Raw genomic sequence first — 72089 nt, forward strand, 5'->3', positions numbered from 1 at the left:
CCTGGAAATCTCAGAGCCGCTCCAGAACACTGTCAACGTTGACAGAGGCGCACCGGTCTTCTGAAGGAGGGCTGAAGGATATTCTTAAGGGTCGGTGGAATCTCGCATGCTCGGCTGTCCAATTGAGTTTCCTCTGCATCTCCTTATATTCTCTTCACCCTCATTGCACAGAGTCATAACGCATCTTGTCAGAAGCACAATCACTCTTAAACTCCACTCTCAAAGCAAAGAACATACTTCATTTTAAAAGTCAAATCTGGCAACACAGCTGATGTGTGTGTGTGTGTGTGTGTGTGTGTGTGTCTGTGTGTGTGTTTGTGTTTTTCCCCTTTCTTTTTTCTTTTCTTTTGGGACAGATCTGTGTATACAATGTCCATTCTAAAGTTTTTTGGTGCAGAGTCCTTGAGACTTACATAACCATGCTCTGTTTCTTTCTTTCAATCCTGTTTCTCTCCATTTATCTATGAACTTTGATTCAGCAAGACTTCATTTTGGCACAATTTTTTTCTTGTTTGTTTGTTTCTTTTTGTTGTTGTTGTTTTTTTTTTTTTAGGGTGCGTTTTCCATTGCACAGGAACAAAATACCTGAAATAGTATTTGTTCAGTCGTGTTCTGAGTGACTAGTGCTCACTCCAGTACATAAACAATACTTTTACAATTTTCAGAGAATATCATCAGCTTCATCAGCCTTCCAAAACATGGAAATTGAAAGAAAAAAAAAGAAGAAGAATCGTTTCTAATTATGATTCGACAAGGCATGTTTAACCTAAGGGAGTTCAGACAGAAAACATACGTTTCACTGTAAATTGGAGGGACAGGAGATTTTCAAAGTATCAAACGCATTCCTGAAGCAGCACAGTGCACAGAAAATGGTATGTTCCATCATGTGCAAATTATGGTTGAGCAAACCAACTTGCACAGACTTACTAGTGAGTATGCTGGGATGTCTCATCCTGACTTTCATGTCCACAGTTTTTGCCTTTTAAGATAAAAGCAGTCAATATCAACTTAATTTTTAATATGAACTGGGGGGCCATTTAGTATTATTGTACTAGATGTTTGAGACCTCAGTCTTAGGATAGAAATTACAATTAATGGATAATAACCAAAGTTTGTAAATAAACGTTTGTTTGGGTTCTTTTTTTTTTTCAGTTCAGACCATGGTATAATCTGCATGGGAGAAACCAGTCCATTAATGCTTCATAAACTTCAAACAAACTTCAAACATACACCAATCCATAAATGCTTCATACACTTCAGACCTACACTAACATACATTATATATCATGAAAACAGCGGAGAAAATGAAAATGAAAATATGGATGCTACAGAAAAACCTTAATGTTGGTCAGTAATTGTAGCATCCATTTGCATACAGTTTTACTTGAGAACACACACACATGCACACTATATATATATATGTGTGTGTGTGTGTGTGTGTGTGTGTGTGTGTGTGTGCGTGCGTGTGCGTGCGCGTGTATTTTATTTATATATATATATATATATATATATATATACACACACACACACACACACACACACACACACACACATACACATACATACACACATACGTGTGCGTGCGTGCACATGTGTGTATTATAAAAATGTCGTAGACATCAACTTCTCAAATGGAAATGCCATCGGTTCTCAGTTCTCAGCAAATTATCATCATTGTAGTTCTCAGAACTCACCTGTGACTAAAAAATGATGGTCATTTTGTTTTTTCGAAAAACTACTGATTGGGTCATTGTTTTACAGTACTGTAGAATGACAAAAACAAAACCGTAAAAAGGTGAGATGTGTGCAGTTAGATGTGAGTGTGAATCCTGATATAAATGAGCTCGCTGCTCCCACTCTCAAACATGTTTTTAAGAGCTCTCATGACTCAAAGCTTAATGCTGAATTCAGTATGCAGTCCTGAAAATATCTAGCCCTCTGAGGCTCTGGATCCTTCTAAGATCCCTGACTCGATGCAAAATTGAGATCCCTGCTTTTAAGAAGTCTCAGTGAAATTTGTCTCTGTGAAAATAAAGCTCCTCAACACCCTTAAACAGGCGCTTAGAGAACTCATGAAAATGCCTCCTATCATTAGAGAAATAGACTATAAGATGTCATGCTTGGCTTCTTTTAATATCCCAAATACACTTCTAAGTCTGGTTAATTTCCTTCCTAGATACCAGACTTACGATTCTGTCGTTGCATTATTAGTTCATTTGGGCACAGAGTATTGGGCTGTGACTAAGCTCAATGTCCTGTCTATCGATGATAACTAGAGACTTCAGCATGACTCACTCTATCTTTTCTATTGGCATCAAGACTGTGTCACTGGCTATCTCATCACAATCACATGCAATGCTCTAATGCTCCTCTAGCCCCTTCAGATATTTTTCCCAGTTCAGGAACAAAGGACACAGAACAACCCATGAAACTTACATTAACATTATTTAACACAAGCCCTCTAAACACCACCAGAGCTATCTAAAGAGCATTTCACAATTTGCAGACAGATAAAGTATAAAAGTCTACTGATATTTATTAGAAATATCAAAGAAGATATTGAGTTGGCACTCTCACAGATAAATCAAAGTTCACCGATAAAACTGAAACATTGTGTTAGTTCATCCATTTTGTACAAATATATTATCCTGTAGAACATACTCATATACAATCAGAAAGAAAATTTCTTTATTCTAAGAAACTCCTGGTCCCCATCCTGGCCTCCACATGTACAGTGTTCAAATTCTTTCAAAATACTCTAGAGATAGAAACCTCTTTGTAGTCACAATATTATCTTAAAACTACGTTTTCAAGTGACTACTTTTTCACTTGAACTTTTATCATGTTGCTATGGGTGCAGAACTTTTGCACAATGCAGGGACCGCACAATTATTTAGGATGTCTGAGTAGGATTCCTGAGTATGCTCCAAGGCCACTGATTCATGCTTAAATACAATATAACATTTTAATTTATGCTCTGGTAAAAAAAAACAGTCTCTCTTCCAGTTTACATGTGGATCTGTAACTCTTTGTTCACAGTCTGGTATCTGAAATAGAAGAGTAAAAGAGTAGTGCGAATAACAACAACAACAAAAAAAAAAACTCTACACATATGAAATCAAAATATCCTGTCCCTGCAGCATACTTCACACGAAGGCAAGCCATGAATGACGCATTGACAATGAAGCTTCAAAAACTTCAAGGTCATACATCATATGGTACATTAAGCATGTGAGTGAAAGAAAGAGAGTGAGAAGCAGGCAGGGAGCAAACTAAAGGGACTGAAATGCCAGTGCAGCATGTGACGCTGGCATCTCCAGTTACAGCTCTGCGTCCAAATTAAGAGGACAGGAACACCCATGACACCAGAACATCCATCTTTCTCTCTCTCTCTCACACACACACACAGACAGACAGACAGACAGACAGACAGACACTCTCTCTCTCTCTCTCTCTCTCTCTCCCCCTCTAAAATCTAGTACAACCAAAACAATCAATTAAAGTCTGGCAGATCCTTAACAATTAGCTTGTGCAAAAGGTCCATGACAGAAAAAAAAACAAAAAAAAAAACAAACCAAAACAAAAAAAACAGAGAGCAATCAATTAGTCCCTTTATTTGCCACTGATTCGGAGTACCTGATTTCAGGGGCATGCGTGACAGGTATTCCTCTCTGGAATAATCTCCTAACAATTTACTCACCACATTGTTGCAGGGCTGCTCTTATGCTTCTCTCTGAAGTCACATGTAGCCTGATACTGCCACACTAAATCCCTGCCTCCCCCATTGACCTTGGCACAGGTAAAAACTCTAGCAAAAGTCAAAACAAACTACAGCAGACTGTCTGCCTTGCTGAAGAAAGGAAAGGGGCCCTTTTATCACAGGATCTCATTCTATAGGGATAAATGCAAGATGACAACTCAATGGGAAAAAGAAGTTTTATTTCTGAACAATTATGAATGCTGAAAGCAAGAGCACTGCATTGTTCTGTCCTTGATGTAGGCACTGATTGGTTGGTTTTGTCTCAAACTCCCCAGCTTGCAGCAGAGTGTTTCTGATATCAGCTTTTGCTACTGATAATTGCTCCAAACACAGCTCAGCTGATAGCACAGGGCCTGGAGAGCCTCAGGGTGATATCACTGGCTGTTAGAAGCTCTAACAGTAAGTGATTGGGTCTCGTCAGATTGGTCTCTGACGCCGAAGGCTTGATAATCTCTCCCTGTAGGAATCCTCTGCCTACCTTTATCTGCTGCAATTAGCAGGCAAGGTGTATTCTTGGATGTACAGAGGAATGCTTTCTCCTATTAAATTGTTTGTGTTGTGAAGCAAGGGGGAGATGGCTATGATTAGGCTGTAGGTCTAACTGAATTTGTTGAACATTGTTACTCTTAGTGTGCAGAATACAGGCAAGGTCTTTCACAGCTCTGCAGGAATGTTGTGCAAAGTAAGCGCAAGGAATTAGATTTAATGTGAGCAAGCTGTCCTTGACACAAGAAGCTACAGTCTCTCCCCTTGCCATCTTCAATGGGCAAAATGAATGTAAAAGGACCTTGAACATACTTCACCATCACAACACTTATTTCTTGTGTTTTTAATATATAACCCCTTCAAAACTGAGTGTTTGTAAAGCTGGTTTAATATATCTTACACAGCAGCAGGAGACTGATGCACTGTTACAAAGCAATCTAAAAAAATATTTACTCTTCATTTGCTAGCAGTTTCACCACAGGAGTCAAATCTGACTGATTCATTTTACCTGGGATGTTGTCTTTTTTCTTTGTTTAAGTGTAATCTAATGTTGAAAGAATTTAAGCATTTACCGTTAACCTCTTCTCTAATACATCAGATGCTCTAGCCACAAAACAGTTAGGGGAAAAAGTACTGTGAACTTTGCAGTAAAGTGTCCTGGAACTACTTAAATCAGACTTCAGAAGAATCTTGACATACCCATAAACTAATGATTAATTGTACCATGAGAGATTAATGTTCTAAGAAATTAATAATTTTCATATTTGTCCCGTTTTAGATTAGCAGTGCCAGAGTAAGGAAGCACTGAACAGCCTGGGGAAGGGGAATCAGCCCTGGGACTGGGTGAGTCTCCACCTCTTTTTTTTTTTTTTTATTAGGCTTCTTATCTAGCCAGCAGCTGCTTTGTAGTTCATTTCATGAAGAATCCTGCGGTGAGCTCAGCAGGACTTAACCTAAAATCACCTGTGAAGAAGGCTGCATTTTAGCCTAGCATTCAGAAATGCCCCACATTCATCCTATATGAATGCAACCTACTTTCCACCATCCTAGTTAGTGGGCTAAAGGGCACTGCACACATATGTGCTCAGTACATGTCAAACCATGGCTAAGGTAATATAACAGAATAATAGTCCTGGCTATAGTATAACTATTAAGGGATGGAGAAAATGGTCCATAATCAGTAGATTAGTTATCTTGGGAATAGAATGTTGGAAGTCAACACACAAAACATGAGGAAAGATTACTGCTGGGTCCACGGAAGTAAAGTTAACTCTTTATAGATTCACATTATGTTCTTTTGAAATAGCCCTTTGGAAAGAACGCAAACAAGAAATCTGCTCTTCGACAAAACCTAAAGGATAACTGTGAGATTTGGCAACGTGCAACTTGTGTGTACTGAGCGTGTGTTGTGCAATAGGATGTGTCAACAGTCAGAGGGTAAGGTATTATTCTCTCGTACAAACAGCCTTGGTGGTGAGATGAGAGAGGCAGTAACAGATGTAAAGTCAGGAGAAACAGATGTTACTAATGACCCCCTAAAGGGGAGCACTAAAGCCTTGGGCACTGGAAAAAATAGACCCAGTGTAGGTAACTTTTCTCATTTTTTCAAAACCCAGAAAAAATACCATGCAATATTACACCTGTTTAGGAATTTCTTGATGTTTTTGTAGGTGCATATGTTGACTGCAGTTCACTATACTTCCGGTTGGCTGCCTTTTAAAGACTCTATAGTGCTGTTGTATAACGTGCCCAAACAAAAATTCTTTTCATATGTTTGAAGTCAAATGGAATCAGAGAGATGACCTGGGGGTTGAACAGTGATGACAGGAAAGACGAAAGCTGGTGCCAACAGTGTATAAGACACCAGACCAGACAAGGGTCAGTAAGGGAGGGAACTAGCAAGCTCATTAGCCAACAGATGAGGCCAAGCCAGTGCACAGAAGCTCTAATATGAAATGTAAAATAATGATGAGACACATGATTCAAAGCCAAAGCTCTCCAGAAAACTATTTCAGCTTTTAACATTCATAGCTATCTTCAATTATCCTGCAACCTTTTTGCCAAAGTCGCATTGACTTGGCTTGTAATCAGAGGTTGAGTGGCATTGTAGCTCTGAAGCTGAAATTTATCTGGTTTTAAAGTTCAAAGGCTTTATCTTATAGCCAAGATGACAATCAACTATCAGACCGATCTTGAAGTTGCTATGGAAGCAGTACATTAACCATACTAACAACTGTTAATTCATTGTGACTTTCTTAAAATCAGAATCATACAAAACAAAAGGCAACAGTCATGGGAATAAAGCACGTTAGTATACTGTTGAATCAATGCACAAGAAAATCCAGACCTGATCATTCTGTCCCTTGGTCTCAATGGGACTGGAGACAAACACCAAGCAGGAGGCTCTTTATTGATAATACTATTAAAATTCTCAGTCATGGTACAGGCAAAGATTCAGCAACAACAACCAGGGCCAGAAAGGCAAGACAAATTTCAAAAGACAGGTAGATGGAAACAGAGTCAGGATGCCATAAGCTCCACAGAGGAATAAATTAATACGGCTCAGTCTCTCAAGAATGAGTAGACTTCACAAAGAATGAACTGCAATAAAGGAGTATGAATACACAGGAGATGACGATTAACTGAATGAGGATCAGGTGACAATGATCATGAGTCCTTGAGCTGGGAAGAAAGGCCATTAACAAGCCAGTGATGCTGAATGCTGAAAGGTTACAACAAAGGGGGCTGAGATGGAGGCATGACAGCACTCCCCTACCCCACTAATATGCAGCTCCAATTTGAAAATGAGATTGAGGAGTTTCGTATGTCTGAAGGCTTGAAACCAATACTCCTCTCTGTCTACTAGATACAGTGTACAACCACTGTGCCATCTGGAATCCAAGATAATACATACTGCATATGCCGGTAAACTGTCAACTTCCAGTGACAGAGGTGGATCATCCAGGGGGACTGTACATGCCAGGTGGTTTGTGAGGAGAAACTGAAAAGTTGCAGAGACATTGAAATTAAAGGTAACAGGAGTTCTTATGACAATGATTTGACCCTCCAAAAGACCAGGAATGGCCCTACATATTGGGGGCTAAGTTTCCGGCAGGGCAAGCAGAGCCTCAGCTCCCTGGTGGAGAACCAAACCCTGTCCCCAAGTTGGAAATCGGGAGGCTGACTGTAGTGGTGGTTCTTGCGGTTCTTGTGGACAACAGCTCGTAATTGTACATAAGTTGCCTCCCAGGTGTGTTCAGCTTGGCGAAACCATTCTTCCACTACGGGGACCTTGGTCTGGTGAGGATTCCATGGAAAAAAGGGATGTTAGTGTACCCCCTCAACCACAAATTGCTTGGGTCTGGATGTTTCAGAGACTGAGGTGCCTGGATTCTGGAATTTAGTGCCCCCTCCAGACTCTGGACTGGGTGGATGGACCAGTGCTTTTTGATAGGGCTGCCACAATTAGTTGAGGTAATCGATGATGTCGACGATGAAAATGCGACAGCAGTATTTTAAACTGATGCATCATTTTATTTTATTTTTTTTAATGACTTTACCTTTTTGACTTCTAAAACACTTATTCATTTGTTGCTGCTAGAGCTGCCACCACCAACTATTTTTCTATAGATTAATCTACTGACTAGTCGAACATTTTAGAGGTCAAACAAGTAAATTAATAAAGATGGAAAAAAAAAACGAAAAAAAAAAACGATGCGTCAGTTTAAAATACTCCTGTCGACATCATTGATTACCTCGCCCAATGGCAGCAGCCCTACTTTTTGATGGTCATTCTTGCCACAGCAGAGACAGAGGCCAAGTTGGCGCCAACAATGCTGTTCTGACTCATAGAAGTGGGTGAATCTGATCTTCGTAGGTTCAGTTTAAGGAAGGACTAGATGAAAGGTGAAAAGTAATTGTCAAGTGTGCTGACTGCATTTGAAGAAGAAGCTGTCTATTCAGATAGCTACTTTAGTTAGAGAATATAGACTTAAAATGTCATCCTAACATGCCAATTCGTTCTGAACCTCCTCCCAAAGACCCTCTCTAAAGATGGTACTTGAGCTTGCTCATCCTAACCACTGGATACTGCCATGCTTTGGAATATAATGACATAATCAGCAGCTGTGAGCATACCTTGGGCAATGTCCCTTAGATCCTTGTCCTTTCAGGGGATGAACAAAGACTGTGTGGAAAAGTGAAGTGAAACATTCATAAAATGGAATTTTCTCCCCTCTTTTCTCCCAGATGGCCTACTCCAGAGCTTTTACTGTGGGTAATGAAATGGTTGTGGCCACTTTGGAGACATTGGTTAGGTTAGTTTGGGTCCTGTGCACACAATCCTTCTATTTAGATGGTGTTCCATTGTACTGCTTGAGGAGGAGGAGGTGGTGATGCAGGACTAGGGGTGGACGATATTCTTTGCTTCACACAAATTTGGACTTGGCATCAGTGGCTCAGTGTAATTGATTTGTTTTCAGTGTCCATCTCCTCAGAGTATGGTGGTTTTTTTTTTTTGTTTTGTTTTTTTTTTTAATTTCTAAGGGGAATACTTGGGTACTGACCTCTCAATCTCATTTTGACACTGGTATCTTTTATTTTAGAGTAGCATTTCCTAAACTTTGGGTGCTGATTTATGTAAATGTTCAGTCATGGGAATTTATTTTGGGGTAAAAAGTTGTAAGGCTATGTATTAGGGACTTATTTAATGTTAATTTAGTAATATCTACCTGCTTTAATTTTGCTTCACTCCTACAGGTTCTGTTCCCATTCCTACAGGTCCTGTTCCCATTCCATTTTGGGGTAGATTGGTGTGCACACAATGCAGGCAGTGCAAAGAATTTAGCCTAGTTATGACATCAGTCGTTCACAAAAGTCATGCAAAACCAGCACTGTTTATGCAGTTTTGAACGAGACTATAAAGCATTAGATGTCAGGCGGGATAAGATTTTATTTTAATTGTGTCCCTATGATTAGACAGACATGTGTTTATCTTTTAGTGGATGTGTATTATCAACCAACCAACCAACCTCCTCCCCCCTTCCACTCACTCTCTCTCTCTCACACACACACAGAGTTAGATGGCTAGCTATCAAAGAAAGTGTTATATTTTTGGTCCACTCACATTTGGGACGCTAATTTTAAGTTTTAAATGTACTGTCAAATTACACGGTGGTGGCTAGGTGGCTGTTGAAGTATACAGATTGAGTTTTGACTGATCTTTCTTATGAAAGGAGAAAAAAAAATGGACTGAAACCCAAATATTACAAACATTTCTTTGTCATTCTGGCTGTAAAGTGGTTGCAAATGAGTACTGAAAAAGAATAATTTTTTTCATACTCTTGTATTTGTAAGCCTTTAACTGTAACCTGCCATGGGGAAAGTCTGCACATTTCCCTGCAGCCGCAAACTTTCAGGTAACGTGTCAGTTTTATCCTCTAAGAGGGTAAGTCTCTAAGAGGACTCTTGGATTGCTGAGATTTATTTAATTTTGCTGGTTGTTGATTGTCTTGATGTTCTTTAATTTAAATAATAATAATAATAATAATAATAATAATAATAAAAGGATGAACAAACAAATTTCCAGTTAACTGACCGTCTCTCTCTGGTGTCTTGTTTCCACCCACCTTTCACTTGGTTGTTGATATTATGTGTTCCTTGCAGGCGTCCCTTTGTCAAAAGTGAGCAGGTTTTTGCTTTTAAGTTCTCTAGTTCTGGAGGGTTGCATGTCAAGGCTCCATACAGCCTCTCTCTGTGTTTTACCAGACCAAAGGAAATGATTTTGTGAAGGCTTTGGTGCTATTTTGCAGTGCAGTGCTCCATTGTACAGTAATCCAAAGAATCCAAAGCCAAACTTGTATTATTCTTAATTCACAGTTAGAGCAGCTTGAGCTGAATTTTAAACATTGCATGAGAACATCTACTATGTTGTAAATCAGCGATTGTCGTTAAACTTATTGCTATGCAGCACCCCAATAAGCTATTTTAATGAGTTCAGGTTGGAAATGAAAAGAAATAGTGAAGTGATAAAAATGATAAATTAACTCCAACTGAATAACTAATTTATGGACACAAAAAACGATACCCTCTCATAGATGTGATTGTGATGAACTCAATTAAACTTAAGGAAGGAGGAAAGGAAAAAAAAAAAAAAAACTTCACACAGTTGCTTGTTAAAGGTCTCAGAAAAGATCGTTTGCTTATGTTTGCTACACATTTATTTGTGATTTTCTTACACTCAGACCTGATATCAACAACTGTCTCCTCGACTTATAAATAGCACCTGTAGATAAGAACCTCATTGCTTTGTCTGAGAGGAGATTTACTCGTCATCGGTGAGTTTTTACGGTGCACACTGTATAATGTGAGAATTTACTGCTGTGTGATCCACTGACCAATAAGCATTGCAGGGAACTTTAAGCTAGCTGATTTGCGAGCAGAGAGGAGCAGTTAAGGCTTTGTTCTGAGGAAAAAAAGAAGAAAATTAACTGCAGGGCAGAGAGGCATCTGCTTGGACGGAGCAACCGAGACAGACAATGGCATGGCATGAAAGAGTGGGGGAGCTAAGACCTGTCAGCACATCTAAATAACAATGGTTTCCCAACAGCAGTGTGGACTCAGTCTGCCTGTGGCACACAGCCAATCTCTCCTCACTTCGCAATTACAAAGTGCAGAGGGTTTTGGGTAATCACCATTGATCTACTTGGCCAGGCAACGCCATTGATCCAGTTTGGGGAAGACTCTGGGCTAAAGGGCAAGAGAGAAGAAAGTGGGATTCTTCTGCACACTTGTCTTTGCGCCTGTTACCCTGAATGCCAAAGGAATACGTCTGAGGTCTCACATCCGCTCCCTGGCCCAGACAGACAAATGGTTCTCTCAGAAATGCAGATGACAACAGAGAGTTTTTGTAAGCTGACCTTTCTTCCAAGGTTCACCAAGTTTTAAGTAGCACCGAGTGAGTTATTTAAGGGTCAAAGCAATGGATAAAGGATACAGGTGGCTTTGAGGGTCCTGAACCATGAAGGTCTCCTGAAAGTGTCTGTGTGGCCAGAGACCTGTGTGGTAGAAAGGCAGCAGAGCTCAAGTGAAACAGAAAACAAATGGACTAAGTCCTGCAACAAAAGATTATGATCAGCTTCTGGGAAAACTCTTAGCACTGAAAAGAAAATGCCTTAAACAGATGCTCATGAGTTTTTACCAAATTTAGTATTAAATGGTTGCAGTAGTGCTAGTATTCAACATAATATGTGATACGGCCTATGAAAGTCCAAAGGGCTACCGAAGGAGGGGGGGGGGGGGGTGTAGAATTAAGACTGCTCTGACTGATTGGTTCACTTTTACATTGTAAATAACTCTGTCATTTTGTCTGACGTCTATGCACGATGTGAAGGATATTAGATGCAGAAGTTTTTCAAATCTTAAAAAGTGCTTTTTTGAAATATCTTCAACTCGACACTTTAATAGCATCGATAGCATCTATTCAGTCTTGTCCGTCTTGTTTAGACAATAATACATCTATATCTTCATCAGGCATGTTTACCCTCGGTGAAAGGCATGCACTTTTGCCCTAATTTGATGCTGTGTCCATACTCGCCAATTAAACACATAATTAGAATGTAGAGGCCTCATTTGGATGATGACATGCCTGCAAGATAACAGAACAAGATTATATGTTGCTAAGCAACATTCCACTGCTTTAACCCCCAATTTGCATCATCTGTCCTTCCTCAACCTAACGCATGGCTGTTAATGTTTTGCCGCATAATTTACATCGCAAATGAAATAACAGCATTATCCTCAATCATATCAATAAAAATGTCCTCCAAGCTAAGATGTTTTAGTTATTATAACATGTAAAGAGTTTTCATTAAAATCTCACATTAAGTTATGGTTGTGTTATTAGATATTAAGTGAATGCTTTGGTGAACTGTACTTCTGAGGAACTGAGGAGCCTACACACACTTATAGTTTTAAATAAATTCATGCAATAACAATAAATTCCACATCTTTAGCGGATATTCACAATGTGTTTCTCTCTCCCCCTGTGTATTTGTGTGTGTGTGTGTGTGTGTAATATTACATTTTAAATAGTTCTTAATGGAAAACAGCATGGGAATTATTATATAGAAACACAATTGTAACAAGACAAAGACATTTCATGAATTTCATGCGCTGTTTGCTTTTCAGCTATTAGTCTGTGTAAACATGATGCTTTAAGACAGACTGTTGCAACTCTTTGCGTCATCCATACTGCTGTAATGCATCTCTTTTCTCTGCCCTTACATCTAGCATGTGCTAGAAACCTAGTAATAGGCCTTCTCACATTGAGTGGCACTGTGAATCGGGGAACTGATCAGAAAGTTGATACAAACAAACAGCTCCCGGCTCGCTGCAAATGTCACTGTGAGATATCAGTGATCCAACGAAAAGTGAAGAGATGTTTGCAGTGCAAGGACTGGCTGTAGAAAGACATAGCCTGAGGTACTGGCTTTTGAAAATATGGAAAACACATTGGTTGGAAGTTCTTTATTTTGCTGCGCAATGGATGATCATTTCTGAGTGTTTGAATGAGAAGTAATATTTGAATGAGATGACAAATACTACATCTACAGCATTTCCTCTTCACTCATAATAAGGTCTGAATCTCTAAATCTACCTCTGAATGATTTCCATGATGATACTAATATTATTGTCTTTCTAGAAGCCCAGGTTAAATCTTGTTTTGCAGTGTAACTTTTATTGCCAGGAATTCCCATAAAGGATTCACAGGAGCCAATTTACTCACTGTTTACTTTATGGCTCATTTAACTCACAGCAAAACCCAAAGCCTCCCTTGTGGATTTTTTTTTCCTTACAAAGGCTGTGACATCACATGGAACAGCCAAGTTGCGAGGGCTTGCTACTGCAGCCTGGTCGAATGCACAGCGACAGTAATTTGGTGGGTGAATAATGAGTTCTCTTGATATAAAACTCGAGCACAGTTGATAATTCTCGGGGAGAGGTGACATTGTTTTCTAACAGTGTCTCCAACTGAAATTACCTTGGAATGCCTCCATAGCCAAGGGCAGCCTAGGGCTGTATTTTGTATCATCTTGTTCTGCCTTGCGGTTCTGCAAGTACGACAAAACACATTCCCGGCCTCTTCTGAAAGTATGTTTAGCCCACCTTCCCCCAACCTTGTCTGTTTCTTTGTTGGGTGTAAACAGATCTCTTAATGAAAGAATGGAGGATCAGCGAGGTGAGACGCTCTCAGTTTCTGTGCCTTGCAGACATTCTTGTAAATAGTAGGACCATGGGTGGCCTCAGGTATCACAGCAGATCCAAATGTTTGGTATGCCACTGTGGTTCTAAAAACACTGATTTAAGGTAAGGCCCTTGAGTAAATCACCAAGACAAAAGCCCAGTGGCATGACTTTCATGTCACCCCAATTCTGAGACTTTAGTGACCCATCAAAAAGCCTGTAGGCATTAAGAAGAGAAAGATAGAGGAGTGTAATGGAAAGAATGGTGGGAATGATGAGGTCCTTACCGACCTTCCTATGGCCTGAGGTGAAGAGGAGCAGGGTGGACCCTGCATCCCCATATGTCTGTTTACAGTGTAACACATTTAAATGGAAATTGCGGAACGGACGTGACTGGCAGGGCCTTTCAAACTAAAGAGCTCAATAATTTTGCCTATGGTCATAAGAAGCCTTTAACTGGCTAAATGAGGTGTTGTCTTTTCTCAAACCTTTCTACATATTCCTACCTGTTTTACAACCCAATGGGTTCATGTTCACAAAGACTGTTATCTCGATGAGGGGTTACATGATGTCGAGAACTGTCACCATAAGAGAAAGGAGACCCTCCAAACACCTATTTTTGTGTTTGCGTGTGTGTGAGTGAGCATGTGTCACTGCTGTGATCAGACCGATTAGTCGCCATTGTTTGCCCAGCTGCTTCCTGCCTAGCTGGGCTCTGTGTAAAATCCAACCAATTTTCCTCTCCTCTAATGCACTTCTAAGGCACCAAACATTTCTTTGCCTAATTTACATTCAGTGCTGAAAGAAATCAAAGTCCCTGTGTTAAAATTGAGACTAGTGATACAATGTTAAAAGTGATTGATCTTAAATTGGATTACTCAAAAGAATGATTAAGTATGACTGTGGTGTATGTTAGATGGTCATGTTTAAATTAAATAAGTAAACCACACAGAAAATGCTGACGCATCTACGAAACTGAACATGTTGTTTCATTTGATGAGCGATATTTTCATTACATACTCAGAGTGAATTACTAATTTGTCTGGCATATTCAGCACTCATTTGCCCAAAATTAGCCTTACAGATCCACCTGATTCCATAGACTAATTTTTATTCCATTTCAGAATACAGAATTCTACATTCTGAATGGTGATTTATGGACCAAACAAAAAGTGTTTTTAAATTCACATTGGCAGCCTTATCTCCCAGACAGATTGAGATTCTGAGACAGATATTCTGATAAGATGTATGCATAACAGATGACATTTATCACATTCTTCAATCCCTGACACACCATTTAGATGCTAATGTGATTCAATCTCCCACGTTGCTTCATGTTCAGAGATGCACCCAAAGTGCACTAGTCAGGTGAATAGCCAGGTTAATTACAGAAGCATTGTCAGATGACATTAGTGGTCATTTTATACTTTAACATGATGGCCTCAGTAAATCCCTCCGCTGTAGCTAGAATTTACTGAAACATTTTCAAGTATCACAAGATGATTGCTGATTCTTTCCGAGAGCAAAAATTTTTTGATGGCTACATTACCTTGACAGTTGATACTGATCATTACACAGGACAATTTTGTCATTTTAGAGTGTGTTTGTTCTTGTGTAAGAAAAAAAATCTCTTATGGTCAAATCATTTGCTAAATCTCTGTCATTTCTGTTAAAATGACAAATGTTTTTTATAGGTTAAGATGGTAAGACTTCAAGCTGTTTATGATTTACAGTTGGGACCTCATCACCAGCACAAAAGACTAATTTTCAGTAAGAATTAGCCAAGAGCACAAACATTTCAATAGATGCTTAATCTGTCTTGAACTGGATTTAGAAATGACATGGGATAACCCACAGAGAAGTGACAAATTTATCCCTAGCTGTGCCTCTGTTTTTGATGGTGTCATATAAACCCTGCTGGATATTAATATGATGCATTTAGTGAGAAAACTGTCAAGGTGCCCTCCCCTGTCTCCCCCAGGATCCCCCATGATGTGGATGGCACTGCTGTTAAGAATAATGGCAGTATAAGGTTATAAAAGTATGAGCAAACCTACAGTTTCTATAATTAAAAGCATGTATTGTATCTCTTAGTTTAAACTGAGTATTACATTTACAAATGACAACCTTTTACATGTTTAAACTAGTGATAAACAGTGACAGACTGTAGGACACACAGGGTTTTTGTAAATATGTTGCGACGTTTTAAAAGTAAGAGGACTGAAGAAGGCAGATTTTTGGGGAAAAGTATCGAGTCACAGGTAACTGTCCTCAATGATTTTCACTAAAACCAAAACATTATGTTTGTTATCTACATCAAATATCTCAGCTGTCAAAAGAAGCTGTCAATTCTTCGAATAACCCCTATGAGACTGACTTAAACAGCATCTTTGCAGTCTTGCTACTGATTCTGTATTTTATCAGGGCCTGTTCCACCCTCTCTTTCTCCCAGTCCTCTCCCTCCTCTCTCTGTGTTTGTGTCCCATTTATGCAGTTGTAATAAAATATTAATCAGAGGGACAGCATCTTCACCAAGATGTCCTGGGGTGGCAATTTACTTGACTGGGTTAATTGACTCTGCGGAAAAAGTACACACTCACGCATGCGTGTGCACACGCACGCACATACTCAAGTTCAAACAATGTCAAAATTATGTCAAAAAAGAAAAACATCATTTAAAATCAACATTAAAAACTATTTTTGAAAGAGTAGTGCTTTTATCTCTAATGCAAATTTCTATCACGGATATTATTTTCCATATGCTACAGCTGCACCAACAACAACAAATATCAAAAGTAATATTTAAATATTAACACCAGTATTCATATGTTGGACTAATGTATGGGAGTATGTTAACGCATATTTATTAATTTATTTATTCACTTACGTTTTCGCAGTTGTGTTTCATGAAGCTAAGGTCTGAGTGTCTAACAGATTCAAACTGAATTGTTCTTCTGATTTGAAGAGAGCTATTTATTCACACCTTAAACAGCATACTCAAGTTATTGCTGGGAGGTGTGGAGACATTGCATTAAATGGAAGTCCTACTAAAAAGACATATTCAGTAAAAAGAAACAGATTCTTTAGAGCTTAAGATGCCATTGTTTTTGCCCATCGTTTTGTAATACTTGAAGTGAAAAAGCAAATTGGATTTGAAGCCCTGCAAACATGAATGCTCCCTGGGATTTTGCTTTGTCAGTTTACATTAGACACACTGAAATGGATTTCTTGTGACTTGCATAGAACCATGCAGCGTTGCATATTGTATACCTCTCCACACTCATATTAATTCAATGTTCAGGTCCAGTATTCACCATTGCAATTTCATGTCGGTTCATGAGGAAATTCAATGTTGAATATTAACTCTGACTATCATTTTGACTGTATAATAAAGTTACAAGCCTTTTTTGTTTCTGATCAGTGTTTCTACAAGAGTACTCATTCACAGCTGTATTCAAGTAATGGCTTTTCAGTCCTATTTGTTTCATCATTTTTCAGACCACACCACACAGTGGATGGATATATAGCTTGTGAAAGAATAAAAAAAATTTAAATGTAAAATATGAAAACATTATTTTCTCTTCATGCAGTAATTCCTGTGTCTTTGAAACCTCTTGTACAGTGTTAATGGAGTTTCAAGATGGAAGAGGCAGTCAGTTTTCCCTCAGTTTTAAAAGTCTCTCTAATTTGGGACTATTTTCCACAAGTGTAACCTAAAGGATATCACTAGACACCTGACCTGATTAAAGTCTGCAATTATTGATTTTTTTTTTTTGGCACTTGCCACCTCTATGATGACTTGTGTTTTGACATGAAAAGGTTACTTACCACAAGAGACTCTTGTGGTACATCAAGGGGGTACATCATTTTTCTGTAAAGATGAATAAAACAAATTCCTTGTTAAGTGCACATTAATGTTTAAATCAAAGCTTCACTGCCTACAAAAAAGCATTCTTTGATAGTGTTCACGTATGAATTGATTTTGCAAATTTATTGACCAACATCCTATGAACATCAATGGTCAGACCACAAGCAATTTTACTCAATATAAGACACAGTGTCATTTAAGAATGCAAAGGGTGCTAAAAATACACATAGACAATGATTTTATGAGAATGTGATGGGAAAAAAAAAACTACGTAATTAGTGACAGAAACCTAAAATAAATTAATGCATTTTTGCAAGTGTCAGGATAGGTGTGTTCATCAGATGGTTTATATTAAAGATAAGGAAAAGATTACCAAGGAAGAAAAATGTTTCTTGAATGTTTCTTGGACAAGAGTAATTGCATGTTTACCTTTAATATAACCTACTATTCTTGCAAGTGCTGAGGACAACATCGTGCAGCCAGTTGTAGCTACCAGTAGGTTTTTCTACGTTGTGATTTTAAGTAGTGCACGATGCTAGTGAGTTTACGTTTTAAGCCGTGACAGTACAGGACAGGCCTACGTATTTGCTTTTTTTTTTTTTTTTTTTAATAATAGCTTGGTGTCAGATAACCTGAGGAAAAAAAAGACTTGAGAAGGTGGAGGCGCTACGGGGGTGGAGTAAAAAGGGGAGAGATAGCTGACTACCTCTCCTCCCTCTGAGGAGATGACTTACAGAGCCGTACCCCAAAGCTTCGCCGTTGTACTTCGCTAACGCTGGTTAGTGATTCATTGTGGAGCAGCGGAAAATGAGCATAATGTTTTCTGCCGTGAGTCCTTAAGAGATAAACGGACTTTAGAAGATTACATTTGTTTTACGTTTTACTTGTTAATTTGATATTGACCGTCAGAAAGAACTCAAGTAGGACTCCTAATCAAACACCGTAACTCGGGAATGTTACTGAATTAAAAGTGGTGGATTTAACCAAACTGCTGCGCTGAAGTCTCACGAACAGCTACATAACAATCTTCCTGGTTGGTGAGGTTGAAACGAATCGAGACAGCTAGCGAGGACTCAGCCCCAAGGAAATCAGAGGGAAACCAGCCAGCGTTGTTGTGACAGGGTTATACGACTACCAACAGGAGCCTCTTTCATCGGTGCAGACACATTTTTGCTTTTGTCAGTGAAGAATCATTGAAGGAATACCATTCGACTTTTGGGACGGTCAGTTTGTTCGTTTGTTTGTTTTCATTAGATTTTAAAATATCAAAATTGTGTGAGGAATGTTTCTTATCTTGTGTTAGGCATTACAGTCTCTTGGATCGACTAATCGAGACTGGAGACTCGCTTCTGTCAGTGAAAGTGTTCAATTTGTAGATCTGGGGAGAAAATTCAAGGAGAGAGCGAGATTCCCTTCGTCTTTTCTCGGTGGATTCGTATCACAAAACTACTGAAATTGTAGTGACATGAAATAGAAATAGTGCCGCTACAAAATGTGAATTCAGGTTATGGAAACAGGTAAGGTCAGACACAAGTGGTTTATATTTAACACTTAAGGAAGCTTTAGTGGCAGAAGCCGATGTCTGGTGTTAAGCTAGCTGGCTGGCTTTTCCAAACCCGCTGTCCAGCTAGCTAGCTGGGAAGCTAGCAAGCACATTGTAGCCTGCTGTTTTCCGGCTTCTCAAACAGGTGCATTTGAGATGTGTATTCCGATACTAAAAATAACGCAAGTTTGTACTTAACACATATCATTCATTTGCCTATTTACTCTGTGTTATATTTTAATTGTTAGTAGTCCTTGCTGTTAGTTTTGTCGTTTTATTATGATCCTTGCTGACAAAGCAAAGTAAGGTTAGAACAGAACCGACTCGGAGAGGGTGTTCATATCGGTGAAGTCACGTTATTAGAAAATAATTTGATGGTTGCCGTACAAGACGGACTTTGGTGCCATGTTAGCATGTTTGTTTCGTTGGTGCAGTTTTACAGGGTCACAAGTGAGAATTAATTAAAAGGAATACTGGGTCGATATGGATGAGAACACCGGTGTTCTGTTGTTTTCGAGGCGGGATTCTTTAATGGAAATGGTTTTTGCCCACTGAAGTTAACTTAACTGCTCACTCCACATACCTTTGGAATGGCCAAGTTACACCTCATATAGAAGTATTAACTTGTGATTTTTAATTGTACTATTAAACAAAGTCGTTTTTTCAGCGCTGAGCAATTTTTAATAGTAGTTCAGTTACAGGCATCAGTACTTACTCTAGTTCAATAAAACGAGTAGGTGACAAATAGAAATAGGAGTATTCGTTTGTTTCCTTGTATTTATTCTTCGCAACGTGTGTGTGTGTGAGAGAGAGAAAGAGAGACTGAGAGACCAACAGACCGACATACAGACAGCCAGCCAGGAGGCAACAGTCCAGTTAGTAACGTTGTTCAGAAAATGACAGGATGGGAACATTAGCAGCCGTCCTCGTGTGTGCAGCATTGACGCTAAAACAGACGACACAGACTTAACTATAACAATGTGTAATTTGGCATGTAAAGGCTTTTTATCATGTTTCTCACGTCTTGCTCTCCATGGAGACGTTTTAAAACCTTTCATGTGGACTGGAGGTTCGCCTGTCCTGCTCTAGAGCAAAAAGCTTCTTCCGGCTCTCTGCCTTAAAATGTGTCGCTGCATCACCCTTAATTCTGTCTCATCAGTGAGTGTTTTTTTTTTTTTTTTTTTTTTTAATTTTAGATCCGGATATCAAAAGGCACATTTGAGATGTAAATCTATCCGTTTTTTCCCCAAGATGTTGTGGCGCTCAGATTTTTTAAGTACATTTTTTCTCGCAGCATACTGTTTAACATTGCTACCAAGTTTTGTTAAGCTAAGACAAATTTAACACAAGCACATGTGGGCCTGTGCCAACATAGATATGAGTTTTGTGAATGGAGCACATTAAGTTTTAGCCAGTTTGTAGTGCCTCTCTGAAATGGAGATGCAGGCTTTTCTTCAGTACATAAAACTAAGATATTTAAGCATAGGCTATAACTGACTGGTAGATTTTTTTCTTTTCCTCAATATTAACATGTGGGCGGAGACTGCACCCCCCCACCCCCCCTTTTTTTTTATTTCAGATGTGTGACACAATGGAGAAACATGCCTCCTTGGCTGTGAGTTGTCTAATAGGTTTTCAATGTCATTTAAAGATGTGATTCTTTGAACATGCATCTTTGTGCTATTTTTGAACTAGTGTGCTAATGTTACAGTAATTAAATGTGGTATTACGAGTACATTGTTGCTGTCAGTTTAATTATGATGGTATGGGAAGGTGTGGCTCTATTTCTGCACGTGTGTGTAGTCTGTTGTACTAAAGCAGTTCTCAAGTGTCATTGATTTGTTTTGCCCCTGAAAACAACTCGCTTGCCTCTGTAATTGCATGTTCATTTGTTCGTGTATTAGCACTACTGCACACAAATGTCTCTCTCTTTCTCTCTCTCTGTGTCTTTGTGTCTGTTATTTTTGGGGAGGCACAAGGAAATTTCAGGTGGAAATTCAGTTATTACACCCAAGGGGGCATTTTCTGACAGTGACTTTTTACACTTAGCACTGTTTACCTTATTAGCTGTGAATCACACAAAATAATGCAGCAAATCAACTGTTCGGCTCTACTTCCTGAGCTCCCCTTGAACGAATGGGAGTATGTGTGTGGCATTTAAAAATCCACCACCTAAAAAATGGGGGAAGGGGGGTAATCCATGCCCATGTGGCCTTGCCAAGGCCTAGTCTATATATAGCGGCATGACTTCACTTCAGCTCAATGTTAAAAATAGATTTGCAAAATATGGGGCTCTCTTTCCTGTAAGTGACTTCCGATGCACAAGCTAGTGAAAACTGCGAGTAATAATTTGCGTGTTTATCAGATTTGTTTTTTCATGGATAGACTTTAACTGGGATTATGCCATCCCTTCATGCACAGATCCCTTGAAACAGTAGAGGTCAAATCAAAATCATAAACAGAAGAGATGAAGCACAGACCAAACTATACCACAAAAGCCATCCTCTTAAAGGGACATAGAAGCCCAAGAAATGGTTGGATTTGAGATTAAACAATACTGTAAGCAAGCAAACAGAGATCTGATGCATATACTACACAAAGAGTTCTTTATTCACGTACACACACACACACACACACCAAACATGCGCGCGCACACACACTCACACATATATATACACACATCCACGCAGTCTTGTTTATTTTCTTATGAGCTGTTACATCCTTTTGAGGCACTGTCTGCTGTAGCGCAGCAGTGTGCAATAGTTCACACTTCAATTGCAGCCTAACCTAGATTTCCTTCGTGCTGCTTGTAAATAACCCGAGGTTCTGCGTCGCGAGGGCTGTTCAGTAAAGGGGCATTCAGAGGCATCTCATGTGCTTTAACAGCACGATGAGTTTTACTACAGTAGCTTCATCATGTCTGAAGACTTGCTGTCTTCGACCGGTAACTCATAGGCTAAAATTCAGGAACTACAGATTAGCATTTAGTCTGCATGACCATTTAAGCCTCTGTAAATCTAAAGACACTCAAACAGAGGGTGAATTACATTTTGTTTATAACAGTTTTGAGTGAACATGGACCTAGCTGTTTATGTCCTCTGATCACAAATTGTTTTGCAAATATTTACACAAAACGCAGACTGTACCTCCCTTATCGCACACTCATTAATTTATTATTCATGATACTTTTTGTCATTCTAGTCTTTTTTTTTTTTTTCCCTTCCTAAAAAATAGTGTGTTGTGGTGTCTGAGTAGTAGCAGTTAATTTGAAGGCTCCTTGGATCTCAATCAACATTTTATTCAGGCAGTTTGAGAATTATAAAATGATAGAACTTTAAGAGTTATAAGTGGATTAAGGAAAGAGACGCGTTCGTATTGAAGTATTCGTAAAAAGAGACAGTTCTGCGCTCTGGTGAGCAACTCCCTTTTTATTTCCACACTGATAGTAAAATACACATGGAGCAGATGTGGCCTGATATCTGCTTTTGGAGGGTTTGGTCTGCAGACATGTTTTTGTGCCATTGTTTTGTCTGTGACAGTTTCCTGGGAGGGGTTTTATAGGAGTGCCAAATAACAAGCTTGCAATGTTATCTTTTTAAGAGCAAGGCCCAAGATAAATTTGCTTTTGTCGCTTAAACTAAAGGAAAGGGCAAACTGGTGTAAGGCAAGGTTATTAAATGAAACTAAAAAAGACTGCCCTTTTTGACTACACCCCCCCCCCCCCCCCCCCCGCCCTTTATTTTTTTGTTTTTAGTAGAGATAATATTAAAAGATACATATGTATATTCAGTCCCTGAATCAGGAGAGTGATCCAGTTAAAGTTATAGGCTATGCATATCTGCGTGAAAATATTTTGCCTGGCAGGCTGTGAAAGAATTTATGTGTTGCTAGTCACGGTTTTAGGTCTTGTTATTGAGGCAATGTTCAATAAGCAAACTAAAGCAGGAGAAAGCATGGATTGAAAAGATGTATCCAGAGTAGCCACAAAAGTATTTTCTTTGTTTGTAAGATCTGCAATGTCGAGGTAATTCTGTTCTGAAAAATAAAAACACATTCTTGAGGCCAGGTAATTCAGTACATTATTAAGACCAATTGATTGTAATGAATCAATCTAGGCTAATGGTGTATGGACTCAGCACTCCTCATGATCCTCACTGATATGGGCAAATAACCACGTTGGTCACAATACCTGACTGACATTCTTATAGTGATTTCCTCCTCCCTTGCTCTCTCCAAAGACAAGAGTGATCTAGAATTTGTCAGGCAGTTTATCCTCTGAGAATATTCCAGATCAATTCAAAATCAATCAAAATGTGGTGATTTTTCTGGAAAAGCTGTCTGTTGGGGAACGATTGATTTCTTCTTTTTTCCCGTATCAACGAATCACCTATGAATGAATGATAAGTGTTTAAAAAAGAAAATGAAAGCCTTTGAAAAGCTTGCTAACGATTGCTTGTGGTCGAAAACAAGCAAAGGTCATATGCTTTCGCTGTTGTGGCAGAATCAACATCAGCTCCAGCTGTGATTTACAGAAGTCTGGATTGCCTCTTGTTGGAGACACAGGCAACCAAAACTAAAGTCTGTGTTAGAGTCTTCTTCTGCTCTAGCCAAAACTGTGTCTTGGCAGGCTAGAAGAAACGCAGCTGTGACTACACTAACAGCCTTGCTGCTCTGCCTCTGTATACTATTTGAACAATGCGGGAATGAAATTCTTTTTGAAAAGCCGGAATGTTAAGATCTGTGAGGTAAAGATCATCTCACTCTTTCCCAAAACTGTCTTTTGTGTGAACTGTATATGCTATTTCCTTTGGGCAGCATAAAGATGTTGCCTTGACTGATAGTTTCATGTGATGAAAAAGCAAAAGTGACATACTTCAAGGAAAAGATTGAATGTTCTGCTTAGGCAGTAAACTGAGAGAGAGCTTAATGGGGCATAGGATGTTGGTGCAGTGTCTTGGAGATGTAGACATATCATCTCTGGGAAAGTGCCAGCTTGAATTTAAAGCTGGCATCCAATGCAAAATTACAATCTTGTATAAATGCAACAAACAAATTGCTTTCCTATATTGTCTTATCACGTCTCGTATAATGGTCGGATGATTGGTAGTAGGCCATCTTAAACACTCTCTTTTGAGAGCACAGTTGTAGACTGCACCAATTAATGTTTGCCGAAACCAATTTGTGCTCAACAGCCCCATGGATGGAGGAGTTGATTTTCCCAACCCAGCAAGTGGTTTTAGGTGCTCTTTGACCTCTCCATAAATTGGCCTTTTTTTTCCTGGAGTGAATGAGTGTCTGCTGTGGTGTATCTGGACTTTGCTTCGCCTGTGGTGAACCCAGACGCAGACAGTGGCCTCCTGCAATCAGGCTACTTAACAGATCAGACTAACAAATATTAGGGAAAGTAACATTAGCATTGTGCAACAAATTACAAGTAGTCTTATTTCTGTCACATAGTCTCCCAGAAGATCGCCTTTTGTTGTTTGTTCCATTTGGTTAATTGTTCTATGTATAGTTAATAATTTAAGCCTGCTTTGGTTGATGAATGATTTACCAGTGTTTTGATGTCTGTATACTATGCTGTGCTATAATCTAGTTTGAAAGCCTGATCATGGTTTTTGTATCTCCTTAAGGTGCTGACATAAATTATGAATTTGTATTTTATCCTTGTCCCCAAATCTTGTTCTTTGCATTTCCTAAAACTAGTGGAGGAGACTGTAAGAGAAATGTCCATGTCCTTGTTAGAGAAGTATTTTCCTCATCCCATATTCCATTAAAATGTAGATCCTGTCAATTTGTTGTACAGTCTCCATCTACCACAAAGCTAAATCAAATTAAGTTAAATGAATACTGATCATTTGCTTGTTCTTGCTTTTAAAGTAATACAGTGAAATGAGTGTATCTGTCTATGAACGTGAGGGAGTTGAAAAAAAATCACACTGAATTGACATATTTCACATTTGCCTAAGTCTCCTGCCGAGACAGTTTTATTGGCAATTGAAATCAGCAATGCAGATTGAGAGATGGGTATGACATCCTACGGGGTTTGATATTCAGGCCATGTGCTGTGTGCTTCGTCCACTTTTGTGCAATCTGAAGGCAATCAATTTACTTTTGCTACAATGCCTGGCTCTACACATGTGGGTGGAAAAGTTGTGCGGTAGCACTGCAGGGTCTGTTTCCTCCCTTCTTCAAACCTTTTGATTTCTCAATATAGAGAGAGAAGTACATCTTACTAATCTCGGTGGTTAATGTTTTTTTTTTTCCCTTTTTTTTCTTTTTTTTCTGAGCTCTTTTCGTCTACGTTTACTGTAGCAGAGGGAGAAGATTGATATTTTTTTTTTTTCCTTTGATACCATGCCGTGATTTGTTTAAACATGTAAGATCCGTGCCATAGTGGTGGTCTTTGCCTTTGTTCAGTTAAAAAAAGACTTAATTTGACTGCAGGTTTATAGAGTGGAGAAAAAGGCATACTGAAGCTAATTACGTGGAGTTCTTATCGAGAGGTGGAAAAACAATTGCTATTGTTTCCAGGCTGATGCAGCTGACTTCCTGTATTTGGTTGTGGTGCACTAGGCAGGGCAATCACTAGATAAGGCTTATGCACTCGGGCAGTCCTGAAAATTTAGTGACCCCTGAAACCAAATTCTCAGCGGCTCGAACACGTGTGCTTTCTCACGGCCTTTGATGACTGGATGTTAGCTGCGGAATCGGCTCTGCATTCGAGACGGCAGAGAGAAAGTCGAACGAAGGGCTATATTTGAGGCCAGCAAACGATGAAGTCCTCCACCTGGCCCGTAGCGCTGAAAAGCACTGACCTAGTAAATACAGAAGGCCACAGTGTAATGAGGAAACTAGAGAACGCGGCCGTGCTACTTCTCACAGTTAAACATTGCTGCCTGTTTTCACGCTAGGCAGTGTCTTTAAATTTGAATGAAGGACATTGTTCCTGCTATTTGAGTCCACCAGCAGCTAATTCATCTCACCCTGGTGCACCAAGACTCTCAAACAACCAATAACCAAAAGAGCAAAAGGATTTTTTTTTCCCCCCTAGCAGCAGGTTCTACAGTGTCCTAGTGTAGAAACAGCAGCTGCCATTTTGTCAACATAGAGGTTTCTGATAGTTTGGCTAAGCGGGTGTGAAGTCCTCTCTCTAATGATGTTGCACATTGTTCAAATCGCCATGTGTCACAGCCAGGACTGTGCCAGAATTTCTCACCTTATTCAGACAAGATTTTGCCATGATTATTCAGTTGGACAGGAATGCAGTTGTTAAGCATTAAGCTGAGAATGCAGGAAAATTAGGTTAATTGCTAAGATTGCAGAAGGGAAAGTATATTTCTCATGAATCCATTGTGGAGATCTTATTTTGATGGCCTGGGTGTGGTGAATTTTGATATGCTTCTGAAAGAGATTCTGCAATGTTCCACTTAAGAGACTGGATAGGAAATTTATACTGTGTGAAGACCGGGGAAAAAAACAAAAACAGAAAAACAACTGCATTGCCATCATCTGTTGTGTCCTCAGTAGTATCTGTGCCATGTTGTATAAAATTTAAGACAAGGTTTGATTAACATTTTTATGCCGTTTTATTTTCAGTGTACTGTAATGTCTGTTTTACACACAACCACTGTGGCATTCACAGTCTGCTCGGTAACGGTCATCTCAATGCGTAGTTGTTCCCAGATATTCTCTGAAAGAAAGTTCTCTTTGTTTTATTAATGTCTCAGCTTTGTGAAATATGCAACAACTGTCTAACAATAACGCTGTGCGGTTATTGTCCAGCACTGAAGAGAGCTTTACGTTTTTCTGTGGCATGACTGAGTAACTTCAATCATGCTGAAATTTCAGAAAGTCACAGCTCTTCCCCCAACTGGATATAGGCCTGATACCTGGACTTTCTGATTTGTGGTGACTGTCAGGTTTGCGGTGGAAAACAGCGAGTTGTTGCATATGTCAATTGTAAGAGCGTAAGCAATTTGGATATCACATAAGGTCCCCATCTGAAAAAAAGGAAGCAGGCATACTCAGTACTCAACTCACAATTCTCAGGCTGTACCACAGTGTTCTAAAAACAAAGCTAGAAATGGTGGTGGTCTCTTTTTGAATTTATTTTGATTGTCCATTTTCTTTTTATTTTGTTTTTTTCTTGATTGTCTAATATCTAAAAGTGAAGGGCTGATTTACTTTCTTGTGAGCTTGCAGAATTACCTAGTAGTAGCAAGAGACAACCTGTGGCATTATGGTTTTAATGCATTATGGTTTTTCACACTTTAAACAGGGAAGTATTGATGTCTGTCACTCATACCGCAAACTCCCGTTTTACTGACAGAAGCAACAGTGATAGTAATTGTTCCCTACCCCATCCTTGGTGATGAGAAAAGCAGATGTGTTTCTTTTTTTGTGGGCTGACACATGCTTAATGTTTATGCCTCTGTTAAAATGCGCGTGGGTAAAGATAGCTCAGTGCCACGGACGGCATGTATAGCCCCACCTTTGGAAGTGTAGTGTTGTTTTGGCGGCCAGAAACATCACAGCATTGATATGTGTGTCATCAAACATCACCAAGAGGGAAAATAGATTACCTTGCCTTTTAGAACACCGTACTGCAGTTTGTTCAGAGCAAACTGAGATTCTCTTTGAAGAGCAGTCCTTCAACTAGTCTTACAGCTCTGTTACCCATCCCCCTTTCAGAGTTCTCTCTCTCTCTCTCTCTCTCTCTCTCTCTCTCTCTCTCTGTCAGCAACAGGATCTGGATTGGATGACCCAGTGTAGTATTTTGTACAGTCTCAGGCCCAGCAGGATTCAAAAAGAGAAAGAGAGCTATCTCTCCCAGGTTGTTGTACATGTGCTGAATGCCATTGTCATCCCCTTGCCCCAAGGAAACGTGGCAAGCTGCTTTCTCCATCCTGCTACTGCAGATTAGCACCCTCCCTCCTTTGCTTCTGGCACACCAGAGAACAAGTCCCCCCCCCCCCCCTCCACCAGCCCCCAGATCAGTGTCTTGAATGCAAGATAGCCTGGAGCATTTAGTCTCCTCAGTCCAACGTTCCTGCATTTTCTCAGCGTCGGATGGACAGCTAATTCACAGGATCACTAAGTCACTCTCTCCCCTGCCTCTTTTGTGCGAATCTGCTGTATTCACAGGAGGGTTCATCTTACACTTGCACATTGACTTTTTTTTCTCTTTTTTTCTGTCTTCTTCTTTCTTTTGGGGGGGGGGGGGGGGGGGGGGGGGCGTTTTCCCAGAAATGAAAGAGCACTTAATTCGTATTTTCTTTTGTCCTTGAACGATCCTTATCATATCAAGCCCTGTGTCCTTTTATTTGTTTGTTTTTTTTTTTTTTCTCCTTTTTTTACCTAAAGAAATACGTTTCCATTGCTGTTTGCACCATCATTCATTTCCGCAGTTTATCTTTTGTTAATATTGTTTTGTAGATAAGGCATCAACCACAGTCTGGCACTTTAGCTTTGACCTTGTGAGAACTATTTCTGTCCAGATATGTGGAAGAGAAAGGGCTGTGCTTGAAGGGGGGTGGGGTGGGGTGTAGGACAGGCTGTGTATTTATAGACTAGCCCATGATAAGAAAGTGAGAAGAGAATTTAGCGACAAGAGCCTGGAGACTTAGTGATGAAGGACCTGTGTGGCTGTGAGTTCATCTGGATTCCCTCACTGTGTACACCATGCATCTCTGGCCACTTGCTTTAAGCAAACGGTGCTCCGAAAAGTATTTGAGGGAGACCTGATGTCAGCTGCCGCCTTCTGTGGTGTTGCAGGTTCCCCTTTAATTACGAGGGGCAAGGGTGGAGTTTGCTGGGGGTGGCGTGCAGGTGGGGGGTGTGGGTTGTGGTTGTAAAGCAGTGAATGGGTAGCCAGGATTTTTGTGCTTTGAAAGTTAAGTAAGGGTGTTTTTTTTCCCTTTAGGGGGCTGTTATCGGTGGAGGGGTGGAGAAATGCATTAGACAGCAGTTGGGGTGTGTCTGCTGGGTGTTTGTTGGGTAGGGAGGCCTGCTGTGATGTGTTGGGGGAGTTTGCAATGCCAGCTGTCATCCTTGTCCTCTACCAGCTGCCCCCAGCTGTCTGTCTGCTCTAACATGGAGGAGTCACTGGTGGTCTTCACCAAAGATGAGGACTGTCTGATCTTGCCTTCTAGAATAGCTGGCTTGTTGCACACAGTGCTGGGTGTATTATTTTATTTTGGTACCTATTAAAATATCAGCCAGATATTATTTCAGTTGTAGCTGAGGTGCAGTTTTCATTGCATTCAGTATTTGTTTGGACTGTTGTTAGGTAAGCAGGTTTAGATATAGTGAGTGTGAATTTGTTTAATTCTGATCATGAGGTGTAATTACAAGGGCTGCAAAGGCACTCTACTTTTCTTTTTTTACTAGATTTGAAAATGTTCAGTAACTCTATCAGAGATGTGTCTTTAATTCTGCTCCCTCTTTTTTGTGTCTGTGAAGGTTGTGGCTACAATTTGTCTTGTGCATTTAAGGAGATTATTTCAGATTTTGTTGCAATAGGACCGTTAGGATCTTAGTTTACCTAGAGGGAAGTCTCTGAGTTATTTTAAGGAGAAATTGGAAGTGTGGTAAAGCAGTTTAGCTATTAAACCTGGGCTGCACTCTGTATTCCTAGCTCCCAGCTCGTTTTCCTTAATCATTTCCAGTGTCCTAATCTGGGCTGGATGTGTCCGTCTTAGTAACAATATCTTCTTAATAAGTGCCCTGGAGAGACAGGTTGGAAAGTGAACGTAAAGGATTCTAATTTTAGTCCAATGTAATTATACGAACTACCTACAGATTTCAGGGGGTTTAACAATAATTGCATTTTTCCCTCATCTTGGTTTAATTTTTTTTTTTCTTGCAGTGTTGCAGTGTTATAATTACAGAGATCTGAAGAGCTTCAGCAGAGAAAGCAGAGCTGAGCCCCACGTGAGCTGTAACTCTCAGAAAGAAAGAGCTGACAGCTGACTGTACAGAGCTCTAATCAAAGTGGACACATGTTCTGCCGTGTTTGGGAAGAAACACTATTCCCATGATTGTTTCCCACAGTTAATTTTTCTTTGCCTCAAATTGAAAACACATCGGAGATACTTAAAGTACTACTGAAAGCTGTCTTTTTTTTTTTTTTTATTTCACAGCTTAGGGCGAAGACAGAATCCCTCAAGTAAGCTATCAACTATAAACCTAGGCTACATTTAATTCCTAAGTAAGGCTATTGTTAGATGGCATTTCTCATCTGACTAGCCCAGTGTGTTTTTGAACCCTGAGTGAGAAATGCGTAGGTTGATGTAATAGAAACCTGATCTATTCAGAGACAGCCTACTTAATATATTTTCATCTGGCTGCAGGTGCGCTTTGTAACAGAAGATCCTGAGGCCATTGCGACAAGCCATGGGAGTAAAAGCTTCCCATTGTTGCTGGTATGTGTGTGGGGTCAGGACCAACACCACACCCCTTACTCGAGTGTCAAGATTACCGTTTGGTCGTCCGGTTCATATTTGCTCTTTGCAGGCATGCTGAGACCTGTGCGTTTGAAGAGGCATTTCATTTTAAAAAGAACCTGACCCTGAGTTTTTCTTTTTCCAGCACACACTGGTTTGTCCCCCCGCTGGACTGATTTATTTGTTTTCTTTCATTCTTTATTTTTATATTTCTTTCCCCCTTTTTTTTTTCCAATATGAGCTTTACTCGCACACTGTTCTGTCCTGTGGCCTCTCTCGCAATTCACTGACTCACTGAAGTGTTCAAGAATTACCCGTTAAGCTCCTTGACATGATACGCTCCACTATACGAGCGCACACACACATACACACACTCTATGATGGAGGGTCCTGTATAAAGAGTCCCTAGTCTGAGCAAAATTTCCTTTAAATCAGTGAGTTTCTTGTGACTAACCCGCGCCTAGTTTTGCTTCTCCGGTGACGGACGGCTTCACCCTGTCGCCACGCTGGCCGAGCCTCTTCACTTGAGAATGCGACCGTTTTAGAAAGCCTCTATCCTCTTGTCTTCATGCCCTGTCGTTTCCATTAATAGAAGGATCAGCTGTGTGTCTGCGGTGAAGGGTGGGGGGCATGGAGGGGGGCGGTGTTGAAGGGCAGCAGGGAACTGACCGGAGCTAAGACGACGGGACAACTCTTCTTATTGGACGCTGGAGAAGTTCCAGGGCTGCGACATCCAGGCAGACTGCTCATACGTTGCAACGGCAGTGTTAGAACATCATTAATCACAGCACTGCATCATTTCACAGTGAGAACAACCCTGACTTTGGCTCACCAAATTAGGAGTGTGGTAACAACCCCTGACCCAGCCGAGGGTGTAAACAACGCTATAAAAAGGAAAGCCATGGGGGAAAAAATAACCATTTGCATTATGGTCATTCCGAGTCCTGAAGCGATGTCACTTGTTCGGCTCTAATGTTCATTTAATCTCCAAACACATGTGGTTTACCACAGTGTCATGCATTATCATTTTAGTCAAGTACATGATGCTCCTTAAATAACACCATCATTGACTGTATTTTCGAGCTGTAGTTTGGGACCTCAGTTCCAAGAAAGAGTTGAAGTGATAAAAATGACAAGATTTTTTAAATTGTAAGAAGGATATGACGGCCCATTCTGTGCTTATTCTTTATTAACTATCCCAAAGCAGACAAGGTCTTTAAGAGGTGTAGTCACATGTTCAAGATGGACTTATTCCAGCATTTGCTTTTCTGAAGTTCAATCATAATTCACTGTAGTATGAATATCACACTAAAACAAGCAAAAACAACCCTGGTATTCTTTTTTCTCGTTTCAGACTGCAGAGGTAATTGGCAATTCGAATTTAGCTGAGAGGCAGATATCAATCCTAGTGAAGCCTCTTTCTTTTCTGTTTTTCATGGTTTTATGTAAGAAAACCTTGCGGAAGGCGGAACATACTGTCTAAAATTCAGCTGATAGGTATTGTCTCTGTTAAGCCAACCTTTGTCCTCTTCAGTAGTCTAACTCTTTCAGTACGTTGTGAGATAGTGTAAAGGCTGTGCATATTGTGCGGAATGGAACAAAGTAAACGTTAATTCACCTCTTTAAACCTGGGCTTGAGTGGGATATCTTTGTTTATAAGTGTACTTCAGACTTTTAACAGTTCAAATGATGCTGGATTTCAGTGCCTTTATTTCTCACTGTAAGTGGAATGACTCAGTGTAGGAGTTTTGTAAGAAACTTTTTTTAATCATTTCACCATTTTGTTCTTAAATTCAACCATCTAACTGTATTAAGCCTGTAATCTTTCTTTTTACTAGTCCCCTAAATGTGGTTGTGGTCATAAAGTCTGCATTAGTTCTTGCTTGAGATTGCTTTACGAATTGACTTTCAGGCATAAAATTGTGCAGAGATGTGGGGCACAAAACTTTTCTTTTTAATCTTTATTTGTGAGGACAATTGCTATAAATAAAGGTACAAAGTAAATGCTGGTTGAATGATTAGCTCAGAGTTGAATGTTTTCACACAGTCTGAGTGTGACTCACAGTCTTTTTTATCCTGTCCAATAGCGGCAGTCCCCAGTGCATGATGGACAAAGGATGTCACCATGGTGCTAAGGGAAAGAGTTGTGTCCCTGCCAGAACCCTGTCTCCAACAAACTTATTTTCAGGGGTTGCTGTGTACTCCCCCATTCCTGACCTACCTCCCTCTTTAATCTCTTAGTAGTCCGTGGACTGCTTCTTTACAATGGCCCTCTGTAGTAATGCTTAGGCATTAGTCCTACACTGCACCCCCCCCCCCCCCCCCACCCCTTTGATTTGCCCTCTTTTGGTGAATTGACACCCCCCCCCCCTTGTTCTGCAGCTTCTTCTTCTTCTTAGGGATGAGGTATCAGGAAGCCTGTTCCAGAGGCTGATCAGGTTGTGTTTGCATGTTGAAAGGTTTGAGCTTCACTGTCGAGCGCTCCAAGCCCGACCCGGGCCCTCGTGTCGGACTGATCAAGAAAGGAATGTGGTGATGGCTTTTGCCTTTTGTGAACAGCCTTCACTTTTTGGAGTGCTGAAAGGATGTCTTTATCTGCTACTGAAGAAAGGTTTGAACTCCTTTCATGATGGCACTCCCTGTTCCATCAGGCTTATTGTTGATGCTGAATAGAGGGGCTGTGAAATCGAGGAGGTGAAAGGGGTCATAGTAGTTACTGTACCTCCAGTCATACCTGTCAGCTTCAGTGATGTGTGATAGAGCTCAAGGCATCCTGCAGAATTCAGGCTTGTAACACTACGAGGAGCGACAGAAGGTTTCACCAAAGCTAAGGCCTTGAATCCCACCCCCCTCCCCACCCGCTTTCATTGCTCTTGCCAGAATCTAGAAAGCTATTTGTTAATCAATAGACATTTTTGTTCATGCTTTTTTTTTTCAAGTCAAGAGCCCTGGTTTAACTAAAGTAACTGTGATGGGCAAGTTCAAGGCAGGAGAGAATTTCTTGGACGTTTATTCTGTGGAGGTAAAAAAAAAAATCAGATCAGTTTGTACTGGGTGTTTTCCTGGGTGTGAATTGGAACATTTTAAACAGGGCCTTTTCCATGCCACACCTTGTTCCCTGTCTCATAAGAGGAAGTACCAAGCTGGGACAGCCCAGGACAACAGTTACAACCTTCATATGTTTTACGAATAAACTTCACTTTTCAAAGACATTTGATCACAGTTTGAAAGGAGCACACCAACACCCCAAATATACATTGACTAATTGCCAGTGTCATAGCAACATGGAAAAATGCTGCTCTTCCAAGTAACTTCTAAGTATTTCTTATCCTTCTGTTTTGTTATATCATCTTTTACTTAGTAAATGTCCTGCGGTTTGTAACCTCAAAGAACCCCTGTCTTGTAATTCACCCTTGCCTTGTTATTCTCCCAGTAGTAGTGATATTTTCTTTGCGTTCATGTGTGTTTGATTCAGTAACAGGAAACCTATGCTGAGCAGGTGTCTGGTTGCTGCCTAACACAAACCAGACTTCAAAGATAAGCAGATTGATTGTTTTGTCTTGGTTAGAACAACAGTCGGTGCAGCCAAGAGAACGAAATGCAACAAGACGTGGGCAAGTCAGAGAGAGATGATAGTTGTTTTGGGCTCACCCAAAGGGGAAACTTTCTCCCCCTAGCCAGGGTATGAACATCTCTTAAGAATGTGAGACCCAGTTCCTAACTCTTGCTTGTGTTGTTGAACCCCAGCCAGATAGCCTGTTCCCTGGGGAAATCAGCTGTATTGTGTGGAACTGTGCCCCTCCCAAACCTAGAAAGCCACCCCACTCTTCTGTTCTGGGGTTTTTCTTCTCCATCATGAAAGACCTGTATGAATAACAAACCTGGGTTCAGTGCACCCCCCAAGCATCACCCCTCCCCTGAGACAATGGAAAAGGCATGCATTCATCTTTCCTCCCCTAGAAATCCTCCTGCTGCTTGGTCATTGTAGACTGACGCCTGTCTCAGTACATTTCAGTGGACGGTCCACTGAAAGTCATGCTGCTTTAGGGTTTTCAGGATAAACTGGGTGGTGGCTTAGTGAGTTCATAGAACTGCTTGGAGAATTAGAGAGGATTAATCAGATTTCGGCGATGCGCTGGTGTGCAGGATATGAAAGATTTGATTTGATCCAGCACTTACCTAAAACCAACTAATTTTGAGTAAAATTATAATGTCATTTTCTCTTATTTTAATTGCTACAACAACGTTATTTCCATTGGTATTGAAATGTTCTATAATGAATTCTCTATTCTTTCAGCAGGTCTCAGAGGTAACCTTAACAATGGGATTTCAGAACTACTGAAGAACCTTCACAAAAGAGAGGGAAGAGGGCAGGCAAAGAGAACAAAAGAAGAGCACTGAAGGAGCAGAAGCTTTGAAAAGAGGATTTTTTTTTTTTTTTTGGGAGGGGGGGGCTCTGTGGGGTTTATGCTGCCCCCTCAACTGGACATCCTCTTTTGTTTGTGCGAGCGAAACAAAAGCAAGTATGCGCAATAAACCAAGAGAGTTCCGGGAAGTAGGCTGCCCCATGCTGTGGCCAGGCAGAACTGTGGTGTTGATGCTGCTGCTGGTGGCGAACAGGGCGCAGGCTGTCTGGCCCCAGGGACAGCTTGAGGTTCTGGGGGATCTAGAGGCCTCCATGCACTCCGCCGTACTCACAGACCTCCAGGAGGCGGCCTCGGCAGCAGCGGCCGTGTCACAGCCCGCCGGTTTCCCAGACTCCTCGGCAGTGGTGGGTCGGGTGTTCCAAATGAGAGTCCCGATGAAAATAAAGGACTCCATCAGCACAGTTAAGGTGAATAACTCCTCATAAGATTTTCCAGAGTGTAGGAATTGCCCTTTCCTTATCATGTTTTTGCAGTATGGTCTTATACCCAAATATTTGTTCAAGAACAACTAATGCAAAAGCTGCACTGTAAATATTGTCTACCATCCATTTTGAGTTCCCTTAAATTGCATTCCTTAGTTAGTGCACTTTCACTGTAGAAGAGGAAGTGACATTGCCCCTGGCATTGCCAGTCAAATCTTATTCCCTGCTTTCCTTCTCATAGACTCTAAAATGTCTTAGTTCTTCTAATAACAATATACAACTTAAAAACGTGCCCTGGATGCATGATAAGCAAGTGCTGCTCAAGAATGCTAAGTTGCTGAGTGGCTTTATATTTCATTCTTTGCACACAGTTCCAACCTACAGGTGTTAGTTGTGCTCACAGTCGAGTTTAACAAACTACTTGTTTATAATGTCAGATGTGCTGGCATGACTTGCTATGATTTTCAGTTCTAAACTTAGCAATCTTCAAGGAGTCATTTTCATCTGTGTATCCTTTGTATTCTGATCCACACTTGTGACATTTGGGATTTGTTTTTGTAGTCCAGGGAATGACCCCTAGGTGAGGTTAGATGTAGTATCAGTTTGAAACCTCCTCTCAAAATATGTTTTTTTGTTTGTTTGTTTGTTTATTTGTTTTTTAAAATTTTTTCCCTTCTCTCTTTCTTTTTTGAAATCCGTTGGTAGAGGCTGTGAAATGTGACCTTAGCGTGGCCAAGTGCATAATTCTATCATTCAGATCGTCTGTGCCATGTCAAGGCTGGAAGAGTTTCTCAGGCCTGTGTGTAATCCCATATTCACAGGATCATTTCTGCCCTGTCAAGCGCATTTTTAGGTTGAAACCACAAGCCCTTTGTGCACATTTGGAAAATCTCCCCTGACAGCTGTACCAAAGCGTGCTAACACCAAGCAGTTTTAGGCTACAGCTGTTCCTTACAAATATCCAGTTCAAACTGATCAGTTGGCTGCACTCGCCTCTTCAAAATTAATTTAGCTCCCACATTCTAGTTATTTGTAAAAGCAAAATTATGATTCTGTTGCACTGGTTTCATTTACCTGATTTAGTTACTTTTAAATGTGAAGATCAGTTACACAATGTGGTGTTTGCACATGTGTTTCGTACAAATTGCATTGCCTAATTTGATTTTTATTATAAGCCTTATCTAATGTGACCATCATAATACTGTGTAATAAGCTGTAGGTTTTTCCATGTTTTATCATCTTCAATTACAAAATCAGAAAAGAAGTCAGGCTTACACCCTGTCCATTAGCTCTGACTGGTGGAGCCATGTTAACTTGTAACACATGGTTTTGGAATTATCATTTTCAGATCTTATGAAACAGAGACATAACTGTCTCAGCAAAAGTCATCTTATAGGACACTGAAATAGGTATGTTTTGTGTTGTTGGATCTCTTGCCCTTTTTAGCTGGTTGGAAATGTAGGTGTGGAATTTTTTTTGGGGGGGGGGGAGGGGTATTTTCCTGCATCAAAACCAACTGATGAGTACTTAAACATGTTGTGGGTGCTGATAAATAGCGACAGATGTTCCTGTTGTTTTCTATGTCCTAGTTGATGTGGGTTTAAAAAAAAATGCTCTGTAATTGGTCTTCATTCCTCCGTGTCTGTATTCCACTCCTCCTGCGCTCTCATACAAGCCTGTGATGGTGGGATTCTTCCTCATTCTCTCAACCCCTCCCTTTCCTAACCCAGAGACTGGCACTGAAATCTAATTAGCCAGCGCTTCAGAGCAATGGAAAACTTGCGCTATTGAACCCCGATAGAAAAAGGAAGGTTCCAGTCATCTTTTGTGCGTATGGTCCGATGTAAATCATTCCAGGTTAATATACCCTTGTTCGTTTTGAAATGAGATATTGAGCATAGCAACCACCACCACAGTGCTGTCTATTTGAAGGACGTTTTAGCCGCCCTGAGAGGGTCTGAGTCATTTTTAGATCAGTCGTTTTGAGCCTGCTGAATATGAGTCCTTAGTTTCTGTGTGGTTGGCTACTGACTATTCTGAATCTTCCTGTTGTTCTCTTTCTGTCCACAAGAGTGCACTAGTGTGGGTTTTCTGATTGAGAAGTGTGTGTCCTTGGCTGTTCTCCTTGTGATTGTTTCTGTAAGAGAAGCTCAGAGGATTTCTGTCATTAATAACCTCTTTGCTTTTACTTATTTTTCAGCTCTTTCTCTTCCTTTTGTCTATTATGGATAACTTTTTATAGATCTAAGCAGAGCAAAAAAGTGTGTAGTTTGAAGTCGAAGGTGCACAGCAGTGTTCTGACCATTTCCATCTCAATTTATGTAGTCCATTTCATTCAGCAGTATCTCGGAGAGTTAAAATAGCTTAAGAAGGAGAGGGTGGATACTGTTTCTGTCATGCTTGAGTGGGTGTAGTTCACTGATGATATAATTTTTCAGTAACATGCTGGGGTGCACACGGAGCTTACAAGTCACCTGACTCATCCAATGGATCCAGGGTCTTTTGCCCTTCTCATTTTCTCCTTCATGCTTTCCACATTTTCTTCCTCTGGGTAGAAACACGTCAGCTTTCAGCTGTCACAGATCAGCAATTTAATGCTTTAACCAGAATAAACAAAATTTCTGTCCAGTAGGTTTCTTATTATCGTGCCTTTTCTCAAGCAGCTGAATTTATTTTAGGACTTAATCGGATAAAAGTAAAGGAAGATTTTGATTAGTCACCTAAAATAAGTTTGCTATTACTCTGCTTTTGTAGTAGCTCCAAAAGACATCACCTAGATCTGACGAGAAAAGAGTTCTATATGTGCTTGTAATGTCCTGAGGAAAAGTGGGCCACATTCAGCAATCTCGTGAGTCAGATTCACGGTTTCCACTTTCAGTATTTTTATGGATTTTCTTTCCCCACTTATACTTCTTATTCTCCAAAATCCACCCACCTTTATTTAGAGTCTTCTGCAAGGCTGTACTTCTAGCCCCAAGTAAGCAGAATCATGTAAATGTTTAACTCAACAAAAGTGGCTAGAAGACCAGTTCCTTATAAACATACATTCAGCCAAAATAAAGGGCTCTTCCTCAAAATTTCCAGTGGAAAGAGTCAACTGTGCCAATTCCCCTCTGCCTTCCCAGCCTCCATTGCACCCTCATATCACAAAGACATGCCTGAACCCACTCCTTCAGAACTATGAATCTTATCTTTTCAGCTGTCTTCACACCATAACAATGGGGTCTTTTTTCTGTAGGCTCTTCCACAAGTGCACTACAACAATGGCACCCTTTATTCTTCCTACACCAAGGGGTTTTTATTTCTCCATCTAATTCCTTCATGACAGGAGAACATTTTTCCTCTTCAGTCTTCACTTGATTGTGATATGGATGCCTCTCAAGAGAGGAGATGCTCACTCTTAGGTTTGTTTAGCCATATGAAACATGTGGCTATGCTGCCTTTTTATTGCAGGAAAAGGCCTGTCTTTTGGCAGGGGGATTGCTGCCTTGAAAGTGGATAGTATGAATCATTGGTATGAAAACCATTCACTAGCCTAGATGTTTGTGAGAGTGGTGATTTTGTCTGTGGTTTTGTTGCTAATGTTCTTCTTTAGTTTGGTTTTGTAGTCGCAGGTTTCGGATAAGTTCCTCCTGTTTTCCTTTTTTTATGGGGAGATTTCGTGGTCACTTATTTTCTGAATTCAATAGGCTACACTATGATTTTGAACTTCAAGGTAGGGAATTAATAAAAATTGCATATTTAGAAAAGTCATACACACAGCCATAGCTGTAGGAAAAATAAGAATGCATCGCTATTTGTAGGTGCGGTGTAAATGTATCACTTTTGATGGGCTGCAAACTGTTCATTTTTAGTTTATTATGTACAGTCATCTCCCCATTGATTGTAAAGTTTCCACTCAGCATTCAAAAAATATATCTGTTTTTGTCTGGGGCCCACACTATGTTTAATATAATATAATATTATATTATATTACACACACACACTCACATGTATACATACAGGGGTGTTTCTAGCTATTGAAAAGATCAGGGGCTAAGCCTGGGGCTCAGAAAACCGGAGCTTTTCATCGGGGAGTGCGCCTCTTCCAACTTTGTGTGCACTGTGCAGCGCTTGATTACTCCCCCCTCCTTCGGATGCTGTGAGTCAAGTTTGGCTCTGTTACACAGTTTGTCTGTTGTTTCGCTATAAATACCTCCTTTTCGGGGGGAAAATATTCAGGGCTGAGCTTAAAATATTTGGTGCTATAGCCCTGAATGATCAGATCTAACGGACCTATATATATATTTTCCTAGCTGACTAGTAGGCCTAGTCATCAGTTCAAGCCAACTAGTCGTTGCACGTTTATGATATTAATTTAATAATTTAAATATATATTTTTGGGACATCAGAAAATGGTTTGAGTTCCAGGGCTGAGAAAGAATGTTATACGCAACATTGTTAACACTGTGCTACATTAGGCTACAGAGAAATACAAAACCGTATTAATGAGCCTTTAAAATATAAATTTTACGAGCGCATGCATGAAGCGAGCCACCTGTTAATGACAATCCTAACAGCAAAAAAGCTGACTTTCATCACTACATAATGTACACAGTCTCTTAAAAATAGACAATATCCCATTTGTTTTCTTAAGAACTGTACACCGTAGTAAAGTATTGGGATTTAAGAATCTGAGTGGCAGTGACATCCAGGGGGTTCTCCCAGGCCGCCACACAATTAGGCCATTAATTATTTAGCATAATGGAATAATAACGTTAGGCTACTGTGGAGTATTAGGGCCACATTGAGGAAGGCAAAATCTGAGATTTTGAGAATAAGGTCATAATATTATGAGAATAAAGTCGTAACTAAGAAAAAAAAAGTCAAATATTACAAGAATAATATCGTAAAATATCGAGAAAAAAACAGCAACCAACAATACTCTGTCGTATTAGGCTACTTACAAAATTCAGATTATAAGTCATGAGGTCAACGAACGATAGGCAAATCTTTGCATGCAGAGTCTGCATGTCACCTTCTTGGGGTTGTTCTTTACACATGATCCCACACTTTGCATGATGTCCTGCCCGACATAGTCTAGTAACTTTTTAACGACAAGGCGCAGCTCCCAAATGGAGTTTGAGTTTTTTTTACCAACCAGTGAAAGCTTAGTAGTCGACTAAGACTCTTCTCGTCGACTAACGGTTTGGTCAACTATTAGGGGGCAGCCCTAACATACCCACACACACACACGCGCACACATACACACACACACACATACATACATACATATATATATATATATATGCACACACACACAAGCGCACACACACATATGTCAGGGTCTCCGCTAGGATTTGTTCTGCTGGTCCGGTGTCCGGAAAAGAATTTATTTTACCGAATCTTACCGGTCATGTTTCAGTAACAGCCTACGTTACAAACACAAATAAAATTTACACCTAGTTTGACAAAAGAATGACAAGGACCTCAAATCGTTTTGACTATTTAACGAACAGTAATGATTAAGCAAAACGAACAGTAATGACTGAGCAAAACCTTCACATTAGCTGCTAAAATGTAGGCTATTACAAAACATCTCTAACCTGTAACATTTGTAGCCTGTCTAAAAAAAAAAAAGGTTAAGCCTACATGGCATCAAATGTAGCCTATAGGTAGCCTATTTACTCCTTTTCTTCATTGCAGTGACATCCTATGCTGCCGACTTGAAATCAGACGTGTCCAATGTGGCTTTGCAGCTTGCAGTGCACATAAGCCGCGTCCACTCTCCCCTCCTCCAGACAACTTCGCAGTGCCGTCTTAATTTGATTTGTTATATATATATATATAATGATTTAGTGTATATTCATCAGCTAGATTATAAATTAGAACCACAATAAGACATAGCCTTGAAGAACTAACCTCTTTCTTGTGAACAAGTGTTCAAGATTATATACTGATGTAGCCTACATCCACTGGCTAACAACATCACTTAAAATAATCACAGACAATAGATGTCAAAATCTGTCTTGTGTAGGCCTTCAAAGGTACAGAGGGGTGTGCTGGAGGGGAGTGTACCTTTTAAAAAGCCTCAAAGCTCAAGGATGAGATTAAAAACCCTGGCGTGGTAGCTCAGACTCCCTGTATAACAGCTGCATACTGTTGAGACCATTACTGATCTGTCTCAGGAGCTCTAGCTCTACCTAATTCATCACACATGATTTATTAACCACAAAATTAAGGATCTGAATGAGGAGGATGCATTTTTACATTTGTTCTGCAATTTGTTTATTTTAATGTTTCAACATGTCCCACTGATACATTACTTCAAATTTCTGACTGTTAAGGCTCATTGAACATTCCTCCAACTGTGTAACTGGCTAAATCTCAGACTGCAGTAATCTATTGCCTCACAAGTGCATTTAAAAGACACATAATAGAATTGTATATCCCCTTGCTTAAGAAGTCACAGCTGCTTTGTAGAGCATCCTTATGTAATGCAATCTTTGAGTGAGGAAGAGATGATATCACTGTATTTCTGTCATTTACTGCACTGCATTTTTAATTGGCATTATGGTAGCTTCAAAGTCTCTCACATTTGAAACTGACATTGAACATGTGGGAACCTGCAGTATGTTGGGACACTTTACAAAGCAAGAGCATTCCACTCATGCCTTATTTTTGATGAGGTAACATCAGAGGTCCTAATGGTCACTGTCTCAATTCTTTTGCTTGATTGCAGATCACTGAGGCAGGCAAAGATGTCCTGCCAGCATGGCTACACTGGGATCCAGACAGCAGCACACTTCAAGGCCTTCCATTGGAGTCTGACAAAGGTGTCCATTACATATCCATCTCAATTTCTAATGGTAGCCAGGTCTCCCACAGCCCTGATGTCTTCTCTATTGAGGTACATCCAGAGGAGCATGCTGACACTGATCCTATTCAGTTAGCAATTCAGGCAGCAAGCAATGACGTTCAGCCTTTTGTCTGTGGTAATGAAGAGCCTGTGACTGTGCTCACAGTCATTTTGGATGCTGACCTAACCAAAATGACCTCCAAACAGAGAGTGGAGCTTTTATCCAAAATGAAAAAGTTTTCAAAGGTGGGGCTCCAGCACATGAAAATCCTACCTGTTGTCAACAACCGCTTGTTTGACATGTCTGCCTTCATGGCTGGGCCAGGGAATGCCAAAAAGGTTGTAGAGAATGGAGCTCTTCTGTCCTGGAAACTTGGATGTGCTCTGGATCAAAGCAGTGTTCCTAATATCAGTAGTGTTCAGACTCCAGCGAAAGAGGGAACCATGTCAGCACAGCTCGGGTATCCAGTAGTGGGATGGCACATAGCAAACAAGAAACCTCATGTGCCTAAAAGGGTGAGGCGGCAGCTCAACAATACCCCAACCCCTCTCCCTTCTGTTCTTCCCCCAACTACATACCCTGAGCCCCCCATCCGCATTGTACCCACTCCCACATCACCTTCTATTGCACCCACTTCAGACAGTTCTGCACCACCTGTGCGAGGACCCGTACCTTTACCTGTAAAGCCCACGATTCGCACCAGAGATCCAATTGCCCATACACCAACATTAGGACCTCCTCAGCCCACAAGAATCATGGACACAACCAGCACTATTGCTATTCAGCCCACAATGACCAGGCCCATATATATTGGCCCATCTGTAACTCAAGCAACACCTACAACTAGGAAACCATCCAAGAAGGGAGACAAGAGCACACCTGCACCAAGGCAGCGTAAGACTACCACACCCAAGCCTCCCCCACCCAAGCCTCCCCGACGCACGACACCATCATCTGTTTTACCTGACATGACTAACACTAAACCAGAACTGCGCAACCCTATTGATCAGGTGAATGCATGGGTTGGTACATACTTTGAAGTCAAGATTCCATCAGATACATTCTTTGACAAGGAGGATGGAACAACAGACAAGCTGAGGCTGACCCTGTGGAAAAACCGCAGTGATATGGTCGGAGAAGACTCTTGGATACGGTTTAATAGCACAAGTCAGTTGCTCTATGGATTACCAGACCGACAGCAATTTGGCAAACACGAATACTTTATGTATGCGACTGACAAAGGTGGTCTGTCTGCAGTTGATGCCTTTGAAGTCCATGTTAATCAATGGGGAAACAATGATAAGCCGCCAGTCCTGTTTGTTGCTCGTTTCCAAGGAGACCCACGCATGATTACCAACGATGTCCAGAAGAAGATTCTTCTTGTCAAGAAATTGGCCTATTCATTGGGTGATCGCAACAGCAGCTCAGTTACACTTAAAAATATCACTAAGGGCTCAGTTGTTGTAGAATGGACTAATAGCAGTCTCCAGCAAAACCCATGCCCCAAGGAACTGATCCAGGCTATGAGTGCAAGGATTTCAGATCCTAAAGGCATACCCACTACAGAGTTCAACAGAGCCATGGAACCGGAGTTCAAACCACTGGATATTACTGTCAAAGGCACAGGAAGCTGTCGAAACTACATGTTTGTACCACCAGGTGAAAGCACCACGCCAGAACCTGCTGCTGTGACGCCTCCATTGGGCTCAGGGCGACAAAGTACAGACGATGTTTATTTGCATACAGTCATTCCAGCTGTTGTTGTGGCTGCCATTTTGCTGATTGCTGGCATTATTGCCATGATCTGCTACCGCAAGAAGCGAAAAGGCAAACTTACCATTGAGGACCAAGCAACTTTCATCAAGAAAGGAGTGCCCATCATCTTTGCAGACGAGCTGGATGACTCCAAGCCCCCACCATCATCCAGTATGCCCCTTATCCTTCAAGAGGAGAAACCTCCTCTCCCACCACCTGAGTATCCTAATATGGCCAGTCCAGAGACCACACCGTTAAACCAGGACCTTTTGGGAGAGTACACAGCCCTACAAGATGAGGATCCTAATGCTCCTCCTTACCAGCCTCCACCACCTTTCTCTGCTCCCATGGAAGGCAAGGGATCTCGCCCCAAGAACATGACCCCATACAGATCCCCACCTCCTTACGTGCCACCCTAATGTTTGCTGATGCCTCCAGTTTAGGAGGACAGGGAACTTATGCAGTTCCATGCCAGTGTTGTCTCTTTGGAATAAAGGATCTGGGAGGGGCACTGCCACTTGGGACGATGGGTGGGGTGGGGCTGATTTGTTAAAAAACTGGACTGAGAACTGAGGGGGAAACTATACAGAAGTGTGCTAGAGAGGTCAGCAAGAACAGTCTAAGCCTCTCTAACTACTGCTGATTAGTTGGGACATACACCCCCACTGCTTTCTTGTCTAGATGGGCTTTTTCTGTTTATTTGTTTGATTTTTGTTTTGTTTCTTTTTATTTTGACTGACTTCAAAATCACACAACTTGCCTAACAGCACTCTTTTTATCTTCTTAAATCTTTCTTTTAAATAATAAGAGAAGACAATAAGTAAACTGACTGTTGGTGCAAAGGTTTCATAGAGGAAATCTATGGGAAAACACACTCACTCACACACACACACATACACACACACACACAGAAACACACACAAACAAACAAAAAGAAAAAAAAAACCTACAAAAGAAAAAAGGAAAAAAAAAAACAGCCCTGCAGTCAGTAATGGGCTCCTGTTTTGATTTAATAAGGTTTGCTTTTTAAGACTAATTGTACTATTTTTATCCTTATTCACACATCTAGTCAAGATGAGCATAACAACCAGAGGTAGCCAAAAAGACTGAGAAATGCAGATTTTTTTTTTTTAATCCACTGTAAATTTAAAAAGATGTTCTGCAAGATCATGTTAGTATTTGGGTGATGGTTGCGTGTGCAAGACTGAAATAACCTGCAGGAAATCTTTTTTGTTTGTTTCCCCCAACAATCACTTCAAACAATGGTACTGTATGTGTATGCCTGCTTTTTTTTTGTCTGTCTTTTGGGGGGTGGGGGGGGGGTGCATTGGCAGTTTAAAGGGTTTGTTTGAGACAGATAGCTGAGACTTCCAGGAACTAATATTTTTATTTCAGTTTGTTATTTGTTTGTGTTTGATTGTTGCCATTATTGTTTTCTTATTCATTATTATTATTGTTTTCCGAGCATATGCCTAGTATTCACTCAGAATACAGACTAAAGATTTTCATAAGAATGACCCATTGTCTTTAACAAGGGCATCATTTGCTTAATGTCAAAGTCATATATTTGCAGTTGAATGCCATTTTTTTGCCTTGATGGTAATGCTACAAGTGTCTTCTGTACATAATGTTCTGCCTGTTGAACTAACTGTATTTATAGTCCAAAAGTGTGTAAATCCAATATGGGAAAAAAAAGACTCCTGCAGTTTGTTTTAGGTAAGGGGTAATTATTTTTTTATGTAGTGATTATGCTCCCGTTCTCACATCTATGGAAGAGAGATGTTCCGTCGTATAGAGGAAATACCAGGAGATATCCCAGATATATCCACAACTCAGTTGTTGATATTGCTTTGCAACAAGTTTTGACGAAGGAGAAAGGGAGATTGAGAAATTGTTTCATTTACAGAATCATCTGAAGACAAGTAAACGGTTGATAAATCTCAATCTAATTTTTTACAAAGTTTTTGATACAGCCTCAAATTGTTTTATTAAGAACAATGAATGAATAGTGTATTGTGATTTGTAAAATTTTAGCTTAGGTAATTGATTCATGATATACCTTATTTTTTCTCATGGGTCACTTTCTCAGTTGATGCTATTTTTACTTGTCTTGACATATTAAATTAAAAGGCAGACGTTGTCATGTCGTTGAAATCACTTACCCTGTGTTATTTTCTTTTTTTTTTTTCCCTCTCTCTCGTTCATTTATGACTTTTGACTTTAGAAGTGACCCTTTGCAATAATGTAAGGTGCAGTGGCACAGATGGCTGATAAACAGGGATGTGGGGATGAGGTGACACGTTCTGAAACAGATAACTCCTCGAACTGAAGAAAGACAGACAGAAAAGATCCAGTATCTGTCTCAGAGTATGAGCTCTTTGTGTACTAAAGAATTATTTGACCCTGCGTCATAACATATAGATTTATTTTTGTGAATACCTTTTGGTTAAAATCCTTTTAAAATGCTTCCTCTTGTCCTGTAGTGACTCATTAATAAATTAACATGTCAGAGGCTTTATGAGACTCATGTATGTCCAGTGTTTGAGACCTTAGTTTGGAACAGCTCATTACCAGGATTAATGTGTCTGATGTTAAATTGTATTAGCTCTCAAGCACTACATGGGATGCCACTTTTTGACAAACATTAAAATCTTGAGTTCAGTATTCTTCCTTTTTCATGGAGTGCAGATACGTACTGTTGCGTAATACCTTTGCAAATGTCCTTGAGTCCTCTTTCTACCTCCCAGTACAGAGGTGATAACTGACAAGATAGCTGACGAACTCACTAGTAGGCTATTGGTGTTTGGATAACTAATTGTTATGGTTCAAGAGAAGAGTGATCTAACAAGAGTTTGCACGTTGGGGAAGGGTTCGGTTATGTTTGCTCGAAATTTATGATACAGTAAATATTTTTGTGGCCTTTATTTTATGTTTATTGTGTATGGTTTTATTGCTCCATATTAAGCTTGCATCATCTAGCAGTAGCAATGAATCAGGTGTAGTGAAAATATCTGTCCACGTAAAAAATAAATAACTAAATACATAAATAATAACAAAAAATAAAAACCGCAAAACCAATGGCTTTGCTGGGTTAATGGTTAATGTTTGAGGTACAGGCAAACCAAAGATGCAAAATGTGAAATGGTGATCATTTTGTCATTTGCAATCAGATTTCATTGTAGAGTATTGCTTATGCACTCCACTGTTTTTTGCTTGTTTGTTTTGTTTTGGTTTTTTTTTTTCAGTTTGAGGGATAGCAAAAATAAAATATTAACAGCCTACTTCAAAAATGTGTTCCTGTTCTCAAGAATGTGGTTACTATAGAATAAATCTCTGTATTGTCAGAGGCACAGGACATGTGTACCACAGGCATTCAGCCACGAATCAGTTATGTTATATACAATTACATACAAAGTTTAGCCCACGATTATTGTCTTTTTTCCTGTTGCTGTTTGTGTTGTCTTACAACATGTGTCATCATATCAGGCATACTTATGTATACTCATGTCATGTGCTCATATGTCTTGGGCATTTTTCTCTCTCAATCAATGAGTATACAAATTAATTATTTTGTTTTTCTTTGAGAATAAAATGAATCATATAGATGGAATATTAATCCTTTGCTTTAGATACTGGTAATAAAGAGGCAAACAGTGTTTGGGCTGATGATTACGGTGCTGATGACAAAAAACTGCTGGTTTTAATCTGTATATGTTTGATAAATATAATTTGGACCCGAAAAGACCGGTATCTTATTTACTTAGCCCTGTTTTCACTACTTTTGTTTGCTTCAGTCTTTGTGACCCATTCAATTCACAGACCCAACTGAAAAGGGTGACCTGTGCCTAACTTGGTTAAGGATCGTTCTTTTTCAACCCTTGAGTCAAGATAATGACTTGAAATTTTATTCATGAATTGAAAAAGACATAGGTGAGCAATGGATGAATTTTAGTTTGTGATTTTCAATTTTTTGCCCTTATTTAGCTGAGTTGAATCTGAATCAACCCTAACTGTGCTTTGTTGGCTCTGGTGAAATACTGGAGGTAGAAAATGTTGGTGCAAAACAGGGTGATGAAAGGGGATATACAGCCGTGAGACCCAGACACCTTTAAAGACCAACAATAATCCATTACTGCAGCCTGGAGAAGAGGGTCAAATGAATGCGTGAATAGAGTAATACAGAGAATGCATAGAAAATACATTTATTTCTTTTCTGTGTTTTAATAGCATTGGTTTATTTATGCCACTAGACGACACTGTATGATGAACCCATATTAAAAAAAAAAAAAATGTTTTCACCAAATTGTGTGTCAGTCCTCCCTTAATTGTACCCAGTTGTCACCAATTGCAGTTTTTCTAGGCCACTGTATCTGTTTTTAAACTGTAGCTCCATTATAAAATGGGGTTTCGTATATTTGCATAGGAGTATGAGTGACTATGATTTATGTCTAATGAGGCGGTGTGTTCCACATACTAGTCATTATGTGTAACAGGATATGTTATAACTGAAAATTTGACATCTGCACCTTGTGCCTAAGGACAGGTTAAACTGCTGTTTTTGAAAATAGGCTAAGTAAAGAAATAGCTGCTATCCTAGTCAGTGTACAATGCTCATTCTTTTTCCCGAAGTCAAGATATCCAGATGTCCATCTGTGAAGTTTAATGATAATTTTCTATAACATGTCTTACTGAGGTCTGCACTTAAACCAGTTTGTTTACTTAGGTGCCATATTGTCGCTCTTTGAGTAATGTAGATCTGACTTCATTGGCCTGACAATGTTATTGGTTTAAAAATGCAGTCAAATACATTCACACGTTTCAGGTTAATATCTGCACATAACTGTAATGATAGTATTCAAAGCATGTAATGGTCATTTTTATCAGTTTGGCTCATTTGCTTATGAGCACATCTTCAGACAAAACTGAACTCAGCAAAGTTTGAGAAAACTGTCAAAATTGCCTTGTTCATTGGAGGGCATTAAACAAGACACTAGTTTTCTCATATTACCAAGAGAAGGGGTAAAAAGTCAAGCATATGACCTCTAGTGCAGCTTTTGTTTTAACTCTCTTTCCCTGAGGGTCTGGGAATCCAGTAAAGCTGTCTCCAAACCCCAGAACAGCAGGTGATTCTGGGCTGGGCCCACACTTTCCTTTCATTTACTTTTTATCTGTCAGAAATAACTTGTGTCTTTTCTTCAAGAGAAATTATGCACATTTTACCTGTGCACTTTCTTTGTGGTACGGAAAAGAAGAGAATTGTGTGGGCAGGGTGACTTTTTTTTTTTTTTTTGTAAAACTAAAAGAGCGAGTGAAGATAAAAGCTGTTTGCACTCTTTGTCACTAACATGAATCTAGTGCTTGATTAATGTTTTTTTATTTGACTGCATTGCCTCGCCGGATTTTAGATTCTACTTCATCAAAGGCTTCAAAGGCCGATTTAAGAGTGAATTTGAAGGAAATCTGAACAAGGTGCAAGATGGGATTGTTTCTTGGTTAGGTCATATCTATGTAATGTTAGACATTTTTAAATCCAGACACTAGGAAGAAAGTAGGAGTTGTAAAGGTTTCATGCCATATTCTTTACTTCGTGATGGGCAGAGCCACCATTCTGAGGGATGTGACTTTTATTACCCATTCTTAAGGTAAGGAATACAAGGACATCCAGCCTACATATCTATTTTCTACAAGCTATCATATAATCTGTTTTTGCATTCTGTTCATTCAAAACATGGTATCTTTGTGCATCATTATTAGTTCAACAGAACTGATGATGCATCACTGAAAATAACAGCAGCCATCCTGGAAAAGCTGGTTGTTCCAGTGAAAGCTGAATATTATCAAAACCAAACTACACAAAGCAAATACTTTCTAAAGAATATTCTCTCTGAGTGACTTCTGCATTATGTTTCAATAAATAGTGTTATCCAGAGAAAGTTGAGTAAGCCTATTATTGCTGTCAAAGGACCAGCAACTCTGTATGAAGTAGACAGTGTGATCAGCTGAAGTGCAGTATCGTGTTATCAATATATTATGTTACTAAGAATATTCATCTAAGAATTTAAGAAATTCTTCAAACTGCAGTTTTAGCAAGTGTTTTTTTCCCCCACCTAAATAAACAATGGAATAAAAATCCTAAAGGAATGATATTTGAAAACGTTAACTCTGATGTAGATTCAACATTGATTCTGAGTGGAAATGTCGAAGAGACCTTGAAAAAGGCCCCCTGATGGAAACCTTAAACGGACACGTTTCCCTGATCCTAGAACTTAGCCAGTAATTTCATAGACATAATTGTTTGGAAAATTTAGACCAAAGATCCTCATTCCGCAGATTACATACATTTAAATGATGCCCTTGAGAAATATACGTAGCCTAATGTTTGTCCAATATTGCACATTGTGAGCGCTTTCTTAGAGAAAAGTTCACCCCCTTTTTTACCTTGGTAAATTAAAATGTTTTCCTCCCTGTAATGAAATCAACTGTGCAATTTATGTGTTAATTTAGTAGACCAATATTCACTAACATTATTTGTTTTTACATTTTGAAACATAGTAAATATATTGAGTATCCCTTATACTTTTACCCATCTTTGCAATGTCTGAACTTATTACAAGATGAAACAAGATGTGGACTACACTAGGTCAGGAGTCAGCACCATTTGTAATTGCAAAAAAAAAAAAAACCCTAAACCTTAAAATGAATATAATGCATTATTATCTTTTTTCTTTTTTTTTTTTTTGGAATTTAGCGAGTAGTACTTTTTTAATTAGCTTTCCAATCAGTCCTTTTCAGACCTAGATTTCTTTTTTTCTCCCCAGCAATGAATTCACTCCAAGTTAAGGCATGAAACATGCCAAAACAAGATACAACCATATACACCATGTTACATCAGTGATACTTTTCCTCAGCAGGGCTCCTCTGCAGAAATTCTGGCACCAAATTAAAGATGGCAGTGGTTTGGCATCTAATGTTTGTTTGATGTAGCAGTACAGAATATGCAGTTGTCAACACTTAAGAAAACATCTTGGCTATGATGTAGCGACTCTGTGGCCCCTTTCACAGCACACTGATAATCCACCACAGAAGGCTCTGTGGGTATCTGTTTTGAATTTGCACCAGTGGATCTCAAAAAAAATCACAAATTAAATATAGATGCAAGATTTATTTAGAAACATTTTGCTCTTGACATGTTAATAGAAATTAGTAAGAATAACATTCATGTGTTGTAAGGTGTTGAGAGCTGTTGTAATCCAGTTAAAGAGGTCAAAATGCATTAAAGATGAACATAGCATTAAGAACCCTGGTACAAATAAGGATCAGAGGGACATTTAACACATCATTGATGAGCTCTGAGCAAGAATATAGAACAATTATAATCAAACTATGCAATATGCTTTTTGTTTAGCAAAAATCAAACACATGAGTTGGTTACTTATTAGAGGTTTATACAGCATGCTGTTTGATATAAGATGTTTTTTAGTGCCTGTCTGCTAGGATTGAAGAAAAAAAAAACCATAAGAAAGAAGAAAGAATTACCAGGACCTCGTTCAGTCCTGTTCTTTCTCTCCCTTATTCTTTTTGAAGTGTGAGTTCTTCAACAGCTTTTTTTTCTTCTTCTAATAGCAAGAGCTGCTTTTAACTCTCCCTTCATCAAACTGAGACAGCTGTGTGTTTGTGTGTGTGTGTGTGTGTGTGTATGTGTGTGTGTGTGCCCCCCCAACCTCACCTGTGAAAATTGTGTGAAAAGATAGATCTCATTTTTCCCAACAGTTTTCTTCTGATTTGATATTTTAGACAATGATACAACTTCTGTGCCTTTCACATGTCTTACAAATGGACCTTGGATGATAACCTCATAACAATCAGTAGTAATTCTCTTCTACCCCTTTTCCCCCTCAGTTTCTGATAGGGTATTGTCACACGCAGGATATGAGCAGAAGCTGGGGTTCATGTTACTGTGGTGGAGCACAAAGGGCAGCAGAGCTGAGGTGAAGCAGAGCACTGACCGGATCCATGGGGACAGAAATCCTCTGTGCTGCCCAGAGCTCCTTGAGGCTGCTCGGTAGCACAGGTGTTCTCCCTCATCCAGTGAAAGCAGGCATGATGAAGTGGTTGTTTCTACACTGGGCCTCCAGAGCCCTATGCCGGTTACTGGGACAATCTATTATGCATGATGAGGTTTGGTCTTCCTCATCACTGGCTGGCTAGATGAAACTCATTATTTGCTTGTTGAGTTTGTGGTGTTATTTCTGGCCCATTAGTTAAACATAAGGGATAGCTTCACGCTTACAGATGCCCATTTTCTGCCATCATACCAATTGCACTGAATCATTTTTTAAGCCTTACATTGAAAAGAGAGGTGATAAGGGAGGTGATAAGGTGTATGTGTGCATGTAAGTCTGGGTGTATGTCTGATTGCGTCTGTCTTCAAAAATCCAAGCAATATATTATTTCAGGCATCTAAAATGATTTTTTCCCCCCAGTGTATATTCAAGATTCAGACATATTTTGCTACAAACATGATGTATTTAGGTTTAACTGATCTGAAGCATGTGAGCACTTTGAATCCCAGTCTTCAAGATGTTTCATTTCCATTCGAATGATTTAGCACATGATGGATGAACTAATGCAGCTTGGCAGGATCCTCCAAATGTTTGTGTTTGAGCGCAATTGGCAGAAGCACCTCTTCTGGACTTAATAAGACAACGCCTGCTGACTGGATGGTGCTGTAAATCTCGTCCGCCATGTGGGGAATTAATGCAGAGTTGATAACCCCGTAATGGCCCTTCAGTGTGATCATGGCTATTAGAGCCAGCTTTTCACTGGGCTGCTTAACACACATTATTGGATCATTGCAGTGGTAGACTGGATGACACTCTCCTATCTTTTTCATTAGCCCCGCACATAAATCCTTGTGTCCTCTTGTCAGGCTTTTTACAGAACCATCCAAATGTTATTTCTTTCCTAATGAGTCTTCCTCCACGGACACGTGGTCAATTTTTCCTTTATTCAGCCTGTGCAGTTATGAAAGAAGTCTTCCAAAAAATCGATGATTAACAAATAAATTTAAGATACAAAGTGTGTTATATTTTCACATTCAATACCTTGAATAATCTTTCAGTGTACTTCCTGATGCACAAGGCTTATTGAATCAAGGATTCTGTGTGAATTTTAGCTAAATGGATCTCCCTGGTTAGTCCGTAAAGCGTCATACATGGAAATCTTAAACTACTGCAGCTTACAGTAATGGAAGATGTTTAAAGCTACTGAGATGGTAGAGAGCATGTGGAACACATAAAATGTTGATATGTATTGCGGGCTTATGCAATCTCATGGCACGAAATGGTAATACCAAACCTCATTCCATAAACGTCATGGACTGATTTAAGATTATCGGATCGTAATGTTGGCATGTCTGCTATATTACCTCTGGCAGTGAGTGCCAACTGGTATAGCAAAGCAGCTGATGTAGGTTTGACTAAAAGGTCCACGGACAGTTTTGTTTTCGTTCTAAACAGAGTGAATGTGTAGGTGAGGGGAGAGGAGACAACATTCACAGCATTCACAGTTTTAAGCAGGTGTAAGGATTCACAGCCTGATTGTTTATTATTTATTATTGTGTCAAGTCGAATTATTGTGTAGAATCAAGATCCATCGCTGCCTTGTTATAAATTGATGGATGAAAAGACTTTCAAATGGTCAAATCACAACTGTGTGATGACATAATATGCAACTTGATGATTGCACTCAAATTGTAAATTGCAGTATCCATTACATTTCAAATCACTCATTTGATATAAGTGTGAAAAGAGTGTTTGTGACAGTAAAGAGACATCTTCTGAATACATTTATTTATCTCAGTTGAAATCTGCTATTTTTCAGCTTAACCAGAGGCAACCAAAATCCAGGAAACAACCTGTTATTTATCTTGATTGTGCATTTTGTCACAAAAATTAGTCTTCTGCCTCACATTCTAACAATACTGTGTTACTTTAGTAAATGTTTACTTCTTTAAAAGTATATTTGATTACCTCTATAAAGACATCTATCCTACCACATTTAAAATGAACTATTCTGCTACTATGGCCCCCAGTATCCGATAAGTGTAGGATAATTTAGGAGTGCGCAGCTGATGTACAGAATAATTCCTTTTATTTGTATCACAGCAATAAAAAAGATACACAATTATAATATTTTCCATGCTCCGCACTAGTTCCTGCAAAGATTAAACGTGGCCCAGCTGAAACATGGTTTTAACAAAAATCCGCACGCTACCTGTAAAATTTAAAATGAGTTATACCACATACATACACAAATCCGGATTTCAGGGCTTGTAACAACTTTAAAACAGAACACTCAATAGCAATAAAATTTCTAAAAGGGAAAAACAGTGGCTACACTCTGCAGCCATAACCACCTTGAGCTATATTTTGTGACCCGAGCAAGCCACCTGAAAACAAATATTAAGCTTTTTGTCATAAAGTAGACAGTCACGTCGTGCGTCATACTAATGCGTGATAATAGCTAACTATGACACACAAATCTAAAGAGCAAAACACAAAAATTACCTTACCTTGTAGTCGTACCGCTCTTCCCTGTGCAAATCCTTAGACGTGATAAACATGTTGCCACCAGCTTCAATTGCTAGCAGAAACGTTTGCACAGCTGGTGAAAAGAAGGCACTGTTACCAGTGCACAAATTTACCTTTCCAAAAGTACATCAGCTGACTATGGTAAACCATCCAACTGTCAAGGTAGCTTCACACAAAATTACACTGTTTATCACTAGGCCTGCAATAACACAGTAATAAACACTGTAGCACATGCTATACTTTAATTAACAAACTAAAAAAACAAAACAACCACAAAATGATTCCAGCCCTAAACTGCAAATAATCACCATCAGCATTCTGCCTCACCACTAACACCGTATCTCATATATCCATGAAGCAGGAAAGCACTGAAGTTCCACAAAAAGTCTGGCCTTCTAATGAGACAGCAACAGGCCAATAACGTCTACTTTCATGAGAGGTGCACCCCTAACCTGCACTGCTTTATCCTGAAACCAGACTGTCAGTTCATACAGGTTCCCACTAGGTCCTAAGGTCCCACTGTTTGCATTAATTACCTTTCCACATTTCCCACAGATAAATGCACTCGGAAGATTGATTCAATCATGCAAATCATCGGATGACCTGGCCAGTGCTTAACATTACTCAAAGAGAAGCTTTCCTGGTAAAAAGTCATTAGGTCAAGTGGAGAAAGGCAGAAATTTGTTCCATACCAGGTTGTACTTAATAGACTTATTTGAATTATTCAAAACCATTTGAGGTGAAATGCAAACTAAACACATGCCTTCAAGACCTCAGATTCAAATTTGAGAATGCATGAAGTGACTGTAATTTTAATTACATTGGTCTGTCTAACTAATCGACTAACATTAGCCAACTACCATTCATTCACACACCCACACATACAGTCAAACACATTTTTTATTTATTTATTAATTTAATTACCTAAGAGGTGTCACATTCCATATCTATGTTTCTACTCAAGGACTCCACACATAGGTTATTAATTAAATTCAGACATATTGTTATGTCTGTCATTTGTTTGCCTTTCCAAATCACATTTCTTTCCAAAAGTATCTGCTTCCTCGTTTCTTTTATTCTGTGATATTAACTAAGGTGAGATATTCTTTTTTTGTGTGTGTGATTAACATTTTATTGAATTTAAGACATAACATACAATCCAACATAAGACAAAAAAAAAAAAAAGGTGTGACATATGTCTACACAACTAACAAACAGAGTTAGACAATCGACTAGTAAAAAAAGAAAAAAGGGGAAAAAAGAAGAGGAGGGGGAAGTGGGAAAAAGAGAAAAAAAAGGGGGGTGGGGCTTGTGGTGTCCGAGTGAGCGTGTGGATGGATGTGTGTGTATATGAAAGGGAGCTCCGCACTGAGTTTGTTCATAAGGGCAAGGTGAGATATTCGCCATTACAGATCCATACAAAAATGTATTACTCAATATACCTCTGCTTCAAAAGTCCAAGTACAGGGTCTGTCACATCAATGTTGTGAGGAAACGTCTAATGCAGGACATAGTTATTTTCTTCATTGTTTTGGGACTTGAATCCAAGACCAGCTGATCCTTTTCTTTTACCTCTAAACCACTGCCTTTAATAAAGTTGAAACAATCAATTAAATAAAACACACATTTACTAAAAAAAAAAAAAAAAATCACATGGCAAATATTTTATGTTCATCAACATCACAAGGTCATGTGTGACATCTGTCTAGTAGAGGTAAGAATGCTATTTTCACAATTTGTCGATACAGATGAGGAATTTCACACTCAAGGAAGATAGCCTAAACAGAATTTCTCTGCCAAAGCCAGCCTACCTTTTCTCAAATGAAAATTGAGCAAAAATGGATTTAGCTCTCTGTGAAAGACACACACCCTTAAAGCTTCATTCCTCATGAATAGAAGCTTGAGTGTTGCTGATCAGACATGTATGAGAGCTGCATGGACCTTGACAGTGTGCTCAACACATCAGAGGGGATGCTTCTCAATGCAGAGACTGTTGTCATTTCTCTCTCTCTCTCTCTCTCTCTCGTTTCGCCCCCCCCCCCCCCCCCCCCTTCTCTTTCTCTCTCTCTCTCCCTGTCTCTCCCTACCTCCCATCCACCTCAGCAGCTTTACTCAAAGTCATTATTTCACCTTGGAATTGATGAAGGGCATTCAGTCCTGTGTCCTATCAGTCACTCTTCATTTTCCCTTTGCTGGGTAATTTGGAGGGAGGTTTTGTGACAGGCTCATTCACACAGTGAAAGAGATTCTCTCCTCTCAGAGCGAGTATATGGTGGAAGAAGTCATGTTGGAGCTCAGTGTGACTGCCAGTGTAGACTGCGTAGAGCAAGAGGACCTGAAGGGAAAAAACAGAAAACAGAAAACAAAAAACAAAACAAAACAAAACGAAACACAGGAGCCGCCACTACTCTATAACCTTGATAGACAATGTTTTCATGCCTTTACATCTTATTACTATTTCCATGCGTTTGCAAGTGTGCAAGCGTTCCTCTATGTGTGTCTTTATTTGTAATATTGGTATATTTTAAATACTGACTCCACCTATCACAGAGCTTCAATGGTTGAGATCCAAACCAGCACAATTTAACATGCTGCATTTTCTGTGAATATTTGATATTCCACATGACCTGATTATATACCCTTGATAAAATGGAGTTTATATAATTTTACCTCACACAGAATGTGGCACAATCATCCATTTTGCTTTGTTTTTGAACAACACCTGTAGTTGTAATCAAGAGATGGAGCCATGTGATTAAACCCTGGGTTGCTTTATATTTGGTGAAATGTTCCTTCAAAAAATAATCATCTTCTTAGCTATTCCTGGGAGTGGAAATATAAAGATTATGATTTATGTTGCAGGTTAAATTATGTAGTTATAGTTTGTTGCCTGGAGAAGCACCAAGTATCATTTCAGAGCTGAACCCCATTTTCAAAAGGAAACATAATCCACTAAGTAAAACCTGGGAGGACATACGTCCTCTTCTGTTTAAAGCAAAGGATCTATTAGTATTCAGCACAATATAATCATTTGACACTGCACCGTGAAAAGAATGGTTGCAGGTTACAGAATGGTTACCCTGGGAAATCTGTTTTATGTAAAGTGTAGCTTGTGTGTAAGTGGAATGCACTTACATAAGATCAAATCTTTTTGGGGAAAAAAATCACAGTGACAGGCACATTAAAAAATAGTTAATAAACTAATTCACCAGTTCAATATTCAACCCCTAAAAACCTCTGTAATTAAAGCACTCAGTTAAGAATGCCTATTAAGTACTGTGGACTATCATTGGACACAGATTGTGGAATGGTTCCTGGAGGATTGCTCATAAATTCACAACAGCCACTCTTTTTGCTTGTTCTTCTATCCAAGACTTGGGTTTAAGGATTACATGTGGCTTTGCATAACCTTAGCACATGAGAAACAAACGAATATGTACGTGCTACGTATAACATGACAACATATGAATCTCATCTATGTGTCAACATAAGAATATAAGAGTACATGAGAGGCTTCAGGGGTTAAACTTTACATGAATCATCTGAGTTATGACTACAAAACAGACTTAACATGTCTAATAACCATGAAGTGTGTATTGGACTCCAGCATCACACTTACTGTTCACAAACTGATAAATACTTTTCAGTTTCTGAGTGTTTCACTTGCTCAAACTATTTTCATACCTCCATAATTTACTAATCTTGTTAACAGAACTGAGAGGGGAATGGTTAAAGCACAAAACATGAATTTAAAGCTATTTTTGTTTGGGATAACAATCAAAGAAAAGGTAACGTTTCAATGAAATTCAGAGTCTTGTTCCTCACCACATTTACCTCTCTGATTCTTTTCGTCTCTCCTGCCATTCTTGGCAGACAGTCACATCACAACAAGACTTCATCATACTAGTCTAGCGTGATTAGCATTCTGCTCTGACGTTGTGTGTTGTATGAAAATATCACATGCTGTTCATTTGTATGTTGATAAAATGTAATCTCCTGGTACCTGACCGAATTTGTAAATGCTATCCTTCTGACATTTTCGAATGCCAGGCAACAAATTCTCTTCGCAGAAGTCTTGAGCTTGGGGCTTTCTAGTCCCATAGGACACATCCTTAGGGATTTGGTCATGTTTGTTCACCATTGCTGATAAGACTCTAAAATCCAGTTGGATGCACAATATAAAGATAACAGGTTTACATTTGAGCTGCAGCATTTGAAGATTGCACCTTTGTAAACTTAATAAATCTTAGCTAATCAACTCAGATATGCCACAATACAAAATTACTTCAGTCATATATTTAAAGCTTGGCTACATGTTTGGAGCACAGAAATGCCTTGGCATTGTAAATACCATTATATGGAAGTGGACAAGTTGTTAAATATCACTTGTCATTTATTTGTTACTTCAAAAAGAGAAGTCTCTTAGAATTTATGGCTCTGAATGGAGATAGTGAATACTAAAAGATGTTTTTGAGTGACATTTTCATCAGTTTTGGAGCAGATACTATTGAAACAGATAATTACGTTTTTGTTTTTTTTTTCATTCTCCAGAGAAAAAGAGTGAGAAGGATATGAGTGGGATGAGGAAGGTCGTCACTGCCTTGGAAATGTTCTAATAAACCCTTACTTATTTTCTTTTCACCATAATCAAACATTTTACTCGACTTCTTATCGAGCCATGTCATCTTGATTGTCAATCTGCATCAACTTCCAGATAGAATGCAGGGATAATTACTATCTGTCCTTGCTGTCAGAGCATAACTAATTGGCCCTGATGAGTTTGCTGAGTGTTGTTGAGCGATGACACCAGCATGCAATACAGATTTCTGTCTGTTACTTGGTCCACGTGTACAGTCAGAGAAGAGAAGGGAGGAAGGGAGGGAGAGAGAGAGAGAGAGAGAGAGAGATTTCATCATTCTTCCCAAAAGACAGTGATGTGACGTTACACCAAGATCCCTTCTGACACTATTGCGGCATCCCCCTGGGAACTGTGTCAAACAAAGCATGGCAAATATGAAAGAAAGCTGTTATTCCCTGATCTTTGCAGCAGGTTCTCAGAAGAGGGTCAAGACAAGCTCGGTACATTAGAAGTTGCACGCTGTGAAGATCCTGCACCGTGTTCTTCTTTGCAGTGACAGCTCCAGCAAAGACAGACTGCTTGCCAGAACTCTTGGAATCTGGCTGAAATGACAGCATCTTTTGTCATGAGCCATAAGCGTGTGATCAGTCAATCAAAAGGTTGTGGGGTACAACAGGGTCACATGAAACGTGGCAGCAATATGGATGCACTGACAAAATCTGAGACAGAGTTTTGGACTCTTGCCACATCCTGAAGCTCAACTGTATGATCTTGTTTTTAACTTGATATGTGGAAAAGGCCAGCAGTAGGTTAGCATGCCACTAAAGAGAAGCAGATGGGGTAGTGGCACCCTCTGTGGTGTGATCCTCATTAAAGCGGCATAACGTGAGAAGTCAAGGGGCATGGAAATTGTTTTAAAACAAATTAGAGCTCATGAATATGGCTGAAAGTGGTCTTGCAAAATAGGCTAGCAAGTGTTTGTCTAATTAGCTAATTGGTATTTGCAAAGTCACTCCCCATTCCCACAATTTGGTGAGAGTTCAACTGATCATTTGCTACTGAAATAGGGCCCTGAGGAAAGGGCAAATATCAGCAATTAATGGCTTGAAGACACTGTTGCTCTTAGGTGCCATGAATGTGTTGGCTTGGAGACGTAGCTGGACAGCCAAGGGGAGTCTATCAATAGTCAAAAGACCCAATATTTCTCTGTGCCTTTCGGAATATTGAACGAAAGCAACCACATTTCAGCATTCAATTGGTCATTGTCACCAGTTAGAGAGGCATTCCACTCCCACATGTGAATCTCAACGTAATCGATTTATCTGAATCCCCTTTGTTTCTGTCAGCGAGACAAACGACGTTTGAGAGAGAAAAGTAAGGAGGCCTATTGATGGCTGTCTTCATTGCTGCCCTTCAGCTGTTTTTGGCTCCTGTGGAACTTCGATAGGCCAAAGACAAGTTAGAAGCCCAATAAAATGAACTGTAACTCTATGTGTTTCTCCATCTCAGGCCTTTTTGTGAACACCCAAATAACCTTAAACCAACAAAAGGGACAAGATCTCACAAAATCTGACATATTTAGCCAGAACTATAAATAAGGTGATTTTAACAATTGCTTCTTTTGTGGAAGTTTTCTTTGTCAACTGGATTTTTCTCAGGTCACAACAGCACTCTATCAGGTAAATTGCACTCACCAATCCTGTGGACTTAAATATCCTTCAGAAGAAGTACAGAGGCCACCGCTGAATGGGCTACCTCAGGTAAACTTTACTTTTCACTTTCAATGTGCAGTTTCTTTAGGCAATCTATACCAAACTAAATTAAACAAATATTTATATAAACACACACTCATGTTCACCAATCAGTGTAACATCACTTTGGGATGAAACATTTAAGAGGTCCAATGAATTCAGTCTCTTGGAAGATGAAGAATCAAATAATCAAGGGATTAGAAAAATCTCAAAGTCTTCTGAAGGACCCTCTCAATTTGTTCCAGTCTCAGTCATCTGTCATAAACAATTTCATATGATGAATGATTGACATGAAATTTTTGTCCCGTAATCTGAGTCAAAATGCTGTGTCATCCACAAAGGTAGAAGAGGGATAAATGTCTGTCATCATCAGTCAGTGACACTTTACCATTGACAACCCAATCGTACTCCTTAATGCATCGTTTAAAAAATAAAATGACAACATATTAGTGAGAGTATTGCATTAGGAATTAAACTTTGCTTTGTTATACACGCAACGTTAGTTGTAGCTCTCTTAGAAAACATTGGAGGCTGCACATCCAGTGCAAGGGCAAGCCGTAGCAAGTCAAGAGTATCCATTCGCTACATGGAAATGATTTGCTCATCTAATTATTCATAGCCTTACTCAAGTCAACCTGTCCCCTGAGGGCCATTTCCAACTCTTAATTGCAGTTGTCTGTTTGCTAGCCACCTCTAGCAATAGATCAATTGCCAAGCCACTCAAGGAAAACAGAACTTCCCTACTGTACATTCTGCCAGACCAAGTCAGCATGTTACAGACCTTTCCTTCATTTTCATTATTTATTTATTTATTTTGTAAAGATGATGTTAGTGATGCCAGGAGTAATTTGACTGTCAGCAGTATATGCCCTTTGTCTTGTTTAATGAGTGGTGGCAGTGGGGAGACTAATTAGCCATAATTTGCTCAATACCAACTTGAGGAATGTTTCAGAGCTTGCCTCAGACCCTTTAATTCTGCCCCAAAAAATGTCAGTGACAGTCATGTTAAGTAATGGTGGCATCTAATCATCCCTAGCTAGCATATGTCTCTGCAAATGCTCATCATCATTCCCATGGCCCCATAGCATGCTCAATTTTCAGAAAAGTTGGGAAGAAAATGACATTGAACCTCCATTTGAATCTTGTGAAAAATAACAAATGAGACACCTTTGCGAGGTGCCTTTGAATAATTTTACCTCAACACAAGAGCAGCAGCATTGAAGTAATCTCTACCGGGCTGGTGCAGAATGATGTTATGAAAAACCAAAAAATACCCATTTATGTTCTTTGAAACGGTTCCAAATTAGCTGTAAACTTTCTATTTTAACAAATTGCTCAGATTTCAAATGTTCAGATTTAAAAATGGTCAGATTTTACAGTTTTCAACACACACAGCCAGCTGACTTATTTGGATAACCACAACAGATCTTACATCACCACATTTTCATTCCTTCAGTTTAGGCCACGGCACAACTACAATTTTCAGTATGTTGCACCAGAAAGAAACAGCTCACAGAACACACCCATAAATGACACACAACATCCAAATAAAATGGAAGTCAATCTCTTTTCTCCTTTCTCTTCCATATTTTATGCATGTACACTTTACAAGCTGCAAATACTAGGAAGCTTGACAAGATAACAACCAGCAATTTTAGTTGCTTGCCTTTTTTGCTCTTTAGCCCACAAACTGATCAAAGTCTTTTGGGCTAGCTGTAAGGGACGCTTAACCGCTATCTCTCTTGCCTCAGACTGATGCTGGAGATCATTTAGAGGCAAAGAGTCACTCCGGTTAGTATTAGAAGTTGTTCTAAAATCACTATGTGACTCCCCCAGTGCTCTCCAAGAAAATAGGCCAGTCTGAGAAGCTGAATCTCTCCCGAATAGCTTGGCATAATAAAGGCCAGAATGATCCGTATGGAAATATGTACTTTCCTTAGAACAAATCTGACTTATTCATGAACCTGTACTCAGGAGAGCCTTGATTTTCTCTTAGCTATGTATGTTTATTTATGTGTATGTTAATGGCGGGTCAGGAGGGGTGATAAATAGGTACTCGTTTTGAAGAGATTGAGTGATTTTTATTTATTTATTTATTTATTTATTTATTTTGAAATCTCACCCTGCCTCTACCTCTGCTGACACATCAAATGAAACTCCATACTTTGTAATTCTAAAACTGAGATGTGATATGATTGTAATTTGTTGTCTGCGTTACAAGAAAAGGGCTGCGGACAGCTTGAAGAATAACTTGTTTTATTCAACTAATGATCCCCCGGCACTGTCTCCTCTATTCTCTCCCCTTCTCTCTCTCTTTGTCTCACTCTTGTCCTGTTAGTTTCTGCCCTTTTTTCCCTTCTCCTTATCTTTTTGGGCTCTGTGCCCACCCCTCCCACAATCTTTTCGCCTGTTCATCACCGGAGTTTGCTGAAAAATCTTTAATTAAGTTTACAGCTCTTGAGATTTCTCACCGACTCAGATTCCCAACAGAGAACTCATGAATTCTTCAGCCAGTCACACTTCCACTGCTGCTCTGAACATTTGCGCTTGGAAACGACACGGCACATGGCATATGCTGCCCAACTGTCTGGGAAGACTGGCTGGCTTCTTGAGCTCAGTCCCTCCTAAACCTCACAGCTTATTCCTTTGCTCCCACTGGAGGCCTGTTTTCACTTCTCTTCAGCTGTTTAAGTGTTGCTTGATCCCATCAAGTGTTCCCAGGCTAGCTTACACTCTTGGCTCTTGATAGCATCTTCCTCTGGATCCTATGAACTTGGCCTGACAAAACTTTGTTTTTGACTCAGCATAGGATTTGCAGGCGTCCTCTTGTAACTCCCAAGAGATGCTGTCGACAATAGCATGTTTTTGTCTGATGGGATTACTTGGGTCCAGCCCACACATTTGGGGCTTACATTAGGGATGGTGAGGAAAACAAGCAGTGAGGCCTAAGGTTGTACAGCTGCTCTCTACATACTAATGTTCCCATGAGCTGTAGAGCAATCATTTCTTCATTCTGGTGTGTTGTAGGTGGTGAGAAGACACAAGTGGAAGGGCATGGAGTCTGAGATAAGTCACTTCAAAAGGGAAAACAGAAATTGCATTTTTCACTGACATTGCCCAATTAGCCTCAGATGACAGCCGTAAGAGAGGAGATTCCAGCAATGCGTCGTGCTCTTGCAACTTTGCTTGATTCACATCCTAAATTACCTTGCACATAGAATGTAGTTGTGTAGAATATGATGTCGTTTAGATACAAGCAACCTTTTGTTCTAATGAAATCATGTCAAGTCCAATTGATTCAACACTTATAAAATATGAAACACTGATATGTGCTGTGCGAAAAAAAGATGTAATTGTCATTCATAAATATTTCATTTTGGCTTCAATATCATTTCTGTGTGATCTTGAATTAATTTGGAATAAGTATGAAACTGACAAATTTGTGTGCAAAATTTATCACCAGTTGTGTTACATGCCATTTTTTTTTTCTTGCACAGGAAATTATCCAATCATTAAAAATTACTTATCTAAAAAAAAATACTTTCAGGGAAAAGTGCTTACAGTACTAGTGTCTTAAAGTTAGGGGTTTTCTCAGTCTTAAAAAAAAAAAAATAAAGGAAAAAGCACAGCTGTTTTCCCTTTTTTTTTTTTTTTAACTCTGTGACCTTTACATGTGTTTCCAAGTCTCTGGGCCAGACCGAAGTGTCTGGTTGCTTCTGATGGAATGCTGGAAAGAGCGCTGGCCTATTCGCATGTCACATTTCAAATTGATTATGTCTGCATCATAAGATTGGAGGAACAGCTGATGAGACACAGTATGCTAGTTCAGGGGTGCAAACCGATTTGTTTGATTTTACACAGCAATATTTCTCATGCACTGTTGATTTTTACCATTAACTGATTTGACCCTTGAATAGCTTAATTATGGACTTATGTACCTCGCTGTGAAACTCAAGCTATTACATGATACTTCATGACATCATCCTAAAACTTAAAACAAAGCTGTAGTATGCTGTACTTCGCTTGATTGAAGTATTAAGATTGTAGCATTGACATAAGATGACAAGAGCAGTGTCTGACCCGACTGATTTAATGCAATTTCAGTTTCTAGAGAGCACAACACTTCTAGAGAGAATTTTTCACGCTGAAAATATTCACATAATCTCTTTATAATTTAGTACCAAAAGGAAGTGATGTAAGGACTTGAGTTAAGTTCCCACTTAGTGTGATTTAGTGTCAATGTCCTGATTCATGTTATCTTAGCCCTTTCCCAGCTACTTCTCCACATATCACCGTTTGGGTATTGTGACAAAGCAGTTTTTCAGGTTCAAAGCGAGGCAGGAAAATAAAACCCCCTTGAATTGTGCTGTTCTTTGATAGCTAGTTGCCAAGGGATTTTTGTGTGTTGCAATACCAACTGTGGCAACACATTGCCCTCTATCTTGTTTGTTTTTCTTAAACCGCCTCACTGAAACCCTTGGAGATAAGATTGACTGATAATGTTCATCAGCATTCTCACGTATGATTCCGTTCAGCCCCCATGTGTAAGAACAAGAGGATTTTCATTTTGCTCCTTTGAGGTTTTTAAACCAAGTATGAGGAAAATGCTCTTATCCAGCCTCTCGACCCATTTTACAAGTGATCTGGAAGGCCCAAAGAACCTGGAGGTAGGCTTCTCTATTCACCCTCTGAGTTGGGTGACACAATCTGAACAAACATCTCAGCTGATACCGTGGGAGTTCAGACTGTGAGAGGAGAACATATATATTTTTTTACTTTTCAAGCTTGAACTACAATAGATTGATACTGTAATCTTTGAGACTACCATCAGCAGCTAACAAGTAATCTTTGCAGATGTTTGAAACTGTTGCCACTAGAATTTAAATGATTCAGCAGAAGGTTTAACGAGGAGATATGGTTTGTGTGTGTGTGTGTGTGCGCGCGTGCTAAAATGCATTACTGCCGCAGGTTGACAAAAATACTGCATTAAACATCTTCCATTCTCTGTCTTAACTCATTACTCCGGCATGGCAGCTCACAAATGCTGTGTCTTTTTCCCCCCATCTCTATCATCTCAGAGTGAACACAGCAGAATGCTTACCTTTTGGATTAATTTGGATGATTAGGAGTGGAAGGGAACTCCTCCACTTTGTCACCTGTTGGAATCATACTTTGACGTGTCAGTGGGTAAGGGATCTGATTGAACTGGGCTCACTGCTGGAAACATTTTCCCTGGTTCCATTTCCCTCGCAGCCAGGGAAAGTAATGAAGCCTCTGATAAGACGAGAACACTCTCTCCTTTATTCTCCTCTCCTCCCATTATCGCCTCCTCTGCCCTCGTGGGTTGCCCTGGTGAACAAACTTGTCATGAATCATTTGGTGTGTGTTGCCGCAATATTTCAAGCAACACCAAACCAAATGATTCACAACGAAATGTCCTTTTTCCTCTGGTCAATATAACCATTGGAGGAAGGGCTTCATTGTTCAAGCAGTCACTTTCTTTCCTGACCACTCAACACTCCATCACTGTGTTAATTAGAAAAAGGGACAACGCTGGGCATACAGCACCCCACAGAGAATGAAACTGTAGTTTACCCAACATACATTTTTTCCCACAGAGTTTGGAAGGGATAGGAAGCATCAGGGCTGGACTTGTTAGAGAGATTTTACGATAGAAGTGTGTTTTATAAGATATGGACACCTACAAGTACATATTTTTGTGATAATTTTGTGTGTGATTAATAATAATAATGATAATAACAATAATAATAATAACAATAATAATAATAATGATAATAATAATAATAATAATAATACACACACACACGCACACACACAATCATGCACAAACCAATTATTCTACTCAGCGTTTGCTAAGAATCTGTCAACAGATAAAACTACATAATTTATTAAGCAATGCAGAAGGAAAGCAGACATGATATAGTTTCATATTATTCTATTTCTTACGCTAATGAATGAACCCATACACAGCACTGACTTTTTCTTCACCTGCACAATGTAAAAGAAATGGGCTGATTTGATTTATTATATAGCTTACATTTATGCTATGTCATTTATCTAATGTTATCTCTCTATAAACATATCTACACACACAAGCACACACACGTGTTTACTGCTGTAATATTTTAAATAGCCCTATTTTTTTCCCTTATTTTTCAAGAATCAAAGATGGCCTTGTGCTATCACACATCAGAGAATAATTAGTAAGCTTTGTAAAGCAGCTGCACTTCTACAGCCGATTGGATCCTCTACAGCTAGCAAATTAAGGCCAAAATACAGTAAGAAGTAACACATAAATGTATATTCTGTTAGGCAATACAAGGACAGAAAGTGTCTCTCTGTCGCATACCCTGTCTACACCAGTCTCTCACTAGGAAAAAAGATCCATCATTTCATGTATAATTGAGTGACCATCACCATCGCCACCCCCCTGCCATCCTTCAGCTGAGGATGGAATTAAGGTCTTAAGACCCCCCCCTCCCCCTCCACCCCAACAAGCTGTCTGACAGAGACCAGGAGAATATGAGCTAGTGTATGGCTGAAACAGATGGTGACCCTCTTTGAGATGTCATGGCACTATACAGAGGAGAAGACACATGCATTGACAGTGACAGGGTTGCCTTGATCATTACAGCCAATGAAGGTGGCTGCCACCTTTCCTTCAGTCACCCAACCTCTTTTTATATCACCTCACACATGTGTTCTGAACTTCTGTTAGGCTCCAGTGAGACCAGTGGAATTTTTGGAGAGCTCCCCAATAATTATTACATGCTTAAGACACGCTGCACCTATAATAGTGAAATTAAATAAAATCAAATAGAATTCTATTTTGACACAGACATTGGACTGATACAGTAAATGACCACAGAAAGAGCCAGAGAGTGTTACGAAGTTTTTAACAGTCAGGTAAATGTAACTTGGCATGACCTTGTGCCAGATAGAAGATTCTGATGATTTAAGAGTGTGAGAAGTACTTGAGTACTGTATGGTTGTGGACCAATCTATATATCAGGTTATATATATTGCCTTGATCCAAATATATGTAACCCTTTTGTCTTAGTTGTTGAGAGAAGAAAGAAATGTCATCTGATGTGCAACTTCTGTTATTAAAATTTTAAAAACAATGCCCATGCTGTAATGTTAGTTGTGTTAGCCAGAGCCGTCCCTGACCATTTTTAGCTAGTGCCCCTTGCATTGCAGCCAATTCCACCACCAATCATTGTGTTCATACACTCACACTGAAACTGCTAAGCCACATTATAGCCTATAACATTCTAAACACAAACAGCAAGAGTAATTACACCTAGCATTCATGCACAAAACATGTATTCAGTGAGCACTTTTCTCACATGATGCATGCTGTTTGCTATACAAATAAGACTAGTCAGTAATGAAAATGCAAAGGCTTACAACCATTAATTACAAAAAGGGGATGGAAAAGGAAAAACATTTTAATTGACTATTACAAGCAGGGCTAACGTTGGCAAGCCAGACTAAGATGTCAATAAAAATGTATGCTTGGTTTCTTGACGTAGACAGTGGATGGTTTATGCAGCACACTTGATAGAAAAAGTGTATTTCTTAAAATTATTTTGAAGGTTATTCCCCAAACACCTGAATAGTCTTTCCAACTTTCACCAATGGATTTAAGGTGGGAGTAACTGATGTTAACTCTGTTAACTCTCGCTGTATTACAGACAGATTTTTGAAGTTACAGCCAGGTCTAAACCGATCATGCGGACAAGACAGGCTACTTATTCCTTATGGCTGTCCAATGACTGGATCAGTGATGAGAGTTAAAATGTTGTCATAAAAGGTTCTGGAGAACGAGGCTTTGCAGCACCCTGTGAAGTAAAAAAAAAACAAGGAGATATGGTTTGTGTGTGTGTGTGAAAGTTAAAAAAATAGTTTTTTCCTCTTCCCTCATTTGGGGCACCCCTAAGGATGGATGGCACCCCTAGCATTCGCCTATGCGACGAGCCAGCACTGGACAGTACTTTAGAGGTTAAAAATAGTAATTTGCTTACATTACTGATGTCAAAGTGAATGAGTGATAATACCTGAGTGATGATACGTGTAAAAACACTGTTCTACGGCTATAGATGATCCATTTTGTTGAAAGAGAACACCTTGCCTCGTTACTTAAAAATTACCAGCAATGTAAACAAAACAACAAAAATTAAATAGTCTGTAGGAACTGTGCAAAACTGTGTTTAATGTTCATGTTTGAAATACATCGTACATACCTATTGATCAATATGTAAAATGAATTTTTTAGTTCATTTGGTAAATTTATTATCTGTCACCGCTGGTAATAACCTAAGCTGTTAATTTTTATTGGGAGCTGAAAAACAAAGATTACACAGTGTATTTGCATACAACCAGAGAAACTGAGAGAGAGAGAGAGAGAGAGAGAGAGAGAGAGAGAGAGAGAACCAGATGCCTCAAAAATAAAAGTCCTACGTGATAGCAACGATACTGCAGAGCCCTGTGAGGTCTGAGGCAGGGCAGATGGTGTTGTATGAATATTTACTCAGTAATTTTATTAATTCATTCTATCATTTATTCTTTTCACCAGAGTGAGATGTACTAGGACTAGCCTGTTTGGTAGCACATCCCTTGATGGTAAGGGGCATGGGAAGTATGCTGTTAGCATGACACTTTTGATCTCCTGCATGGCTTCCAGTTTGACACTGTGGTCTTGGATTATTGATCTGAAAGTTTATAAATAGTTAATGACAAGAGGCAGACAGATTGCCTGTCTCTTCATATGAAAGTGTGGCTCTAGCAGTCTCAGCTTGGCAAAAACTGTTGCAAGACCAGAACAACCATTAGCAACATGTCCCAGGTTGAAATTTTGGACTTCCCCACATTTCAGTTGAAATGTGAAGGGCAGTGAAATAGGAGAGTGAATGAGTGGATGGACCAGTAAGCAGATGGAAGGATGGAAGGATGAAAATAGTCAGCCAACAAATGGAGGGCTGGACAGATAAGTAGATATTGCTCCTGCATTTGTTCAATACTATGTGTAGAAAACATTTTTCCACAAAAGTGACGAAAATCTTGCAAAAATATCCAGCACTGGATTTCAGGCTAGTAAAAGCATATAAGATAAGATAAGATAAGATAAGATAAGATAAGATAAATTCTTTTGTGCAGCAGCGTGAACATGTCAGTAGAGACAGGGGGGAGGGGAGTAATTAACAATGGACAATACAATAGATATATAATATGATATATACTATGCAATGTTACACCCTATACATCATGCATTATACAAATCGATGTACACTACATAGTACACTTTGTATAGTGAACCATACACGTTCCAAAACACATCTTAGACAGTACACTATACACTATTATGTACAATAGGATACAATAAAGAACAGCACAATACAATACTATACAGTGCTATGAAGTGCAGTACTGTGCACTGGGCGGTACAACACATAACAATAAACAGTAAAGCTTCATAATAAAGTTTGGAGCAGGAAAATAGAGCACAAGAAAAAAAAGGAAGAAGTGCACTGCAATGTTGAGTGGAGGGTCCTCTGAATTATTTTATTGCTGGATATATCGTGCAGCAGTGTTACGTGACCAGGCCTTCATCCATTTTGATTAATCTGACTCACTAATATACAAAGTTCTCTACAACATGGTGAAAATGTAATAGTTATATTTTCAGCTGTCATTTTACACAAATAACAAAACATGACCTCAAAGGAACATTACTGTGGTAAATCAAGGTGGAACAACTCTCTCTCTCTCTTTGAAGCCATATTTATCCCATTCATACAATCCAGTTCCAGGGAGAGTCCAAAGGCCGTAATCATGTTTTCATTGTCACAAAGATAAAGCATATGTAGGAGATTGTGATGTACAAAATATATAAAGCTTCTCATTTGAAAGAATGGGCCATTATGTGCAGGGCTTTTCACTGGATTGTGATTAAGCTCCATTATTTCATCGGAATCCACTGGAAGCGTTGAGGGATCTTTTTTTTTTTTTTTAAACCCTCTTCTATAAACTATGAATCTTCTAATAAGGTAACCTGAATGCATACAATAGGTAGCTTAGAGAGTTTTCAGTGCCTGGCAAAGACCTATTGTGGTTTTTTAGTGGATGGCTGATGTTCTTTCTCCGCAGGCCCTTTTGGGGGGTCATGAACTGTCATTCCATTGTGTTTTTGCACAGACTTCTTTCTTTCACAAGTCAGACTTCATTTCCTGTTGCTTTTCAGGGTCAGCGGTTTCCCTTTGCCTGTGGATCATTGGGTCTGTTAAAGTAAAGCTACAAAAGCTGATTATGGTGCACCTTAATTATCCTTCTCATTGAGTCACCACTTTAGAATTCTTTCTCTCCTCTTGCATGTGTGTGCATGCACCTGTGTATTTTGAAGGCTCTCTTTTACTACAAAATGTTCAGAATGAAGACAACACAGTTGCTCAAATTATAGTTTTTGAGTTGTTTTTACATTCGGCGTTTGCTGAGTGGATCATAAAACAGCAAACTTACAATAGAATATCCACTCTGAGACTCAATGTTATAGTAAGTACAGCTATACATATGAAAGTATAGTTTACGCGCCTTTATACTGTGATCTGAATGTCAGTGAATATTGTAGCTCAACAGAACAGTTTGGTTCATTTCAATCTGCCTTTCTGTCTTTTTTTTCCCCCTCAGTTCTTTCTCCATCTCATAGCTCCTTCATGACAGGAAGCTTGTCTGCCAAAAGCTATGCACAAAGCCTTGGCTTGAGTTTTTGCCGCCAGTGTAGCCAGAAGTTTTCTGCTTCATCTTGAAGTTTTGTCTCATGTTGAGGGACTTTGTTTTAGAAGTCATTCTGTGCTAGCTCTGCAATGTTTATGTGGCTGACATCCCTGAGTGTTTGCTTTGACGACGCAGCGAAATGCTCCCAGAATTAAAAATGGCCCTTCTACTCTTGTATTAACATACTCTGAACATGACATGACCTAGGAATAGCTTTTTCTTTCTTGTTTTTCAGTCTGTTGTATTACCGCTTTAGAGATTTTTTTTTCTGTATTTAATTGTTTATATATTAGTTGTTGCATTGTTCAGTGTTTTTTGAGGTTACGGTATCTGAATGACTCCAAGTCCCTACTTGGTACATCACCCTCTGAAATGAACCTACTGCATAATGCCTTGGGAAAAAAAAAAAAAACCTATCAAAAGAACTATCAAACAAAATGATGTGATGGCATCTAAACCCATTTTAATGTTATCATTAGTATTCTCTCCTTCTGAAAATCTAGTTGTGAGCCTCACTGAAAATTTGAATCCTCATTGTAAACATAATGCTGTGTATGCCTTTTCTTCCTATATGTGTGACTACA

The 72089-nt window shown here is 39.5% G+C and overlaps 1 protein-coding gene across 4 annotated transcripts; it reads left to right on the plus strand.

Moving 5' to 3' along the window:
- The first annotated feature begins 18250 nt into the window (after window positions 1-18250).
- Window positions 18251-44679, plus strand: dag1 (dystroglycan 1). 4 transcript variants are annotated; one of them, XM_030777690.1, is made up of 3 exons: window positions 18251-18579; window positions 34644-35180; window positions 41917-44679. In XM_030777690.1, exons 2-3 carry the CDS (start codon window positions 34872-34874, stop codon window positions 44206-44208), a joined length of 2601 nt encoding a protein of 866 aa, XP_030633550.1. In that variant the 5' UTR covers window positions 18251-18579; window positions 34644-34871; the 3' UTR covers window positions 44209-44679. The 4 variants fall into 4 exon arrangements, with proteins under 4 accessions (XP_030633550.1, XP_030633552.1, XP_030633551.1 ...); XM_030777692.1 differs by having other exon boundaries at window positions 34647-35180; XM_030777691.1 differs by lacking the exon at window positions 18251-18579 and adding an exon at window positions 18787-18873.
- Window positions 44680-72089: the final 27410 nt, after the last annotated feature.

The sequence above is a fragment of the Chanos chanos genome, chromosome 6, assembly GCF_902362185.1.
Source record: "Chanos chanos chromosome 6, fChaCha1.1, whole genome shotgun sequence".
Lineage (NCBI taxonomy): Eukaryota > Metazoa > Chordata > Actinopteri > Gonorynchiformes > Chanidae > Chanos > Chanos chanos.

Bases quoted from the DNA above. Each gene is read 5' to 3' on its own strand.
- dag1 (XM_030777690.1), top strand. From the start codon at position 34,872: ATGCGCAATAAACCAAGAGAGTTCCGGGAAGTAGGCTGCCCCATGCTG. The intron at 35,181-41,916 runs GTGAATAACTCC...GCTTGATTGCAG, and splicing joins ACTCCATCAGCACAGTTAAG to ATCACTGAGGCAGGCAAAGA.